This window comes from Cibotium barometz, chromosome 31 (genome assembly GCF_041138505.1).
Source record: "Cibotium barometz isolate CiBa-2024 chromosome 31, ASM4113850v1, whole genome shotgun sequence".
In the NCBI taxonomy this organism is placed as follows: domain Eukaryota; kingdom Viridiplantae; phylum Streptophyta; class Polypodiopsida; order Cyatheales; family Cibotiaceae; genus Cibotium; species Cibotium barometz.
Window position 1 is genome coordinate 20,895,163 of NC_141076.1, and position 72,089 is coordinate 20,967,251.

The window sequence follows — 72,089 nt, forward strand, 5'->3', positions numbered from 1 at the left end:
CATTAATTGATTAGCATAGTTGATATAAGTGCAGATCCTTAGGTTGGATAATGGAGGCGAGCTGGTGGTAAGGAAGATTTTAAGACACTCGACTTTGGGTGTAGATAGATTATTATTTGATTTTGTGCAACGCACGCTATTTAGTCTATTTTGGGTGCATCCATATTTATTGTAAGTGGATATATTTATTATTAATGAATAAATTTATTGGGACATGTGAAAGCTCCCTTATGCATATCTGTAAACACTTATATGGTTTGAGTTTTACACCTATTTTGAGTAGTTTGGCTTACACGTTCAATAAAGCAAGCTATTTTTGTTGAAGTCGACATCTTTGTGAAAGTGAACTATTTTGAGCCCCAAAAGTTATTTCAAGCAATATGATTAAAAATACACCTCACTCTTGTATAGGGACAAATTATACCTAATTTTGTGTTATGGGTAAAATTTACACTGTCATGTTAATTTTTATTTTGCAATTTATTTACAAGTCATTGTCCTCCAACACCTATGAACCCACTAACCTTGATTAAGATTTCAGAGGGGGATGAGTACGGAGGATGGTAGGAGACTATTTATCTTGAGCCCCTCGAAGCTTAGCCCATCACACTAGCTTAGATACTAAGCCATTATGTTACAAGTGATAATATGTACCTTGTCAAATGCAATAAAATGTACCTTATCTACCATACCACGATGCAAACCATAAGGGGCATGGATATCAATGCTCTAGAAGCAAGACAACCGTTCAATGCTATGCTACCATTACAAGGGACCTCATTGTGTAGCGGAGTGTCCCATCAAGAAGGCCATGGACCAATTTTGAATCATTAAGAGGAGCCACAAGACAAAACTATTTCTCAAAATTGAATCTCATGCAAGGAGACAGTGCAGTTTTACTTACTTTCACTTTGCTTGATCTAATTTAAATAGTTTTTATTTGGTCATCGTGCTTTTTTAAAGCCCGTTAAATGTATATTTTAGTCTTCAACCCCATGGTAAAGTAAAACAATAGTTATTTATTTATGTTAAGTAAAGAACGACAATCCCCATTTTTCAAGGCTATTTTGTGATAGATTACTACCCCACACAAAAATGGTCATAACTTTTGACTTGCTCACCCATTTTTAAAACTTTTTATTTGTGCAAGAATCTCTCTTTGAGATCCATGCACATATGTAATTCATTTGTTATGTAGCCATTCCGATAGATAGTATTCCTCTATTTATCTCTGTTTTATAAGATAACAATCCAACACTTCATTTAAAAATGATTAATTTCTAACATAGTAGTCATTCGCTTCACTTTTTATATGGGCAAGAAGCTCTCGTTCATATATCATTCATTTGTTATATGTAGACATTCCAATAAAAGTCCTATGTTTATCTTCGTTTTTTAACATAACAGTCCATCGCTTCACTTATAAATGATTGATTTCTTTTATTTTCTTTGCCTAATTATAAGTCCTATGCATCTCCTTTATTCTTGAATCTCTTCTGGACATAAAATATTTTAAATATTTTCTCCCAAATTTCCCAATATGTTCAAATAAACCCTATCAACACTCCCCTTATGTCTCTCTTCACATAGTCTTGCGTTGGAAGATTTTATTCCAATAAAGAATTACCCTCTTGCTTGGAATAGAGAGATTAGCCAAAATCCTTGCTTTTCCGGATCCTTTTACCTTCCCCTGAATTACAATCTCACATTTGATGTCTATATCTTGATCCTTACTTAAGTAGAGAGAGAGAGAGAGAGAGAGAGAGAGAGAGAGAGAGGGTGTGAAAATGCAGTGTAGTTTCATGAGGGTGTGCTTGTAAATCAAAGAAGTGAGCATATATCTTGATCCTTACTTAAGTAGAGAGAGAGAGAGAGAGAGAGAGAGAGAGAGAGAGAGAGGGTGTGAAAATGCGGTGTAGTTTCATGAGGGTGTGCTTGTAAATCAAAGAAGTGAGCAAAGTGAAACCCCCAACTTTGGATCACACCGCTGAGCCCTTCTTTGTCTTGTCCATTAACCTTGTGCTACAGGAAGGATCACCTGTTAGCTTTTGTTCTTACTAAAGTGTGCAAAAAGGCTCACAGCTCATGGATCCCTAATGGAGAACCTCTAATTGAAGTAGAGTGCAATATAGATGATGATCTATACAAGACGCTTCATTATTCGAAATTTGTGTTGTTCCTGATGAATGGGCATAGAAAATGGGTCATTATCTAGCCAGTGGATTACCCTAGGAAGGACCCTTGAATGGAAATCATGCTTGTTAGTTTCCTTATTAAGACGATAATCCCCTACCAACAAAACTGATAAGCCACCCGTAATTGTATAAGCTAGGCAAATATGGGATAATGAGACGATGCTTGCAGGAGTTTGAGTATGTTGAGATTCTTAAATAAGCTCACTTCGATGTGCTCACTCCACTATGGCTAGAGGAAATTTCGCCTTAGACTCCACTGCAAAGAAAGTCCTAATAGTAGGCTCGTGGTGGCCTACACTATTTGGTGATGTACCCAAGTTTGTAAAAGGTTGTGACATAAATGTCGCCCATCACACATAATAGGATACCTCTTTATCCCATTGTTTCTCTTTAACCTTTTGAGAATCAGGCTATTGATTTTGTTGGACGTATTAGTCGAATGCAATGAAAGTACGCAAGCTTGACCATGGACTAATATACCAAATGGGTAGGCACGCAGGTAGGCACATGTGACTAAAAACGTTGATGCAAGATCCACAGCTAAAATTTATATATGAAGTGTAATCGCACTAGATTTATGTGTCCACGTGAGTAAGCAATAGGGGACACACTTCATAATGAAGTAAAATGAATTTACGGTTATGCCATCCCAAGTCTTCACCACATTATCCACAAGCGAATGGCCAAGCCAAGAGAAATAACAAGATCATTTGTGCTATCCTAACTAAGACCGTAGAGGCACCAAAAAACTGTTGTGCGAACACAAGTTGCAAGTACATAACTCCCTATAAAGTAGCAATCAATGCCACACCTTTCAACCTAACCTATGAAACCATAGCACAACATGACTCTTGGTACCAAGCCTAAGGATTGCTATAAAAGAAAGTTTGACATTCTCATTAATCATGTTGCGTAGCCCATAGTAATGGTGGGGAGCTCGACTGGACTCCGAGACTACCCACCGAAGCGTGGGTAGCGAGAGCGAGTGAGCTGGGGCTCCAAGGAGAGGGCGCCCGGGCATAGTTCTGCGGGCGGTCGAGTATGTGTGGGCAAATAGGCCACCATACATGCCCTGGAGTGGGGAACCTTATCCTCGTTCCCTCTACGGCTAGGTGGTGATCCAGAGCTCTCTCCTCCGTCGGTGACACATTCCTAGTAACGTAACATTAGTATCAGGGGGCCTTGGTTCTCATCTTCGACACGTGAACAGGGACTGGGCCCGAAAAGGTTAATCAACCTTATCAAGATTTTATTTTATTTTTGTGGTGGAAGAGGAGCATCTTATTGATTCTACGGAGTAGCCGGTGTGTGGAGGACTCGAGTTGTGCCATAGCTCTATGTGTGGAGGAGCTTGAACCTTGGGGGTTGGAGCCACAAAGGGCATCGTGTCAAAGCAGCAAGAGCAGCATATCTTCTTGGGTTGCTTGCGCAACAGTCGACCAAGGAGTTGGAGGCAAATTGGCAGTCACATCGTCAAGCTCTCCTTCTCTCTCTTGTCTTGCATGCCCAGCAATTGAAGCCTCCAAGGGAAACAATGTCGCCACTCTCCTGTGTTAGCTTTAAGGCACCTCCCCTAGCCAACAAAGCCATGGGTTACTCTATTACTTTGTCTTGCTCACAGCACCGCTGACCAAGCCAACAAAGGTTAGCCTACAACCTGCTGGCCAAGAGGGAGTGAACACGAAGAGCGTAGCATCACTGCGCTGGTAGAGCATAGCATCAATACTATACTGGTATAAGCATATCATCACTGCGCTGGTAGTATTACACTGGCAGCGTAGCATCACTGCGCTGGTAGTATTACACTGGCAGCGTAGCATCACATGAGGACAATGCCAGCAATCGATGCGTCACAACAAGCACCATAATGGCAGCAGCACTGGGCGACAACCAACAGGCAGCATGAAGGGGAGCTCACGTGAGTTGCTATCGGGGATGCCTTTGTGTACGTAGGTAGCACAGGCCTCTCTCTCTCTCTCTCTCTCTCTCTCTCTCTCTCTCTCTCTCTCTGTGCGTGCACAGTCAGCAAGAAGTGAAATATTTATTTGTTGTGATTGCGTGGGCAACAGCCACCAAGGGGAGAGGCTATATTTCTCTCTCGTTAGTGCAACGAGTAGCAGCTCTTTGTGTACACACACAAAGGTGAGGGCTCTCTGGTTTAGTCATCGAATCGTTGGAGGGTCATCGTCGAGCCATCACTCGCCCAAAGCGCTACTTCGACTGGGTTGGCACACTGGAACTTGTGTAGCTAGTTCCAATTTCTCCCATGTTATTTGTTTATTTATCGTATTTTTAATTTTATCTACAAAATAAAAATAAGAAGAACAAAACTTAGAAATATGTTTCCAACATGTCTAGCGGGGGTATTCTGACACCAATCCAAATGAATTGTTGCCATATATATATAGGCAGTGATGTGTGTGAACACACTTAGGACCGCCGGGGCACTTTTTCCCTCTTTAGGAGGTTTTTTCCCCCGGCTTGTATATACGCCCATCCTTCTAGGGCTAACTTATCTTTGTACATTGACACAATCTAATACACTTTGTGTTGTGTGCATTCTTGCTTCTTCTTCTCCAAGCTTTGTGTACTTTCCTGCAACCCTAATTCCAACAATTGGTATCAGAGCAGGCATCGGCTCCCAGGGCTACACCGTCAGCACCCTCCGACTCATGTTCTCCGATTGAGGTGAGTTTTCACGAGCGCTTGCAAGTCTCTATACTCTGCAAGTAAGCCCATAGGGCTTAGCGTTCTCAGAATTTGCATCTGAGGTCGTTTCGGGCTCCGTTTTTGCATTTCAAGTTCTGCACAGGTGTTTTCGTCATTTTCTGCAGAAATTTCGACAGTGCAGTTTTCTGCAAAACAGGCATACGTACTCCATTGTGGACCGTGCTACATAGCACGAGTTGTTTTCTGTTCAGTCTTTGCTTCATTACAGGTAGCTTTTGCATCAGTTTCAGTCAGTGGCCATGGCTGATAACAGCAATGATGTATTTCGCATGTTGTCTGCTGAAGACAAACTGGATGGAGACAGCAACTACCCACTTTGGGCATACATGATGCAGCATGTTTTGGTTGCAAAAGGAGTGTGGAACATTGTGCAGGGTATGGATGTACGTCCAGGTTCTGTGGATGTAGGATCTGTTGAGGATGTTGCAGGTTCTAGCAGCTCTACTGTTGCTGCTGTTTTACCCACTGCTGAACAAGCTCGTTGGGATGGTAAAGATGCGCAGGCTCATGCCTTAATTGCACTTTCTGTCAAACGGAACATCACCCCACATATTCGTTCAGCTAAAACAGCAAAACAGGCTTGGGATATTCTAGCTGGTTTGTATGCAGGTCGTAACGAGGCAAAAATCGCTTACCTACGTAAAAAGCTAGAATTGAAGATTATGCAAGAAGATGATGACATGAATGTTTTTCTTGCTGAGATTAAAGATCTCAAAGAACAGTTGATTTCTGCAGGTGAGATTATTCCTGATCATTCTCTTGTGCAGACTGTTCTTGATGCTTTACCTGAGACATATCAGACTTTTGCTTCCACGTGGAGACTTCTTAATGAGGACAGACCTGATGCTGTCAAGTATGATACTTTAGTCAACAAGCTCTTGCAAGAAGCGCAGTCCAGGCAAAACAGGGCCAGGCAACGTGCAGTTGATCAAGCATTTATTGCTGCCCAACAGCAGAGAAGAAGTGGTAAGGCAGCCCCTTCCGCTGTTTCTTCTCCTATTAGTAGGTCTGCAACTTCTTCTCCTTCCACAGGTAGCAACAATAAGTCTGAGAAGGCTCTTGATAAAGGCAAGAAAAAGACCAGGTGCAACTATTGTAAGGCAAATGATCATGTCATTAAGAATTGCCCTAAGCTAAAGGCTAAAGAGGCAAAGAAGAAAGAGTCAAATGCAGCCACAATAGCGGATGCTTCTACAAATGCAGATTCTGCAAATGTTGTGCAGGATACAGAATGGGCGTTTAGCGTGTATTGCCAGTATGACCCATCTGTACATGATGCATGTTTGGCAGTTTCTGTTGACTCTCATGTATGGTATTTTGACAGTGGTGCTACAAAGCACATTACCTCGCATCGTGATATGTTCACTTCTCTTGAGGCTGTCCCTAATGGGAATACTGTCACATGTGCCAATAATGCTTCTTACCCAGTGAAGGGTGTTGGTAAAATTATGCTTACTGCTGCAAATGGCAGCGCTTTCACACTTTCAGATGCTTTGTATGTGCCAGGGATAAAGAAGAATCTATTGTCTGTCTCTGCGCTTGCTACACTTGGATTTGTAATCAAATTTGTGGATGACAGATGTACTGTTCATGATTTGACTTCTGGTGATACGATTATTGCATCTGGCACCTTGTTTCGTGGGCTGTATAGGCTCAATTCTTATGACAAGTGTGTGGAAGATTCAGCAAATGCAGTTTTTGATGAAAAGGCAGTTTCAGATGCAAAACTATGGCATGCTCGTTTTGGTCATCTGAACTTTGCTAGTTTGCTGCGTTTGCAGAAATTTGATATGGTTGCTTCATTGCCCCCTCTTGAGGCACCATTGAAACATGTTTGTGAAGGCTGTATTTTGGGCAAAATGCAGCGTTCTGCGTTTCCAAAGGATGGTTCTATGCGGGCCACTCGCAAATTGCAGCTTGTACATAGTGATGTATGTGGGCCTATGCAAACTCCGTCATTTGGTAAACACTTGTACTTCGTGACTTTCATTAATGATTACTCAAGGCATGCATGGGTATATCCACTGAAGGCAAAGTCCGAAGTGTTATTGTGCTTCAAACAGTTTTTTCTTATGGTTGAAAATGTATCCAATTGTACTGTGGGCACCCTCCGTACTGATCGAGGGGGGGAGTACATGTCTAAAGAGTTTGATGCATTTCTGGCTAGCCGTGGGATAAAACACCAATGTATAGTGCCGTATACCCCTCAGCAAAATGGTGTTGCTAAGAGGAAAAACAGGTCACTTATGGAGATGGCACGATGTATGGTCAAGAGCCAAGCTTTGCCACATGCGTTTTGGCTTGAGGCTGTCATGTGTGCTGCATATGTACTCAACAGGTGTCCCACTAAGGCCTTGCAGTCTATTACTCCATACGAAGCTTGGCATGGCAGGAAGCCTTCTATTGGTCACTTGCGTGTCTTTGGTTGCTTGGCCTATGCTTTAGTGCCTGTGCAACAACGCAGAAAATTGGATGATAAGGCTGTCAAATGCATTTTTGTTGGTTACAGTGCTGAGAGCAAGGGTTACAGATTGTATCATCCGCAGTCAAAGCGTATCTTGATTAGTCGAGATGTTGTTTTTGTGGAAGATGCTGTGCAGCCTTTGTTATCATGTACCAAAGAGACAGGTGTGAGCTCACGGGATGTATTTGATACGTTGTTGCCTCTCTTTACAGGTGGGAATTCAAATGTAAGTCCTAATGAGGCAAATATTCAACCTGCGCAGATTTCAAACGACATCATAGATCAGCCTATTTCTGATGCAGATTTACAGGATGTTATTCATGAGGATAGGGCTGAAAATGAGCAGGCTAGAGGTATGCCTAAATGGCTGGTGCAAACCTTGCGTGATAGTAAGATTGATGCACCTATGACTAGTCGTACTCGTTCAGGTTTTCAGCATGCCTCTTATGCATCAGATTGTTATGCTTTGGCTGTGTCTAGTATGTGTGAAGAGGAAGAACCTCTTTCATTTGATGAGGCACAAAATTCAGAAAATTGGTTGGTTGCAATGCAAAGTGAATATGATGCTATAATGAAGAATGGTACATGGTCTTTGTGTGATTTGCCTATTGGTAAAAAGGCCATTGGATGTAAGTGGGTTTTTAAGTTGAAACGAAAGCCAGATGGTAGTGTTGATCGCTATAAGGCTAGACTTGTTGCAAAGGGTTATGCTCAAGAAAAGGGCATTGATTTTGATGAGACCTTTGCTCCCACTTGTCGTATGACTACCATTCGTAGCATTTGTGCATTGGCAGCTCATAATGGTTGGAATGTACATCAGTTGGACATAAAGACTGCGTTCTTGAATGGAGATTTGCATGAGGAAGTGTATGTATCGCAGCCTCGTGGTTTTGTTCAAAGAGGGCAGGAAAACAAAGTGTGCAGGTTGAAAAAGGCTTTATATGGTTTAAAGCAAGCTCCACGAGCTTGGTATGAAAAGATACATGCATATTTGACTGCACATGGGTTTCAGAATAGTCCAACAGAAAGCACTTTGTATGTTAAACATGTGGATGGTGTACATCTAATCATTGCTCTCTATGTCGATGACATGCTGCTCACAGGACCAAATGAGAGTCATATTGCTGATTTTAAGGCTGATTTGAATGCCTCTTTTGAGATGTCAGATTTGGGGCATTTGCATCATTATTTGGGGATACAATTTAAGCAGTGTGATGGAGGTATTGCTTTGTGTCAGACAAAGTATATTGAGACATTGTTGCGGAGATTTGGCCTTGAAGACTGCAAGCCTATTGCTACTCCAATGGAGACAGGTTTGAAGTTGAGTCTTCATGATGCTGGAGATCACTTTGATGTCACACTCTATCAGACAGCTGTTGGTTGCCTCATTTATGTATGCATTACGAGGCCGGACATTCAGTTTGCAGTCTCACAGGTGAGCAGGTTTATGCATAGCCCAGGGTCTCAGCATTGGAAGGCAGTTAAACGCATCTTTCGCTACTTGAGTGGCACTATACATCTTGGGTTGTTTTATCCCAAGGGGGGATCGTTGCCCCCGCCAGATTTACATGCTTTTTCAGACTCAGATTGGGCTGGTTGCTATGACACAAGAGTGTCCACAAGTGGTTTTTGTTTCATGCTCGGTAGCTCATGCATATCTTGGTTGAGCAAGAAGCAACCTACTGTGGCCACTTCTAGTTGTGAAGCTGAGTACAGGGCAGCTTTCACAGCTACGGTTGAGTGTGTGTGGCTCAGACGGCTTATGGTTGGCTGACTTGGGTGTTGGACAGGAGTCTGCCACCTCTATCTTCACTGACAGTCAGAGTGCATTGGCAGTTGCGAGAAACCCAGTTTTTCATGCTCGCACAAAGCACATTGAGGTGCATTATCACTATGTCAGGGAGAGACTCTCAGCAGGAGAGATCAGCTTGGCCTATGTGCCAACACAGGACAACCTCGCCGATCTTTTCACAAAGGCGCTTCCTCGTGAAAAGTTCGAAGCTTTCCGCAAAGCTTTGGGCTTGCTTCCCTTTGTGGACTGATCTACTTCGGGCATGGCACTCCCCTATACATGAGTGCCAGCTCTCGTTCACACCATCACTCCCAGGGGGGATTTGTTGCCATATATATATAGGCAGTGATGTGTGTGAACACACTTAGGACCGCCGGGGCACTTTTTCCCTCTTTAGGAGGTTTTTTCCCCCGGCTTGTATATACGCCCATCCTTCTAGGGCTAACTTATCTTTGTACATTGACACAATCTAATACACTTTGTGTTGTGTGCATTCTTGCTTCTTCTTCTCCAAGCTTTGTGTACTTTCCTGCAACCCTAATTCCAACATGAATTTGCCAGGTATGATTTTACTAAATAGTAATGACAATGTAATGTATATGTGTAGTGCATGCACTTACAAAATGTATGCTTTGTAGAAGTGTCTTGTCATACACCCTCTTCGGTGTTCCGAGCTTGTTGCAACATTAAAGTGCTAGTTCCTCTACTATTTATAGAAGCCTCGGCGTTGACAGGTGTACTAATCAATTGTGAACACATGTGTAAGGACAATAAATGTGTGTGTTTGTTGAGAGAGAGAGAGAGAGAGAGAGAGAGAGAGAGAGAGAGAGAGAGAGAGAGAGAGAGAGAGAGAGAAGCAACAAAGAGATGCGAGATGGTTGGAGAGAGAGAGAGAGAGAGGAAGAGAAGAGAGTGATTTGAGACAGTTGGGGAGAGAGAGAGAGAGAGGAAGAGAAGAGAGTGATTTGAGACAGTTGGAGAGAGAGAGAGAGAGGAGAGGGAGGAGAGAAGAGTCTGCTGGAGGAGAGGGAAGAGAGAAGAGTGTGCTAGAGGAGAGAGAGGGAAGAGATGTGAGACGGTTGGAGAGAGAGAACACAAAGAGAGAGAGAGAGAGAGAGAGAGAGAGAGAGAGAGAGAGAGAGAGAGAGAGAGAGAGAGAGAGAGGATAGTGTCCTAGAAGAGAGAGAGGGAAGAAAGATGGAAAGATGTGGTAGGAGAGAGAAATAGAGATAGAAAGAGAAAGAGATGGTAATCGATAGACAGAGAAAGGGAGGAGCAAGGTTAGTGGTGGAGGGAGTTGGGCTGGGCTGTGAGGTGGTGGGAAGAGTTAGGGAGAGAGTATTCAAAGTAGAGAGAGAAGGTAGCCAAGAAAAGCTCCCTCCACTGAGCTCCTTCAGTGACCATCCCCCCTTGAGCTCAACTCCATACCATGTACTTTAAGTAAGCTCTTGAATCTACGGAGCTTCTATGTACCCAATGCCTTTGTGAAGATGTGAGCTACTTGATCCTTTGTGCTAATATACACTAGATCCACATCACATGATGCACCTCTATGTGTTTCTACTAGAACAATGTCCTATATCTGTCTTTTTCACATAAAGTGAAAAATTTATTGTGGATATATGAAATTTGATAGTGATAAGATACTCTTATATCTTGCCTGACATGCGCTAGGTTCATGTTTCAAGCCATACAAGGCTTTACACAACCTATAAATAAAATTTAGATGTGTATGGTCCTTGGCTACTTTACATCCATCTAATGTAAAGACCATTTCTTAGTTGCAGCCATAGCAATGATTGCTCTTACTGTTGCTATCCCCTGCTTCTGCAAGCTGGACTGAAAGTCTGGTTGCTAGGATAGCAGTCATTTCTTAGCTGCAGAGCCGTAGTAATGATTGCTTTTGCTATTGCTATCCTAGCAACCAGACTGAAAGTCTCCTCGTAAATTAATGCCATAGGTCTGTGCATATCCCTTGGCTACTAATCTTGCCTTATATCTGCTCACATACCCATTTGAATTATGGACCCACTTGCAATTGCCTTCTTCTCCTTAGGCAAAGGCACTAACTCCCACGTCTCATTTGCATTCAATGCAGCCATCTCTTTATCCATTTTACATCCATGGTATCTTCCTAATATTTATGTCTAAGTGCCTCCTCAAAACATGTGGGCTCTATTTCTTATATTGCTTTGACCATATAAGCATAACGATGGGCTATATACCCATCATATCTCAACCTATCCTCGATATCTGACCCTCATAGACGTGCAGACACTTAGATCACTACCAGGTGTTCTCAACATTGCTTTGGCTCTATGTACACCTAGTATAACAATAGTTGGGATTCCAAACTCAAGGCTCTGTTTTGAGGCACTATCCTCATCAACAAACATCAGGCATCGTGAAAGATTGATCCACGTTCTATTTTCCTTTACTACGTAATATGTGAAAGATTGATCCACATTCTCTTTTTCTTTACGTAATATGTGAATTTGCTGAATTCTCAGCACTTGTAGTACCACCCAAAGGATGTTTCAGAATTTCTAGCATCTTGCCTCAGCCTTCTTGACCAAGGTCTAGCAATAGACCCATTATTAGAGGACTCCCCTGGTCCACTAAGCTCATGTGATTGTTGCTCTCCATTTGCCATAACCACATTGTTTACATCAGCCTTTATGGAATCCTTCATTGGTGTATACCAACTACTCATCTCATTAAAAACATCATCCTTGCTCATGAGTACTGGAGTTATAATATCTATAACCTTTATGCTCAAGGGAGTATCCAGTAAAGATATACTTTTCTACATTGGGATCCATTTTGATTCTCACTTCATCTGGCACATGTATATAGGTAATGTAACCAAACACTTTTAAGTGTGCCAAATTTGGTTTTCTACTGTGTCATGCCATGAACTATTATGCAGTGGGGGTTTTGTTCATAATGTAGACTGCAGAGCCAGTACTTCTTCAGCCCAAAAGTAATGAGGCATTCCTTTCTCATTCATCAACATGCATGGGCAACTTCTACAATATGCATGTTTTCCCTTTATGTAAACCCGTTTTGCAGGGTGTACTTTACATGTGAACCGTGTCTTTATCCCGTGCTCACTTAGATAATCGCTTAATTCATTATAGAAATATTATCCGCCACCATCCAATCTTAGGTATTTTATGTGAACTGCCTCTTTATCCCATGCTTTCTTAGATAATCATTGATTTCATCGGAGGAATATTCTCCCCCACCATCTGATCTTAGGCATTTTATGAACATGCCTCCTTGAACCACAGAAAGTGAATAAACACTTCACTTTTCTCTTTCATGAAGAATACCCACACTTTCCTAGTGCAGACATCAATGAACGATACATAATAGTAGCATCCTTGGATTGATGCCAGTTTTGTTGGTTCCCAAACATGAGAATGCACCACATTGAATGGTCTTTAACTCACATTCCTATTATATGGAAATGTATGCTTAGGGTGTTTTCCCAATTGGCGTGCTTCACGTACTTTTTGCATTTCATCTACTTTGAACTTTGGCAAAATTGTAACAATAATTTGGGCCTACATATTTTTCATCCATTTAATATTGATATGACAAATACATTTATGCCAAATGTCAATGAGGTGTCTAGACGGTCATTATTTGAGAGAGAGAGAGAGAGAGAGAGAGAGAGAGAGAGAGAGATCAACATCTACAAATGACCAAAGGGTCTATGATACTTAAGGTGTTACAATAAATCCACGAAGTATTGGTATCATGACAAACTAGCTACCTAGGTACAATCATCATGTGAAAAGCCATGCAACAAAGTTATAAGGTAGCCCTACAATGGTTGAGACATGTGGTGTGTTAGGAAAATATCTATAAGAAACACGTCCTTTGTCAAATAAGGGAAGGAGTAGTTATCTAAGGACCATGTGAGAAGGTTATAAGATATTCCTACAATGGTTGAGACATGTGGTATGCTAGGAAAATATCATGTCCTTTGTCAACAAGGGAGGAGCACTCATCTAAGACCTTATATAGGCTCTCCATATCCACCATTGTTTGAAGTGGAGTGTCCTAGAAGGTGAGTTGCTGAGAGAGAGAGAGAGAGAGAGAGAGAGAGAGAGAGAGAGAGAGGTGTAGAAACTCACAACATGAGGAGGAGGAGAAGATTCCATGGACATTTGACTAGTGAGAGAGCTTAGATCTTCACCCATGTAAGCAACAGCCCAACCTCTCCTCTTTCATGATAATATTTGCAGCATGTGAAAAATGCTTGAATTAAATCTCAGCTTGTGTAATATTTTGCTTAATTCTCAATATTTGGGCTTTAATTCCCTGAAATTGGTGGAAGGCCAAAGATTGAGTAGAGGTGGGTGAGAAGATCTAGATATTTTATTTGCTTATGCAATGAACAAACAACTCTTTGGATGGGATTAATTAAATGTTATTTAGAGATTTTATATGCTTGATCTATGAGTAAATAGGGGCCTACAACGAGTGAAAAAAGGAAATGTATTAATTAGCAAAGGAGATGCTTTTGTGAATAGATTGTCTTTTGAAAACCTACAAACTAAGATTACCATGTTGTTTTAATTGGGAATGATAAACCCAAAAGTAGGGTACCTCGTGCAAGCAACTATTTGCTCTCCAATTACATCATTGGATATTCTCAAAATTTCTCAAGGCCCATACATTGACTATAGATGGAGGTTTACTAATCACTAATCACTCTAGGATCTTTGAAAAATCCTATCTCCCAAAGCTAGAGCTATGAGAAATCTGCACCCATAGATATTTTCAAAAAACCGTGTGAAGAAAATTTTGATGGATTCAAAATTGTTGTGTTATATTTCCTTGGCTCCATTGTGAGCATATGCTCACTCCAGCATATTCTATAGACGCAAAAGGATCGTTCTCATTGTCTGCAATGTTGCATGAGTAAACGACAAGTTGCACTACCCCTGATTCTCAATCTCTCCATGTACCAATGTTCTCTTTGTTGTCCAAACTCTCTCTCTCTCTCTCTCCCCTCTGCTTCGCACTACATGTAGCTTTTTTTTGCAAGTTCTCCTCTAACTACAGTTTTTTATTGTGGGTTCTCTTCTAATTGTAGTTTTGCTTTGTGGGTTCTCTTGTAACAGTGTAGGGTTCTCTCCCCAACGCCCATTGTGGGTCTTCGCCCTTTCTTCATTAAACCCCCTTACAACCTCTCCACTCTCTGATTAACCTCTGCGTGTTTACAGATTGCTCTTGCATCATGCACGTCTTTTCGTGAAGGCTCATACGCCTCCCCCCTCAAGCCCAGATTGTCATAACTATCAAAGTAATTTGTCGAAATCACACGCAACATTTGATGAAACCTTAGAAACACCTTCGAAAAAAAGAGCATCTTATTTGCTAATTAATCAATTTTCATTTTTTTACAAACTTTGGCCCCCTATTTGCTTGCATGCATAAACATGCCCAGAATGAGGTACTTATTTATGCAAACAAATGTGAGCGAGTAAATAGATAGTTGGATGATGCACAGACATACCTAAAATGAGGTACTCTTCATGTGCAGCGAATCTGTGCGAGCATGATTTGTGGTAAAAATGGCCAATATTTTAAACCATGGCTCGGATTGATGAGTCATAAGAGCAAAAAATGCTCAATTTTTTGGTGCTATATATATTCAACCAGGTTATCACTTCATGATTTTGAAGAATATTCATTTTTAGTTTATTCTTTTCAAAACCACCCACTAAGATTACGTGAGCTAAGCCCTAACCACGGTCAAGTGTCTTTTTTTTTCGTTTTGTATGTGGACAGAAAGGCACCGGAGACAGACATTTTCGCCGTAGCCAGACCTACTTTTGCAGGTAAATTTTCAGAGCACCGTTTCTTTGAGATCGGTTCCTCATTTGTCTTTGTTGGGCATGTCTTAATCGAACGTCTTTGTGGTATGGTTTATGATGTTTATGTGTAGTTTAATCGCTTAAAGCGGTTAACCATCCTTCATTTTGTGTTTACTTTGGCAAACATTATCTTTTCTTCTATTCTGTCGTCATTGCTGCTGCGTGGTCGCAGATGGGTTTTTTGAGTGAAACCCGAAAGTGGATTAGTCATGCTTTTCTTTGAGGTGGGAGGGAGTAGAAACTCTAATGTGGCTTTTCAGCTGTTTATTCATGGGTTCCCTCTTTTAGAAGGGCCAAAAGCCCTGAATTGATTGCCCCCCCCCCTCGTCTCTCTGCCACTCCCCACCCACCCACTCACCCACACATGGTGCCGTACACCTACCCACACAACCATCCATCCATCAGTCAAATTAGGAATGGCCCATCTTCAGAAAGCCTAGAAACCATAAAATGAGCATTTGAAGCAGGTAACACACAGTAAAATTGTAGTTTCCCTACATCTATGGTCACCCAAAAAACTGGAGAAACCTCAGCCGTAGTTATTGCTTGGACAGGCAATTGAGCACAATCATTGCCTGCCCATCCGGTAAATTTGTATAGATGTGTAAATAGCCTGAGCATCACTTTTCGTCTATGGAAGACCAAAACAGCTGTTGATCTGCCCTTTTCTTTTTGCATATCTCAATGTCCCGGTGACAAGTATTAGTTTTTTTTTGAATCGCAGCCTTCATTGCATTAGTTTTCCTTGAACTGCAGGCTTCATTAGATCATTTCTTTGTTTGAAACTGTCATACTGCTTCTGCAGATGCCCTTCATCTTTTTTTTTTTGGGGTGCAGCCAAGCAAGGCTTTCTGTTGTTCACTGGCAAGGATTGAAGAGAATGTCAGACTCGGTGACATCACCTGACGTCTCACAGGAGTTCGAAGAGGTTGAGGAGGTGGAGGAAGTTGAGGATGAGTATCAGGTCGACAATGAAGACCAGGTAGAGCAAGAGCAATTTGATGTAGGAGACGAGGAACACGAAGACATTATTGATGAAGAAGTAGAAGGAGAAGGGGACGTCGAAGAGGACGAGAAGCAAGAAGGGCAAGAAGGTCTTGATCTAGACATGGCTGAGGAGGATGGTATTGGATACCAAGATGAACCTGATGGTATTGGTTACCAAGATGAACCTGATGGTCAAGATGAACTCAATGGTGAAACAGAAATAAAGATATCTGAGAGGGTAGAAGCAGAGGTTTGTGATGGAGATGAAGGTGATATGAAAGTGGAGGCCGATGATAAAGAAGCTATTGTTGCACATAAAGAAGAGGCAGCGATACTTGTGGAAGAGAAGCCTCAAGGGAATTTCGAAGAAAGCAAGGACGATCCCCTCTCTCGCCCTGAACATGGCTCGGAGGTGTTTGTGGGAAATATTAGCAAGGACACAGTGGAAGACGATTTGAGAGAGTTATGTGCACCTTGTGGGGATATTTTTGAGGTAGAATTCATTCAGTTTTTTAAATCTTAAAGCTTAATTACATCACACTAGTCATTGCTTCAAAGCCTAAAGGCAGACAGTTTGAAGGTGGACTGAATTTAGAGTCTCAACATCCAACCAGGTGCGTGTGATGAGGGACAAAGAGAAGGGGGACAACAGCAACAAAGGATTTGCCTTTGTGACTTTCACAAACAAGGAAACTGCACAGAAGGCAATTGAAATGCTAAATGATTGTGAGTTGAAGGTAAACCATATCTCTAATTCTTCTCTCTGTTAGTCTAGCAAATGTCACTGCCTTGTGCAGAAAAAAGAGATTGATTTTTGGCTTATCACCATGCCTCCATAAATGCAGGGTAGAAAGCTGCGGTTATCTTCCTCACAACTGAAAAACAAAATATTTATTGGAAATATCCCCAAAGTTTGGGATAGAGAAGATCTAGAGAAAATCTTAGCTGAAAAAGGTCCAGGGATGCAAAGTGTGGAGCTACTCAAGGTGCGTTTTTGCAGCACTTGAACCACGTGTGAAGGTTGACAGCTCTTGTTGTCTCTTTTGTAACTAATTTGCAGTGTTGGTTCATCTATTTAGTCCCAATTGGCATGTAGGTGGGCTGTTCCTTTTTTTTAAGGCCATGCATGGTGCATTATCAATTCTGGGCACTGGAAACTTTTTATCATGCTGCCGTATATATTCTCTCCTCAAACAGATTCCAGGGCGCTCATTCTTCCCTTTGTCTGTTTCTCTTTTTCCCGAGGCTTGAGTATGTGTGGTGGAGAAGCTTTGTGGGTAAATGCATATGAAATGAAGATTGCATTTTTGTGGGAAGTACTGCTGCAGTACACAGGATTATTGCACAAGCTCTGCAACCATCCGGTTTATCAGAGGAGAAATAGGACTCTTGGAGTTGAGCGTACAAAAGGAGTAGAGAGAAGTGACATAGGAATGTTTTTGGCATTTTTCTCTCGAAGATTACCCAGGAATCTACCTCAGAAAAAAAATAATTTAGCCACGAATCTCTTGTTGACATTGTCATGGAAGGTAAGATGCAATATGTAAGTGCCCAATCCAAGTCAAGCAGAGAGCTTTTAACGTGTGTTACTCCTATGTCATGCCTATCCAATATGGTCTGGACTCCGGAGCTTAGTAGATCTTGCTCCCATGTGATGCTGATGTGTTGGTCCAGCTTGAACTTGGTAAATCCTGCTCATATGTGACATCCATGTGTTGTCTGCATGGAACTTAGTAGATGTTGCTCCTATATATTGCTTGCTGGAGCTTAGTAGATCTTGCTCCTATGTATTGCTTGCTAGACACTTAGTAGATCTTGCTCCTTTGTATTTCCAGCTGGAACTTTGTAGATCTTGCTCCTATGTGATCCCCGTTGTTTGCATTAATTCGGGCCTTTTTGATTATACTTACTGAAACAGTTTTCCTGTCTTTGACCCAGTTTTGGTATCAGTAGAGGGGTGGAAACTACTGTTTTCAACAATCTGTAATTTGATTGTAGTAATTGCTCCAAGACGGAGATGGTGGGCAGCATGTGCATGTGATATTCAGTATGAAAACTGTGCTCAAGCATGTTTGTGCATGCATGGCAACTGAAAGTTGTTTTTTGTATGGAAAAATTTGCCATGTTTGTTCTTGTGGTATGTTTTGATTTTTTGATTGCTTGGAAAGCAGTGAGAGTTGTAATAGTTATAATCCAAGGTAAATGCCATACTGCATTTTGCGTTGGTTCCAATCATTAACATTGATGTCCCTTGATCTTTTCTCACAGCAACTTCCAGGGCACATATACAGGAGAATGCTGCTCCAAATTTTCTGCACGAGGCTGTTTATTACCCTGAAATTTATGCTGTTTCGCTGAAAGTAATGAGTTGAACCTTGTCATTGTCTTTGCAAGCCTTAGAACCACAGTGCAGCCTACTGTATTTCAACCCAGCTATTCTTATCAATCTCTGTTAATTAGCTACTTTTTCTTACGTTCCTTCACATTGCATTGGCTTTGCCTTATTTGAGAAGCTTTCCGTGATTGCACTCTCTCTTGTTATTTAAACTTGTCAACCTCATGTATCGGTTTGATGAAAACTGAGAGCAGCCTGTCTTCTTCTGTTACCTTCAGTCTTCTGCACCTTCTATATAAGCACAATTCTTCATAAACACCCACCCAATACTTAGGCCTTAAAAACTAGAGGCCATTTGATAGCCATGCTCGTGAAAACAGCTGAGAGCTCCTGCAGGGATGCCATCGTTTTGCCCAAAGGTTGAATGTGAAAGAAATTCGGAGATTGATAACAGCTAAAAGATTTGGTCCTTCGACAATCTCTCTGCAAGGTTCAGATCTTGTTACTCAGACCTTTGCTGCTAAAAGTTTTGACTCGATTAAGTGGTTTGTCATTTGCCCTTATTTAAGTGTCTATTGAATCCTATATCTCAGAGTTTGAGCGTTGTAGATTTCAGAAGTATGATCATTTAGTTGCTGCAGCGATGCTGGCAGGTTTTTCCACTTTGCTGTGTCAAATATTCCTTGTAGAACCTGGCAGATACATGCAGTGCATTCTGTGTTGCTCATGTCCGTCCCTAGGCAACAATATATGGGTTCTAGGTGTGGTGCATGCCATCTTTTGGTGCCACTATGTTTCATTTTCTCAAGTATCCGAGGGATCCCCTTTCAACAAGGTGCCTTTTCTCTTCTTCTGGAAGTGTTACAAGGATGCTAGATCTCGCCAAACTACACTCTGGTGGTTTAAGTTTGAGCGCCCATCCCTCTCTTATTAGCCTTGTTTACTTTGCTCCACAGTGCCTTCTGAATCTCCTTGTTGTCTGCCTTGTCTAAAGATCTGATCAATTTTTTAAACCTTGTTTCTTGTCCCATATTGGCCTGAAGTCTTGATTGTGACACAAAGGCATTGTCAGTCCATCTGATAGGTGCCTGAAAAATGTCATTCATGGCTGCCGCCCAAGTACTCCTCTCAGAGGGTACAATGAATATGGTCTTGCTCATGTTCTGTCTGTTGGCAAAAGCAGTGCTGCAGTGCTAGCTTAGTCTCCAAACTTCGGTAAATGCCCCTTCAAAATGATCCATTGAGCTCCTGATGCACATCCCACATAAAAGCTCGAAGCTGAGAATCTCCCAAATAAACAGCCTTCACACCTCCCTGGGATTTGTGTCTGCCTTGCATTGGTGACCACCTTACACGTACATTTGCCAGGCTTACTGTTTATATTTTGTACACAGCTTTTAGGACGATGCATTCTAGTTATCTAAGGTGTGTGCATTATCTCAGCAGATTTTTTGTGGCACTACTAAAGAGGTTTGAATTGAAACTTTGTGTATTTATTACTACAAAATGTTTGTTGTCGGTTGCAGGATCCTCAAAATCCCGACAGAAATCGTGGATTTGCCTTTGTTGAGTACTACAATCATGCTTGTGCAGAGCATGCAAGGCGGATCTTGTCCTTGCCAGGTTTCAAGTTGGGAACAAATACACCAACTATCAACTGGGCGGACTCTCCTAGTGGTGTAGATAACCCAGCATCTTCTCAGGTGTGCATGATTCCAGTTTTAGTGGGATGGCGGATGTCTTATCTGTGCTTGTGGTTTTCTAAATTTTGTATGGAAATGAGATCATGATGTTTTGGCTTACGTAATGACTTTTTGGCATTCATGACTTTCAAAAGGTGGCTGTCTAAGCAGCTTGGAGTGTCGTTTGAGCCAACTTTGTGTAGCAAAGGCAACAAACAGATCATCTAACTAGTAGATGTTGCAGTAATTTGTGACCAAGCAACATGCATTGCCTTAAAGAAAGCAAATCCCAAGATATGCAAAGATGTGAAAAAATGAGCTCACTAGCAAGCATACTGATACATTATAGTAACGATCTTAATGCCCGTTTTTTCGGCCTATCTAAAACTTTTTTTTGAGATGTTCCCAGTGAATAGCCGGCTTCTGCATGTTGAAACCCTATGACTGGCGTTGAAGCAATCTCAACGGCCTGCAAAAGGTCGTAATAAACCCTAAATGGTCCTGAATACCATAGGGCAAGTCAACCAGATCCCATGTGCCATTCTTATGTATGGCATCCATCTCATCACGCATGGCTCTCATCCAATGTTCATTTTCTTGGGCTTCCTCATAGGAGTCAGGCTCATCTGCATCACAAAGACTACTCATCCAAGTGGCATAGCATGATGTGGTTCTCCTGAGCTTCTAGAGCCAGCCCGTGTCTTGCAAGAGAGTTTGTTCTCTTGCAAAGTATGGACCAGCCACTTGGCAACTGAGCTAGCCTCGTGTAAGGCTGTCCTCTCTTCCCTCACGATGTCATCCACATCATCATGTGCAATGGGCTAATCATTGGGCTGATTTTGAGCATCCACATGCTGTCCATTTGGCTGCAAATCATGCTCTACTGCTGGCTGATTTGTTCTATTGTCAAGAGTCAGTGGAAGCAGTCCATCAAACATGTCATGTGAGCCTACATGCAGTTGTCTTCTGAATTCAGCCATGCGCTGAACTGCATTTTCAGCAAATACAACATCTCTACTAAAAAAAATTCTTTGATGGAGAGGATTGTAGAGACGGTACTCTTTGCTCTCACTGCTGCAACCCACAAATATGCACTTTGTGGCCTTATCATCAAGCATGCCTCTCATTTGCCGAGGCACGTGTGCGTATATAAGATAATCAAACACCCAAAGTACCCTGGGTTTTTTGTCATACCAAGCCTCATAAGGGGTAGTAGTCTTCAATGCTTTGGCAGGGATCTTGTTCAACACATGAGTAGCACGCATACTTGCCTCCATCCAAAACTTGTGGGGCAATCCTTTGCCCTTCACCATATGCCGTGCCATCTCCATGAGGGATCTATTCTTCCTCTCTGTGACACCATTTTGCTGCGGTGTATATTGCACCGTACATTGATGCTTTATGCTCATATATCCCTTCTCACGGTGTATTTGTAATCCTCAAAACTGATAGCAAGTCCTCTTCTAGCAAAAGAGGAAAAAGATAAGAGATTCTTCTTTATCCCTAGAACATACAACACATCAGGAAGACATAGATCCCACCCATTTGCCACTGTGAGCATAATCTCACCAACTCCCTTCGAAGAGTTATTAAGCACATGAGACTCTTTTTCCTTACTTGCATTAAAAGCCGAGGAGTCCGTAACATACATACTGATAAAGTTGCACAATGCGGAAGCAAAACATAGGAGAGAGGGAGAGGCAGAGAGAGAGAGACACATCAGACAATGAACATCTTATTATATCAAGAGGCTTTACAATGGCAATACCAGCCAACAGATGGTGTAGAATAATGTGCTTGTGGATGAATGAATGAATTGGATGGATAACAAGTGAGGAGGGAAGACCTTTATATAGGGAGGTCATGAACTGGCCGATTGCCCTTGAACCTGGCCAATTAGCAGCCCACGACTAGCATCAATTAGAAAATACAAGTGTGTCCAATAAAAGGTCATGTCCCACATTGTAAGCCCAGTGGGGCGTGCAGTGACAGACTCAACCATGTGTCCAAGAGATAAAGATATAGAGAGAGAGAGGGGAGAGATAGAAGTGAATAGGGATCTTGCATAGTACACCACATTGAGTGGGAACAGGTCTCGTCCCCCTTCCGGAATTTATTTAGGAACAATCCACAAGCACGTTGGCCAGGATCAATACAATCAATGAATACAAAACAAACAGATATGCCGATGTAGGATATTCAAGTCGATATCGATGTCGAGGCACGAGATCTTTGATGCCGAGCACACCACGGGGATGACCCACAAGTATCTCTCACCGGTCAAGTACCAAACCTAATATCCAAATCCAAATCCAATGAATCCAAGTCCAAGTCCAAGTCCCATGTGTAAGTTCCATGTTTCATATCCAAACTTCATACCCAAGCTATATATCCAACTTCCATGTGTAAGTTCCATCCTTCATGCCCAAGCTATATACCCAAGTTTCATGTTCATGTCCAAGCTTCATGCCCAAGTTCAAGCTTCCAAAGCTGGGCGGTAGCTAGACGGCGGTCGGCTGGAGCTGAGCGGCGGCCAGGCTGGGTGACGGCTGGGTTGAGTTGGGCGGTGGCGGCTGCGGCTGCGGGGTGGCAGCTCTAGGCCAGCTAAGCTGGACGGCAGCGGGCTGAGCTGAGCGGGTGGATAAAGACGAGGGTCTCCTTGCTCTCCACAAGCTTGATGCCCAAAACAAGAGGGCTCTAGCTTCTTTTATACTTGGGGAGGGCCTTCCTTATTGCCAAAAAGCCATCATGCTTTTGCTTTGCCTTTTTGTGCTTTGCTTTTCCCTTTTTGCCTTTATTTTTACTCTTTTTACTTTTATTAATAAAACATTACTCAAAGGTTTCCTATCATACTAGGCCTCATAAGGAGTGATGGTCTTCAAAGCCTTCGTAGGGTACCTGTTCAAAACATGTGTAGCATACATAATTGCCTCCATCCAGAATTTGTGAGGTAGATTCATACATCTTGCCATCTCCATCAATGACCTGTTCTTCCTTTTTGCTACACCATTTTGCTGTGGTGTGTAAGGCAAAGTACATTGATGCTTTATGCCTCTTTCTTCCAAATATGTCTAAATGCATTTGACATGTATTCCCCCCTCAATCTGAGTGGAGGGTTTGTACTTTGTAACCTATCTCATTTTCAGCTTTAACAACAAAATGCTGAGAACACATGAAGACTTCAGACTTTGCCCTCAAAGGGTAAACCCAAGTAAATCTCAAATAGTCATCAATGAATGTCACAAAGTATAGATGCTTCCCAAATGATGGTGTCCCCATGGGACCATACACATCATTATGTATGAGCTGTAATGTCTGGACAGCCCTTACAGATCCATCCTTGGGGACGGCATTTCTGTGCATCTTGCCCAAAATGCACTCTTTACATACATGTTTAGGTGGTCGCTTAACATGTGGCATACTTTGCACCATTTTATGCCTTTGGAGCAACATCAAACTCCCAAAATTTACATGCCCAAACCTGGCATGCCATAACTCTCTCTTGCATGGAAGAAGTATAAGTGGTGGCCAAGCATGCATTCTGTCCATTCTTCTCATACGTGTCCAAATGATACAAGCCTTGGTACAATCTGCCATAAGTGATTATAGCAGTCTTCCTCTCTATTTCTCACTGTGCATCTGTCATCCTCAACACATCTGAAATGCATAGGTCTGAACCATCCGCAAGTGTGAGCATAATCTCACCAATGCCTTGTACTGGATATGAAGAATTGTTTGCACATGTGACCTTCTTCCCTTTCGAGGCAGCTCTTAATGACATGAACAAATCCTTCTTTGATGTAATGTGTCTAGAAGCCCCACTGTCAAAGTACCAAATGACTTGTTTCTCCTTCACATTGAGAGACAAGTGCTCTTGTGATGCATCATAACTACACACCTGTTAGAAGTCATCTCCTGTCTGTATTTATACACCAGGGCCTCTGTTGTGGGTGTGCCCGCCCTGTATAAGGTGTTTTATCATTTTTCCACACTCCCCGTATTTTTTCCCATTTTTTCTAGTGGTGGGGAGGGTTGCCAGAGGGTGGCAGGAGCACTCCAGTGCTGGCCGACTGCATACAGATGAGTCGTGGGCTACTGGACTGTTGGCTGACTGCATTTTCTCAGTCGTGGGCACTTCTCTGCTGGCCTACTGCATTTATGCAGTCGTGGGCACCTTTTCAGCAGTCGTGGGCATTTTTTATGCTCGCCGACTGCTCTCCCAGGAGCATATAAATAGGCCCCTTGCCCCCACCACTCATTCATTCAGTTTTCTCGGGATCTTGTGTATAGAGAAGAGTTTGCACACCTATCTCTCTGTGTTTCTTGTGTTGTTTATTTTTTGCAGTCTACTTGCTCTTGTCTACCCAAGTTTGGTTATCATTTCCGCTGCATATTCTGACATGGTATCAGAGCCCTAGGCTCGAGATAGATCTTGGGAGTTTTTCTGAGCAAGAGGGGGAGCGTTAGGCTGCTGATTGGTGGACTGTTTTGGGCTGTACGGGAAGAGAAGGTGCAAGAGGAAGGCGGGCTAAGGGGCTGGACAGCCACTTGCAGGTTTACAGATTTTTTTTTCCCACCCACCCACCCTTTCAGGTTACTCTCCGCGATGGCAGATTTACTAGAGATGGCTGAGAAGCATGTGAAGATTCCGACTCTCCCCACGTTCCCAGTGGATCGGCAGCTGGACGGGTCCAATTACGGCATCTGGAAGGTCATGATGGAGTTGGTGCTGGAGTCATATGACCTTGCTGATTTTATCATCATCGGGGTTCCACGACCGGAAGCTGAGGAAGGGGAGTTATTATCGACGAGGAAGGACCGAGAGGCACAGGCTCACATGTGGGATTGTGTCAACGCCAGGGTCCGGTTGTTTATTTTCCTCAATTGCACACCACAAGTGATCAATCATGTGAAGCACATGATGCTGGTGAGAGGCATATGGGAGCACTTGGCTTCTTTGTATAACAGGGTATCACCCATGAAACGGAACTCCTTGGAAGTGCACATGCGGGTTATGAACCCTGCAAAGTCCTTGACGATGCGGGAACACATTAACAAGCTGCAGGCCCTTCAGTAGGAAGTCCTACAGCCTGGGAAAGAGATATCATCTGAAGACATGGCCATCACCTTGTTGTCCCACTTGCCTGGTCAGTATTTTGCTTTCTATTCCTCGTTGATTACGAGTGGCAGGCTCAGCACCATTACTTGGGAGGAGCTTGTGCCAATGGTCTTGGACCAGGAGGAACGTTTTACGAACCCTCCTCACAGCGGAGGTTCGGAGGCCTTAACTGGCCAACGGTCGAAAGGCCGGAATAACAACAAGGGCAAAGGGAAGGCTTCGCCGGAGAAGTCTTTTGAGAAGAAGCCCGATTCAGAACGAGAGAAGCTGAAGGCCGAAAGATCTTGTAATGATTGTGGCGAGAAATGCCACTACTGGAGGAAGTGTCCTAAGCGGACAGGGAAGAGTGCTGATTCTTTAGCCTCAGCTGCAAAGACTCTGGCATTTGTGCACTTAAAGATGGTGGACTTCGATGCTTCATTATCTTCGAGCGAGGAGGCAGTTGGCTTCACCGCGAAGGATACCCGGGAATGGATTCTCGACAGTGGTGCTTCCAGGCACATGACTCCATCCCGTGACTTCTTTTTGGATCTGAAACGGCAGTCAGGTCGCATCTTTATTGGCGATAACTCCACTATTCCGATACATAGTGAGGGCCGGATGGAGATTATTCCTGACGGCAAGGGGGGCAAGCATGCTTCCCGTGTTCTTTATGTCCTTGCTTTGGGTTTTCATCTTCTGTCAGTGCATGAGGTATGCAAGACTGGCTTTCGGGTGAAATTCGAGGAGCATTCAGTTGCTCTAAGGGACCGTGTGACTGGCCAGGTTGTTTGGGAAGGCGGTGTGGAGAATGGTATCTACAAGCTCTCTGCACTCTCCACTTTGACAGGTTCTCTGGTCGGAGATTTGTGGCACTTTCGTTTTGGCCACTTAAATGTGGATGCTTTGAGGCGCGCCTTTCGGGACCAGATGGTGGTTGGCTTGCCAGATGTTGGTAGTAGGCAAGGACGTTGCAGCTCTTGCATACGTGGTAAGCAGTACAGGGAATCCTTTCCGAAGTAGGCTTCCAGGCGGGCTTCGAAACCATTGGAGTTGATTCACACTGACTTGTGTGGACCTCAGCAGATACCATCTTTGGGAGGATCTCTCTATTTTATGCTGCTTGTTGATGATTGTACCAGATTCACGTGGGTCTACTTTCTTTCCCAGAAGGACCAGGCTTTTGCTCGGTTCAAGGATTGGCACGTGATGGTGGAGAAAGAGTCTGGATATTAGGTTAGACTCTCAGGGCTGATAAAGGAGGTGAATTCTCCTCAACTGTATTTTTTAGATTTTGTGCAGATCATGGCATCAAAAGGGAACTGGCCAATACTGGATCGCCTTCGGAGAATGGAGTTGTTGAACGCAAGAACAGGACTGTGGTGGAGATGGCGAGGACCATGCTGGAGCATCGTGATCTTCCTCGTCCACTTTGGGGTGAGGCTGTGGCAACGACTGTCCATACCATCAACCGCTCTCCGACGACTTCAGTACCCCATATGACTCCATTTGAGGCATACTTTGGCAGGAAACCCGATGTCTCACACTTCCGTGTCTTTGGGAGTGATGCGTATGTACATATTCCGAAGAAGCAAAGGGGGAAGCTTGACTCCAAGTCCCGCAAGCTGGTATTTGTGGGGTATAACTCTCTTTCCAAGGGATACAGGTTGTATGATCCAGATAGGAATGAGATTGTTGTCAGCCGGGATGTGGTCTTTGACGAGCATGTTCCAGCATCCACTGTCGAGGAGCCGCCACTTCTTGGAGATCCAGAGGAGTCTGATGATGATTCCTAGTCTATTATTCCAGTTGATCCACCTCAATCATCACAGGAGGTTGAGCCCGCAGCTGGAGTAGAGCCCCCGCGACCACAGGAGGCTTCACGATCTGTTCGAGTACCTAGGTGGTTGTTAGACACCCTTCGGGAGTCAGGTGTCACGGAGCTACCCTCCGAGTGGACCACAGAGGACGGCCCTCGAAGATCACATCGAGTCCGAGATAAAAGCAACATGGCGGAGCTTCTTCAGGTGAACTATGCTTTGATGTCTCGTATCATGCGGGATAAAGAGCGCACTTCCGTAAAGGAAGCCCCTTCACAGGATACTTGGAGGAAAGCCATGCAGGTGGAACTTGATGCCATCGAGAAGAACAACACTTGGGAGTTGGTACCGAGGCCGTTGAAGCGGTCAGTCTCATTGGTGTCAAATGGGTCTTTAAGACCAAATACGCGTCTGATGGGTCGGTGGACAAACACAAAGCCAGACTTGTGGCTAAAGGTTATGCTCAGCGGCCAGGCATCGACTACGAGGATACCTTTGCACCGACAGCGCGGATGTCCACGATTCGGACCGTTCTTGCCCTTGCTTCTTCTCAGAGGTGGCCCGTGTATCAAATGGATGTAAAATCTGCGTTCCTTAATGGTGACCTGTAGGAGGAGGTGTACGTTGAGCAGCCTCCAGACTTTATTGTTCTAGGATCTGAAGGGATGGTTTACAGGTTACGTAAGGCCTTGTATGGTCTTAAGCAGGCTCCCAGGGCTTGGAATCAGAAGATTGATTCCTTCTTTATTCGGACTGGATTTCAGAGATCGGTTGTAGATCCGAACCTATATCTCTTTCGGGAACGCGGCATGGTCATGCTTATCATCCTTTATGTGGATGATCTCATTCTCACCGGCGGTCATGTGGAGCACATTAGAGTGACGAAGGCTGCCTTGTCAAAGGAGTTTGAGATGACCGACTTAGGCTAACTCCACTTCTTTTTGGGATTGGAGATCTGGCAGACCCCGAGGGGGTTTTTTGTCTCTTAGCAGCGGTCTGTTCATGAGTTGCTTGAGGCCTTTGGGATGGAGAACTACAAGCCTATTACTTCGCCGATGGACCCGAACACAAAGTTAACCGTTACAGATCCTTGTGAGCCAGTTGATGCCTCGGAGTACCAGAAGTTGGTTGGTTCATTGATCTGGTTGTTGAACACCAGATTGGACTTGAGCTTCTCCGTGGGACTGTTGAGCTCTTTTATGCAGACGCCATTGAAGTCTCATTAGGACGCAGGATTGCGGATCTTGCGGTATCTGCAGAGTACGAAGGATCTGGGACTCTTTTACACAGGAGGGAATGGAGTCAGGCTCCAAGGTTGGAGTGACTCAGATTGGGGAGGAGATCCAGACACGAGGAGATCTACTTCAGGATACAGTTTTACCCTCGGCTCAGGAGCAGTTTCTTGGAGCAACAAGAGGCAGCCAACTATTGCCCTTTCTTCGACAGAGGCAGAGTATCGGGCTGCTTGTGGTGCTGCTTGTGAGGTTGTATGGCTGCGGAGGCTGCTAGGCGAGATTGGGTTTCCACAGAGGGAGCCCACAGTCATCCAGTGTGATAACCAGAGTTGTATAGCTATCATCTTATGTGAGCATTTACTCATTTTTGGGTATTTTTCTTTTACAAATTGGATTTATCTCCTCCCCACACATGGATTGATCTTATTGGCCCATAGGAACCTTAATTTAAAATTTCAAAAAAATCTTGACCCTCAGGATTAAGGCCTCTTGAACAGATTATACTTGATTTCTAATGCACCTTTTGAAAATCTTTTTAATCTTCTGTTTCGAGGAAACTTATTTAAATAAGAAGAGATGGAACTCGGTTTTCCATGCCCGGACCAAGCATATAGAGATACAGTATCACTTTGTACGTGAGAAGATCTTGGCTGGTGACATCTTGCTACTTTATTGTTCGACGGAGGACAATGCGGCGGACCTCTTCACGAAGTCTCTACCTCAGGCTATGCTCAGGCGGCACTCCAACTCCCTTGGGTTGGTTTCACAGCCAGGAGCTGAGAGAGGTGTTAGAAGTCATCTCCTGTATTTATTTATACACCAGGGCCTCTGTTGTGGGTGTGCCCGCCCTGTATAAGGTGTTTTATCATTTTTCCACACTCCCCGTATTTTTCCCTATTTTTTCCCATTTTTTCTAGTGGTGGGGAGGGTTGCCAAAGGGTGGCAGGAGCACTCCAGTTCTGGCCAACTGCATACAAATGAGTCGTGGGCTACTGGACTGCTGCCCGACTGCATTTTCTCAGTCATGGGCACTTCTCTGCTGGTCGACTGCATTTATGCAGTCGTGGGCACCTTTTCAGCAGTCGTGGGCATTTTTTATGCTGGCCGACTGCTCTCCCAGGGGCATATAAATAGGCCCCTTGCCCCCACCACTCATTCATTCAGTTTTCTCGGGATCTTGTGTATAGAGAAGAGTTTACACACCTATCTCTCTGTGTTTCTTGTGCTGTTTATTTTCTGCAGTCTACTTGCTCTTGTCTAGCCAAGTTTGGTTATCATTTCCGCTGCATATTCTGACAAGAATGCCCAATCATCCTGCACAAAGTGAGCTGAATCCTTAGCCTTTGCTGAGGGCATACTGGAAGAGTCCATTGACAAACCTAATTCCTTTTTCTTCTCTTTAGCTTGTCTCTTCTTGCACTCACTAATTTAGTGCCCTGGTTTCTTGCACTAGTGACACTTGTTCTTCTTCTTGGGCTGATCTTCATCACTTTTGCCTTTGTTTGATGGCTGTCCAAAATCGGTCTTAGGCTGATAGCCACTCTTTACTGTTCCCTTGCCCTTATCATGGGCAACTAAAGCTTGATCATTGCCATGTGCCATGGAAGACTTATTCTTCCGCGTTTGTTCCTCCTGTATTAGCAAACCAACCAACTCCTCAAACGATAGGGGTTGAGGGTTGCTCCTCATTGACAAGGTCAGAGAAGTGTGGAAGTTGAGGTTTGACTCTAGTAATGAATTTAATGTCTTGGATACAAGTTCTTTTTCCGGTATGACTTCATCTATATTGAGCGATTTCTCTCTAAGATTGTGGATCTTAGTTAGATGATCAGCCATACTGTGATGTTCTTTCATGTCCAAGTTCTCAAGCATTTTCTTCAAAAAGGCAACTCTGGCCTCATTCTTGACCTGATACATGGTCTCCAAGACTTCCCATGCATGTTGTGACGTTTTACATGACCAAATGTGTGGGATAATTGATCTCTTCACTGATAAAGAGATTACTGCCATGGCCTGGGCATCACGTGCATCCCACCTTTTCTGCCTCGGCGTGGCAACTCCAGGCTGTATAGCTTGATGAGCACCTTGCCTTATAGTGGCAGGTGTAATGTCTGCAGGACGAGGTTCATCCCCGCTCACATAACCCCACAAGCTTTTAGCCACAAGTAGATTTTTGACCATAAAGCTCCAAAGTGAATAGTTGGTGACATCCAACTTATCCTCTTGAGTGAGTACACCAAATACATCAGTTGCATTTTGTGCCATAATCATTAATGACCACTGACAACCTGCAAAATACTTCTGTTGAAAGAGCAAACACTTTTTGTAGGCAAATCTTGAAAGCACCAATGTGCTGTGCGAGGCAACTCAGATGATCCTGTGCAAATGACTACCCATAAAATGCTTGCAAATTGATTGTATACAACAAATCTGTGCCAAAAACTAGTAAAGGGGTAGCAATGGTGCTCCTAAACAGAAAAGCCCCAAATTTCTGTATATGCAATTGGGCTGTAATGTGCGCTAATTGCACAAAAATCCAAAAACCCCAAGTTTTTGTGTATCGTGTAGCTTCAATTTTGCAATTAAGCAGAAATTGTCAAAAAGCCCCAAATTTTACAAATTACCTATGCATAGCAGGTACAAATGATGTATATTCAGGTACAGCAAGCACAACAGGTGCAGTAGTAGGTACATTAGGTGCAGCAAGATGTACAACAAGTACTATACAAATTGGTCGAAATTAGTTCAGAGTTGTACGGATAGATGAGGCAGAACACATTTGAAGTTGGATTTGGTCGAAATTAGTTCAGAGTTGTATGGATAGATGAGGCAGAACACATTTGAAGTTGTACGGATAGATGAGGCAGAACACATTTGAAGTTGGATTTGGTCGAAATTAGTTCAGAGTTGTATGGATAGATGCCGCATAACACATTTGAAGCCGGATTTGATTTTAGGGTTGGTCGTGCAATTGTACGGACTGGTCGTACAACTGAAAATTAGGGTAAATGCCTGCAAAATCAGATTCTGGATGGTCTAACGAGTCCCCTGTATGAAGGGGCTTAAAAACCCTAAATTGCTGAAACCCAAAAATGAGCAGATTTAGAAGCTCTGATACCAAATGTTGGCCCTCTTGGATGCTAGAGTTAGGGTATGGATAGCAATGAAGCACACACACACACTCACAGGAAGCAACACAACTGGGAGCAGAGTGGGAGAAGTACTTGCACATATATTAAGTGATAACCCAATGGGAAAAAGTGCCCGCGGTAAGCCCATGTTCACACATAGCACTACTAATTTGTAAGATCTGTAAGATGCCTTCAAGGGTAGGAGCACCAAAAGAGAAAACACTGATGAAGAAGGGACGTCACTGCAGAAAACGCTGATCCAGCAGTGAAGAAAATGCAGCCGCCTTCAAGCTTGAGAAATAAAGCGCCACGAGGTAGAAAAAACACACATATGGGCAGAGAGGTACCTAGGTGTCAGATACCACCACGAAGAGGAAAGCATTGGAAAAACGCTGAACTGAGGAGGCCCTAAACTCGTAAAAACGCTGCTGTAAACACAGCAACCAACCACCTCGCCAGCTCCAAATTCCACCAGAAAATGCAAATGCAAAAGAAAAAGCCGAGTGTTGGACCGCTACTGAGAGGCACTAGAGAAGGGCGATTTGCAGAAAACGCAAATGGAGAAGAGCACCAAGGCGTTAGAGAACTGTGAGAATTCTGGGCGATGATACCATGATAAAGTTGCACAATGTGGAAGCAAAACATAGGAGAGAGAGAGAGAGAGGTAGAGAGAGACATCAGATAATGAACATCATATTATAGCAAGAGGCTTTACAATGGCAATAACAGCTAGCAGATGGTGTAGAACAATGTGCGTGTGGATGAATGAATGAATTGGATGCATAACAAGTGAGGAGGGAAGACCTTTATATAGGAAGGTCATGAACTGGCTGATTGCCCATGAACTTGGCCGCCTAGTTGCTTTGAAAGATTTGGATCTTCATCAAATGATCCGACATAGAGCCCCCCTCATTTGTGTGTAACCCATCAAGTTCCCTTTTTAAGTATGCAATCTGGGCTTCATTTAGAGCTTGATACATGGTTGAAGCTCCATAGGGAGTAATTGCTCTTGTCAAGCTTGTCCTCCTGTGTCAAAACCCCAAATACATCTCCTGCATTTTGGGCCATTTGCAAATGCTCAAATGCAAAAATGCCCAATGTGTGTGCTCAGTGACAAATACTTGGTTCTTGTAGTGCACACTTTTGCCAAAATGCTTGTAACCCCCCTTGCAAATAACAAAACGGTGTAGGGTAATTAGGTATTTGTTACCAATTTGATGAGTTTGCTTTGATTTTGCAAAAACCCCCAAATGTTGAAATGGGCATCTACAATGGTGTAGTAGTTATGGGCGGGTAGAGGCGGTACAGAGGATAAAGTTGTAGATGCTAGTACATAATGAGGTACAATAGTGATGACATGGTAGTAGGGATCATCTATTTTGCACAAATTGTACGACGTTGATGATGTGGCAACGACAACCTATGCGAATGCAGCTATTGACGACGTGCGATTGTACGGTGGGAGTCTTATGGAATGATAATGTGCGACGATTGTACAGACATGGACGGGTCCATGAGGATGCACAAACAGGTACGGGATTGCAAGGATGTATGGAAAAAATTCAGGGCAAGCTGGACCTTACGTGTGATACCACTGTTGGGTTAGGCTTAACCCTAATGTGCAGGAAATGGAGAGAGAGAGAGAGAGAGAGAGAGAGAGAGAGAGAGAGATTAACGTCTACGAGAGGCCAAAGTCGGCCTATGAGACAAAAAATAATACAACTGTGTTCTTCCGGTCATCGGAAGAAAAGAAACAAAAGAAAAAGTGTGCATGTGTCTGGATACAATTGTGAATCATCATGAATCGGTGGAGCCCATATACAAACAATATAAGGGGGGTGGGGATGTGGATGGAGTGCTAAGGCAAGATGCATCTCTATATGCTGAAGGGGTAGTACAAGCATGCTATGCAGATCTATGTCTAACTCCATCCAGTGCCATAAGAGGGATATAAGATATCATACATCGCCGATGCTGAGGCTGTGAATGGCATGAACATGTACCCTGAGTCTGAATGAAAGCGAGCTAACCTCTCCTGTGTCTCCATCTGGTGTCTCATTCGGATAGCTACTATCTCTCGGTCACGGAGTCGGGGTGCTCTATGTCCAGTCTGTCTAGGTCTACTCCTGGCTCTCAATTCCTCTGCTCTCTGTGCGGTCACCCCACGTGGTACATCAGCTGGCACTGGCATAGCTCTCTGGAAGAAATCTGTGAGCTGGGACTGTCTCCCACCCCTAGTGGGAGCGGGTGTCTGGAGGAGTCTCTCTCGAGAACTATGAAGCTCTAGTAGTAGTCTGCCAAGCTGTCGCTGGTCCGAGGCCTCCATCAACTGATGTAGTGAAGAGTGCTCCTCAAACAATCTTGCATATCTATCTCTGACCCCCCGGTGGGCTCTACATCTACATACAAAATGATCCTCAGTCTCCACCTCCTCGCGGCACAATCTGCATATCCGCTCAACTCTGGGAACCCGTGCCACTCTCCCAGCCTCTATCTCTAGCTGATGTGATGAGACTTGTAGCTGTCCAATAGCAACGCGAGAGCTGTGTGGCATGTATACATCCATGTACCACGGTCGATGTATAAACCCATTCCCTGAGACGCTCATAAAGTGGTCTCTGTAATAGAGCATCTTCGGTGGTAGTGGGCTCTCTGGTGCTGTCCATGTCTCCTGTATGTAGTGTTGCCATATGTCCTGTCTCATCACTTTGTTCCTCTCATTGAGAGAAAGGTAACCCCGTGGAGCAGACTGATCATACTGAAAAGGTGGCAACCGCTCAATGTCTATCCCATGATGTGAGATCCACTGTAGCATCTGTGCATACCAAGATCCAGTGTGTCCAGCCTCGGCCAGCTGTCTGGATGCCTCAAAAGCTCGGTGGGATAATCTCTCCGTGGGCATCTCCCTCATCCTGTATATAAAGGAGATCGTCTGGAACAATGCCTCCACTACCATAGGTGGTGTAGCAAACTCAGCTCGAACAATGTCGTGCGGGACGGATGGTTTGCTGCGTATCATCCTCGAGAGCATCAAGATCTGTGGTCTCTCCAGCTGTACCCATGTGGAGGCTGCAAGCCCTGGTGCCCAAACCGCTGCTGCATACATCAAGGCTGGTGTCACTAATGTATCAAAGAGCCACCCCTTCGTGCGGGGTTCCTGAAAATGTGCCTGATGACACTGACGCTCAAGGCCAGCAAGAGCTGCATACCCCCGGGTCACTCTGTCTCGGACTGCCTGAGCCATGGAGAAGCGTCCAGCTGAGCTAGTAAATGTGATGCCAAGGTAAACATAAGAGCTCACCACCTCGACCCGCCCTCCTGCTAATGTGAGAGTAGTGTGGCTCCTGACTGCAGGTGAAGTGTGGAAGATCATAACCTTGGTTTTCCCAAGGTTCACTGTGAGCCCCTGTTGTGCGCAGAAGTCATCAAGAGCCACAAGGTGTCTTTGAAGCCCAGCCTGCGTGTCGGATACCAAGACGATGTCATCAGCATAAAGCATAACATGGACAGTAATACCTGATAGCTCAACCCAAGAGCCTCCTCCCTGTGTGATGTAATCGACCACCTCATCAATATAGAGCCCAAAGAGCATGGGGGAGAGCGGGCACCCCTGCTTCACACCAATGGTGCTAGCGACTGTGTCGGACAAGCCTCCTGGGCATCGGACTCTTCCAAAGACCTGCTCATATAGCCTGTATATGCCCCACATCATGTCTGAAGGTATGCCTAGTGTCTGTAGTCGCCGAAAGAGGCGCTCTCTGGGCACAGTATCAAAAGCCTTGCGGAAATCCACAAAGCAACAATAGAGCCTTTGCCTCCGTGCCTTGGCCTGATCAATTAGGCACCTCAATGTAAAAATGTGGTCCATGGTCGAGAAGGCTCGACGGAAGCCTGCCTGGCCTGCTGCTCTCAATCCCCCAACCTCTGCATGAGTGCTTAGCTCTACCTCCAAAACTGCCCCGTATAGTTTGGCCAATATATGGCCAATCATGATGGTCCTGTAGTTCCCGGGGTCTAGTACATCTCCCGCTTTATGGATCGGCACAATAGTGTGCATTGTCCACTCAGCCGGAAACCCCTCTGACAGAGCTCTGTTGAAGAGATGAGCAAGAAATGGTGCCAATGTATCAATAGCATAGATGAGATGCTCTCCCTGTAATCCTGTATGATCTGTCGCCCGTCCATGTTGGAGTCGGCATATGGCCCTCCTAACCATAGGTGGGGTGAAGAAGGTGGAGACTGTGGAGCATGGCTCTGTGGGCTGTGGTATAGGGGGCTGTGCAGGCACATCATAAAGTCTCTCTGCATATGTCTGCCAGGTCTGAGGATCGGCAATAGTTGTGGAAGGACGGGGCTCTCTGAGTCTCCTCCAAGCAGCAGCAGCATCTCTGCTCATGAGCATGTGATGTGTGTCCCAGTACTGAGCCTCCTCATAAGCTCGCCTTCAAATAGTTGTTTTTCTGATTTTTGGGCGACAGAACCCTCCAAAATGTATTTTGGGGTTTTGAGCATAGGACGTATAGCTAGCACGTACAGGCAAGGAGCTGTCCACACATATCCGTACAATAGGTATAGGAGGTGCGGGTACAAGTCGTACAAGTGTTGGGGACTAGAGAGTAGTTGGATGAGTAGGCGCCTCGAGGATCGGGAATGGAGAGGGTTGTAGGTGGGCTGGTGATCCTTGAAGGGCAAGTAAGCGAAGTGGCTAGCTAGCCCACCAAGAGAGTCCACACATACCTACTTAGGGCCTGGGCACCCCAAATTGGCTCAAATATGAGTGCTTGCAATAAATGGGTGTAGAGGGTGCCCAATCTTCATAAATGCATGGCGCCCACATTAAAGGTTTCAACTTAGAAGTGTCTGGTATCTGCCCCAACTTAGGGTAGAAAGTTGTCCAACTTAGGATCGGGTTCTTGCCTCAACGTAGAGACCATGAGCTTCCTAATTGAGGGTGTTCATGTTACGTCCAGGATAGGTGCACACGACCATGGGATCAGGTTGGAGGCCAGACATGGCCACCTTGTCACATGCAGAAGCTCAAGGAGTCTTCTTTTAGCCCTAAACACCATGTAGGAACATGTAGATGCAAAACACATATAGAAGATGGAGAGAGAGAGAGAGAGAGAGAGAGAGAGAGAGAGAGAGAGAGAGAGAGCAACATTTTCAATATAGTACAAAAAGGTACAAATTTGGCAAGCCATAGGTTGTCCCACAAAAGGTAGCAAGACCTAGTCTAACCCTAGTCTATGACCTAACACTGAGAGATGCCACAGAATGACCTATTCGACGCCTTTTATAGGCTGTTGTCGGGAAGGTCCCTGGAGACAAAATATTATCTTGTTGCGGACAACCCCTTGATAGGTCCTTCATCTGCTGGCCGACAGCCACCTACTCCATCCCAATGCCTTCCCTGCCAATAATAGCTGAAGAAGCTCGTGAATTTGGTTCTAAATTTGATCTTTATTTGTGGCCCTTTAGGGATTAGTTGTGGGATTAGCATGTACATGTCATGCACATGACATCCCCCTATGCTAAACTTGATGATTGGATTCCAACCTTTGACTCTTGAACACTTTCTTTGGTCTTCTTTTCCTGAGTATTGAGTCTGGCACTCTCACTCCACTCCTTGGAGGATCATTCTCCTTTGGAACCATTTTCTTGAAAACTCACAAGGCTGCAAGTCCCTTTGGGTCTTGTGGAACACCACCAACCAATTTCTTGGGAACTTCTTCCATGTCTTGTGTTAGTCCGGATGTAACAGTCCTTCGTAAGGGTTGTGGCACGGGTACATAGCTTATCTTCAAGAAAACAATAAATTCATGTGTAAAACCCCGAGAAAATCTGAAAATACACAAAAGAAAGGGAGTAGAGAGAAAAGACACCACACTATGGGTCAGAATAGCCTTGGGCCAATCCCCCCCTCCCCCCTCCGTGTTGCATAGAAACGCGTTTCGTACAGGTTTGAAACGTACGAAACGTTTCGTCCTGTATGAAACGCGTTTTTTATTCATCATGAATATTTTAATACCCTACAGTCCGACACATCGAATTGTTTCGTACCTTTTCTGTGCGCATTTCCCAGTGGCGGCCGCCTGTACTTTTTCGCCATTTTGTGTGCCAGCTTGCCATCGAATCAACGCTCGTGTCAGCCTGCCTACAGATGAGGATGAGCATGCAAATAGCAGCTAGCAGCTGCCAGCATCATTTTATTTGGACATATTATTTATTTTGATCTTGGATTTTGAGTCATGACTCATCACCCAGGTGGTGATCCTTTTGATTTCTGTTTAGTCATCACCCACGTGATTTGTGATATCATCATATCTTACATGTATTTTGTTTTTATTGAAATGAATTCAATGTAGTTATGTCAACAGTTTTTTCTTTTGTATATTTCAAGTTAAAAATATACATACTTTTTCTATTTTGTATGAAACCTTTTTCTACCCGTTTCTTACCTTTTATGAAACGTTTCAAAACGTATGAAACCCGTTTCATACCTGCCGTTTCAGAAACGCCTGGCAACACTGCCCCCCCCCCTTTCGATTTGTATTAGAATAGCTGGTTAATAGTTCTTGCCCAAAAGCACTTGAGAAAAGCGCTTTAAAACTCACTTATAGAGTATAAAGCATCTTTTTAATAATAAAAGCTCTTCTCTTTTTAGTATTTAAAAAGCTTTTAATCTTTTGCTTTCTAAAAGATAGTCTCACTCAATTGGCATATAATGATCAGATGGATTGTTGTGCAATATATGATTGTTGATGAGCTGAATGAATTTGCGAGTGTTTATGCCTCACAAACTTCGGCAACCAGCGTTGCAATGTGTCAATCTTTTCAAACATACCCATGGCTATCAAATGCTTTTATTATAGGAGATTTTAACAATTCACCTGCTTATGTTGACAATTCATCTCATCGTTCTCATATGATGCGCATTGAGAAACAAATGTCGGATGCATGCGATTTGTGGACACATCTCATGCCTTAGCAGTTGGGCTTTACTTTTCATCATAATAAATGCACTTACAGACTATTGGGCACGTTTGGATAGATGGTATCTTCTGCATGTTACCCAATATGATGCATATATGTGCAAAATATGGATCATTTGTACATTGAGGCTTTCGGATCATGTCCCTGTATGGCTTGGCTTATATTTTGGTTTGTGATTCATGACCATGCTCTGCATGATAGAAGATTATTGATGCCAAATAAGAGTTATCTATTACATGGTCACTTTATACAGATGGTACATGCTGCTGTCCATCCTCTTATACTTCACATGAGAGAGGATTTGGATGTTGCTTGGCATGGTTTTGTGATGGGCATGCAGGCTGTTATTCAGGACTATGGTAGATGGTATAAGGATGTGGGTGGCTCATGCAAAATCAGCTCAACAAGAATACATTGAAAATAGCCAATTGCGACCTTTGACAATTGATGAGCATCAGAATATGGCACAAGACAAACATTGTCTTGACCAAAATGACGCTCGCAAGTTGAACAAGTGGCAAACTGGAGCTCGAGAAAAGCCGCGTCTTGACAAAGGCTCCAAATCCTTTTTTAAAAATTTGCACAGTCAGACAAAAGCACTCTATTGCAAGAGTGAAACTATCTGATGGAACTTGGACATGTAACAAAGCTCAACTTGCTAATGTTTGTCATTACTACTTTGCAGACGTGTTTGCTGTCCCTTAGGCCCCTTTTGAGGAAGTATTTCATACACGCCATGAACTCTTGTAGTATGTGCAGCCTATAGTAACTCCACATGAGGCAGGTACTATGTATGCATCTTTTATTGAGGAAGAATTGGATTTTGGGTAAATGGAAGTCCCTAGGATGGGATGGGCTTACGGTGGAGTTTTTTCCATGCATTTTACGATGATGTTGGTCTATCGAACAACTGCCATATTCTTGGAAAGAAGGCGTACTTTAATTGTTGTCCAAAAAACAGCTTTGTGAAGGTTTAGCGGATTGGCGTCCCGTCTCTCTAATGCTTGTGGTGTACAAGCTTGTCACTAAGATGCTTGTGAATAGAATCAAAGGTATATTGCATACTGGCCTTCATCCAAATCGGTATGGTTTTGTCCCAAGAAGGCAAATTATGGACAATATAGCCAATGCTTATACAGGCATTGGCTATACAGACATTTGCCTGTATAGCCAATGCTTATACAGGCAAATTATGGACAATATAGCCAATGCTTATACAGGCATTGAATATTCCAAATACATGCACTAGGATGTTCTCATTATGCAGGTGGATATAGCTAAAGTCTTTGATACTGTTCAGTGGGATTTCATAGCTTAGGTAATGGATAGAATGAGATTTGGGTGCAAAATGAAAAATGTTGTTTTCTGGTTGTATCAAGAATGTGCAGCAAAATGCATTTTGGGAGGTGAACTTTCAGCCCCTTGGAAGTTAGGGAAATTTGTTAGACAGGGATGTCCGCTCAGTGCTCTGCTATATGCTATTGCTACACATCCGATGCTTCTGTATATGGATAAGCTGTCTTCACAGGATGTCCTGCTACATGGAATTTCCATGGGGAATGGAAACAATTTGGTGGCTCAAGCGTATGCGGATGATTCTTTCTTTTTTCCTTGGAACACAGAGCCTGTTGCAGAAGTTGTTCGAGATTGCACCTCTCTTTTACGATGGTGCATGTGTTGCCATGGGTGCCTATTGTTGACTATCAAGGGTTGCTAAAAGAACAATGCCCGGTATGGGTTGAGATGGTGGATTTCCCCACTGAGCTACAAGATGCATTGCCGTAGATAGGTGAAACTTTGGAAAAAGTAGTGTGTGCACCTAGAATCATGGGCAATAGAAATAAATTATCTATGCTGTGGAATACATATATCATAGTTACCAATAAACGAGAAGTGGGGAATGTTTTCACCCCTGGGAACTGGAACGTTTTGAACCCCAAAATGGGAATGGGAACGGGGGAATGCCACGCCAACAAACAAAACTAATGGAATTTTGAAAAATGTCATTTTAAATCATGAATTTTAAGTATGATAGGCTAAAACTTTAAAAATTTATGTTATGTATGCATAGTTGAGTGGAAAAAGTAGAGGAAAAATGCTTTTTCAAAAGCATTTTGCTCTTTTTTAAAGTCATTCCTCTTGGTTTTTGGACATGTTACCAAGAGGAATGACTTGGAACATGGGGGAACGTCTCGGAACGTGGGGGAACATCTCCCCGTGCCCGTTCCTTGTAGGGGGACATTGCGGGACGTTCCTCCATGTTTTGGAACTTCCAGAAGTGGGGAACGACGTTCCCCAGTAACTATGACAGATATGCCAACACCTGAAAGCATTGAAATTGAGATTGCCATGGGGGAAAAGCCATATGAATTAAATTGGTCTCCTTTTGCTAGGTCGTGTTTTAAATGTCACAAGTTTGGGCATTTTGCATCGGAATGCCTAACATTGAAATTGCAACCCCTCAGAACTCAATCCCTCCTCCATTGGTGCAGGAGCAACCAAAACTGCCAAAACAAACACCAATAGTAAATGCGGTGAATGCAAATGCGAAACAAAGTATGGCACAAAATAAAAGGAAAGTAGTGCAACAAGCACGAAATAAAAGCAATGTTGAAAACAAACAAATCAACCAAACAAAAGATGCTAATGGTTGGATAACACCAAATGCTCGAAAAATAGTGGCCTTAAAAAATAAGCCATTGATTCAAGGCATTGGGATAAAACATCTATGGCCTCCACGTTGGGTGAATCAAACACATGTACATCCTTGAATTGGTCGAATGCAGTGAAGGGAGGGATGGAATACTTGCAAAAAAAGAGCTACAGAGAGATCTGGTATTAGCAAATGATATGCAAGTTGCATGATGGACAGACACCATGTAAATATGTAACATATAATGTACATGGTTTGTTTGATTCTAATAAATGGAGGTTGCTTTGGGATTATGTTGCTTTGGCAAATCCATACGTAGTTTGCTTGCAGGAATATAATCTACATGCTTTTGCTAGAAAAGTAGATTTTTAAAGAGGTTTTACTATATTTTATGCGGGAACTGCTGATTACTCAGGCACATGCATAATGAGACGGACAACTTTGAGGCCAACGATTGCATATAATGATCCTCTTGGTAGATACAATGTGCTACAATGTGTGCTAAATGAGCAAATGCATAAATTTGTGTGTATATGCACTGACAATCTGAGCTAGAAGGGCAAAACTGTGGAGAAGGCTGGCTGTCTATCCATGGTTGACAAATACACTTGTGTTAGGGGACTTAAATAACTCTCCATCAGTGCAAGATAAACATTTGGAAATTCACACATGATTGCAGCAGAAAAAGTGGGCTGGCAAACATTTATTAGAGACACTGTTGCAATGGATACGTGGAATGTGAATTGTCCTGACACGAGGATTCACATTTCAGCATAATGCTAGATCAGAGTATCAAGCAAGGCTTGACAGATGCTATATGTTAAATGTATACAATGGGGATCCGAGCCCTGCAAAGGTATGGGTGGATTATACATCACAATTATTAGATCAGTATCCATTATGGATGGGGATGCATTTTGAAATTGCTATGGACAATGCAAGACAGCCATGTAAACGACTGTGTTTAGTCAATAGCTCCTACCTATCACATGATGCTTGTCAAGAAAAGGTGGACAAACTCATTACATTACTTACAGAAGATGCCTGCTATGATCTAGACTCAGCATGGAGAAACTTTACAAGAAGGATTCAATCTATCATTCTAGAATATGGCAGATGGTATATGGGGCAGCAAAGAAAGGAAATAAACTGCTGCAAAGTAGATGTGCAGGCATTGCATGCGGTTGCACAAACAAGGCAATTGAATCAAGAGGAAGAAGAAAAGCTTTTAAATGCATGATTTATGATAGATTGCAAAAATAAGAGGAAATGGGAAATACAAGCGAGGCAAAAGCCTTTACTAGATAAAGGCTGCTCGTCAAAACATTTTTCAAAAGCTTGCATGCTAAGAGACAAAAGCAAAGCATGCGTCATGTGCAAAAGCTTGATGGTCAGTGGACCAATGATGTAAATGATCTTGAAAGGGAATGTGTGACACATCTCCAATCAGTCTTTGCTACACTAGGGCACTTCTCGTGAGAAGAGTTGAAAGTGAAAGCCAGGATGCTTATAAATGTGAAACCAATTCTTAATCACCGCTAGACTGGGGAAGTGAAGTCACCAGGATGGGATGAAATATATGTATTTGTGTATATATATGTATATGTGTGTGTGTGTGTGTGTCATAGTCACAGGAAATGGGAGAAACGGCGCCCCGAAATGGGGAAACGTTGTTTCCCCACGTCGAACTCACCGAAACGGCAAGAAACGGGGCGGGTGGTCGACGTTGCCTACGTGGCATATTTTTAATTAAAAAAAACGATGGCAAAACGTAGATCTCCGCCTTTGATACGCGTTGCCTTGCTGAAAGAATGTGCACAAGCGGAAGCAATGAACATGAGAGAGAAAGATTGCAAGCAAGAACAGAGCTTTATTAGCTTGAGGTTACAGAGTACAAGAAGCCAGCAAATAGGGCAAGGAATGATATGTTGAATGAATAAAGGGAGCACCTCTTACATACTTGTACATGAAGCAGTCGGCTGTAGGAAAATAGGCCGACAGCATAAATAGAAGGATGCAACATTTTAACACCCCCTCTGCATCTTGAAGTGTGCAAAAAAGTCAGAAGAAAACTGATGATGAAGGTGCGACCATGGACACCTCAGCATGGCCAGTACTGAGTACACCTCGGAAAATGCACATGTCAGCTTGTTGTCTTCAGAGAACATAATGCCACTATAAAGAGCAAAATAAAATCTGCTTGGCTCCAAACTCAAAGTAGAATTGTGAACACATCACATCCAATAACCTCGAACAAATGAACATGGAACACATCCTGTCCATAGTCTCTGCTAACCAATAGTTCTGGAACTCATCCGAACCATGAAGGAAACTTGGTTGATCCTGGAACACATCCGGACCATCAAGTGAACTTGCCTGTCTTTATACTTGGAACTTCGACACACAGGTCCCATGCTCCAGATTTAATATAAGAGAGCTTTTGAAAGCTCCCTCACCCGTCCACAAGCCGTTTCTGGAAGACAGAACGCGGGGGATGCCCTTAGGATCAGAGCAGGACACCAGTCATGTTCTCTCCAGACTGTAAGGCCTTGGGAGAGCTGGGGTTGTCACTAGACGAGTCAGTGTCAGTGTCATGTGACTTGTCTTTGCCCTTCTTGGAAGACTTGCCCTTGTCCTTGGCTTTGCCTTTGTCCTTTGACTGACAATCCTTTTACAGGTGGCCTATCTTCCCACACTTGTAACACCGACTCCGAACTTTCTTCTGCACTGTCGAGAGTGCCTGATCAGGTCCAATAGACGATGAAACTTTCAATTTTCCCTGAGAAACTAGGATGGATTCCTCTTCCAAGAGGAGAGTACACAGATCATCAAACTTGAGGGAACGTGTTGTGATTTGAACCTGCAAAGCTCGGGAAACCATGTCATAATCTGCAGGAAGCCTGATAAGGAGGAGAGGAGCGAAAGGAGAAGAGGTCAGGGCAGTACCCATTGCCACTAATTGGTCATGAATGACTGCATGGAAGTCCCTGCTATAAACTCCAGAGAAAAGAGCTGACCCAATAGGTTGAGAGACGGCATTGTAGAGTCCTGTGCATATAGGTCTGTCAGCTTTCTCCAAACAGAAGCAGCACAATCCAATGTTTGCATGGCGGGTGATGGCTCGTACAAGTGCAGAGTAGTCTTGATTCTCCCATTCTGAAAGTTCGGTGAGAAAGGCATCCTCCTGGTCCTGAGTCCACTTCCTAGAGCTGGTAGGGCGTTCGGGCTTTCGTTCGTGGCCCTGAACAATCTCCCAGAGATCCTTGTGTGTGAACCAGACCTTCATCTGTAGCTTCCAATGATCATAGTTTGTACCACTGAGCTTGTCCTCCTTGTTCGTGCAGGGGGGACCCATGTCTGCCTCAAAGAAGCTATGTCTCAAACAACCTCTGTAGCTAAGCAATCCACGTGCTCTATCAAGCACCTTTCCACAGGATCCAACTAGGGACTAATATCCCCCTTTGAAGATGCAGGCTGGACAGTAGCAAAAGAAACCCAAAAAACACACAACCGGGGCAAGGAATGATATGTTGAATGAATAAAGGGAGCACCTCTTATATACTTGTACATGAAGCAGTCGGCTGTAGGAAAACAGGCCGACAGCTCCACGACAGCATAAATAGAAGGATGCAACATTTTAACACTGCCCACGTGGCATAAAATAATAATAAAAAAACGTTGGCCGGCCGTCCCAGCATGCGATGCCATTGAGAAACGATGGCTGGCCCAAAATAAAACGTAAGGCTCCCTCTTTGATATTCGCAGCCCGCGTGGCAAAAAAAAACGTTGGCTGGTCCGCCCAGCATGCGATGCCCGTTGAGAAAAAACGATCGTCGTCGCCTCCTGCCCGTTGCTTCCTTCTCGTTGCTCTCCTTGCAACTTGTCTCAACACCACACCATATAATCTATAGTATGAAGCTTGTTTTGTACAGTGTACTTGTCTTGTACATAAGACTTGTTTCCTGTGACTGTGACAAGTCCCTAGAGTTGAGATTCAAATCCCAAAGCTCCAGCACAGTCCTCTCTCCCCCCCTTTCTCTCTTTCCCTCCCTTTCTCCCCTTTTGGAGCAAGGCTAAAGTCGGAGCAATGCACTTCTCAACTTGGTCCTCCACGATCAATAACGTTTAATTAGTAAGTGTTTTTTAAATTTTTTTTTGTAAATGAACCTAGTTTTTTTAATGATCATTGACTATTTAAAAAATAGATGGGAAGCTTCTTAATTAAATTGCACCTTTTTTATTAATATAACAAGTCCTTTTTCAATTAATCCCTCTCTTCTTCTTATTGTGCTGCATTCAATAGTTTGCACTAATGGCATTCTATGAGCGGCGGCGTGGTTGTCGTTCATGCGTGGCTGAGCGACAATACATCGAGACAGCTCATTGTTGATGCCCTTTGCTTCTTCGAGAGAGCCTGACATTGGAAGAGGCAATCTCTAAGAGGGCTTGATGATGTCATTGCCCTCCCATGTGGTTTTGGGATGGTGAAGATTGCTTGCTATTGCAAATGGTTCCAAGACACACTCGAAGACGAGTCGCCATATGACGAAACCTACAGCTTGTTGAAGAAAATTCTGTGGTAGTTGATGCTGAGGCACCTACCAGCCATGAGGATTAAGACAATAAAGCCCATGTAGAAAGTCACGTGTTGTAACAATTGCTAATGTTGAATGAATAAAGAATTTTATTTTTCTCCGAACTTTGTCTGCTCTATTGTGTACTTTTTTTAGAATCTCCTGCGCACCTTGTTCTTATTGTCCATTGCAATGATCCTTGTTCCTCGGTTCTTCTTTGTAGTCTTTGCATCTATGGCCTCCATGGATCATTCCACCTCTCAAAGAAGTCTAAATCTACGGAGTGGTCTTGGTGGGATGAGGTCTTGGCGGAGGGTGCCTACAAAATAGGAGGCGCGAAAAAGTGGACATGCAAATATTGTCTCCTTACGAAGTCAGGATGTGCAACTCGTATTCGAGCACACCTGCTTCATCAACATGGACAAGACGTTGCATTCTGCACCAACATCACTAGTGAAGCATGAGAGGAGCTTCGTCAGAAAGACGAAGCAACGCGGGCATCTTCATCGGCTCGGAGAGCAGGGGTGGGAGTAGATCCTTCCACATATGTGGGCACTTCAGGACAAACCTCTGGAACCACTAGGTCTTCATATGGTGGAATGCCTTCATTTTTTGGACCCACTGCAAGTCCATTGGGTGCACCACCACCAGTAGTGGGCGCAAGGGGTACTGGTCGATCCAGGCAGAGTATACTTCAGAGTAGATGGGACCCAAAGAAGGAGGAGGTGGATGGTAGTGTTGCGCGCTTCTTCTACCATGATGCCATTGCCTTTCAGGCTGCTCGTAGCTTCTACTTCAAGGACATGGTGCGCAAGATTGGAGGGTATGGATCCATCACACTCCTCCATCATCAGAGGCATTGAGAACCACCTTACTAGCGAAGGAGAAGGGCACAGTTGTTGCAGCAACAGAGATTGTTAGGTCCTCTTGGGACTGGAATGGCATCACACTTATTGTAGATGGCTGGAGCGACACTCGGTCCAGATCCATTCATGGTGTCATTGCCTATTCCAGAGGGCAATCTTACTTTATCTCACTACATGATGCTTCCGAGACAGGGAAAAGTGCAGAAGCACTCTTCCTAGAGTGGTCAGCAGCCGTACAAGCGGTGGGTGAAGAGAAAGTGATCCACTTTGTAGTTGATGGAGAGAATGCGAACAAGGCAGTCGGCAGATTGTTGTGTGACAGGTTTCCTCATATCACATTTTCTATATGCATGGTGCACTGCCTCTATAATCTTCTTGAGGACATCGGGAAGTTGGATTGGGTTGCTCCCATCATAGAGCAAGCCACCCAGATTGTATCCTTCATTTACAGGCACTTTTTCTTGCTGGCTGAGTTCAGGAAGAAGTCATCTAGAGATTTGCGCAAGTATTCAGACACTCACTTCGGATACAACTTCCTCATGTTGGGGTCCCTTAACAAGTGTTCTAGTGTCCTAAAGCAGTTGATGTGATTCACTTCAGCCATGCATTGGAAAGATTTACGAGGGGATGGACAAGATGGTGGAAAAGTTGGAGCACATTGAGCAAGATGAACAGAAATACCAGGTTTTAAGGAAGCTATGCCAAGATAGATGGGATATGTACCATTCACCTATGCATGCAGCATGTTTCATAGTTGATCCCCAGTTACAAGTAGGCAATCAATACACAGATTCAGAGGTGGCAGATGGATGGGACATGATTTTGGAGAGACTTGAGCCTGACATTGCAAAGCAGAGAACTATCAAGGATCAGCTGGCAGATTACAGGGCTTGCAAGAGGAGGTTTGAAAGAGCCAATGCTTTGGTAGATCGCTTCACCACTGATCCATGTGTTTGGTGGGAGGACTATGGGGTAGACACTCCAGAGTTGCAACAATTGGCCATCAAGATTCTTTTTCAGGTGGTCAGTTCGTCTTGTTTGGAGCAACTATGGAGCTCATTTAGCCATATCGCTTCAAAGAAGTGAAACCGGCTTGGCAAAAACTAGTAATTACAAACTCAACAACGCGGCTTTCTCAAATTTGCATAAAGGACACCTCAAGATGAAGTCAATTTCTTGTTGAATTAAGAAAAGAAAGTACAATGCAAATAATCAGCCAAGTTTGGAACTCATGAGTAGACTCAAACTTGCAAGAGATGCACATCGTCTGAGCCCAAATCATCATAATCTAGAAAGTCGTTGGAGCTGTTATCCCCTGCTTCGCCCAAAGTAGCTATCGGCATAGGCAGTAAACTGGCATGCTCCTTTGCCTCTGAACCCTTCTCATCCTCCTCTGACCAATGCTTCCAAGATTGGGGGTTCTCATTTCGCTCAAGAAGACGCAAATTGGCACATCAAGTTGCCGTTTTCTTTTTCGAGGGGGGTGCCGTTTTTGTTTCCGTTTCCCGTTTCTGGTGACTATGGTGTGTGTATCTATATATTTATATATGCATATACTTAGATAAATATATACACACACACACACACACACACACACACAATCGCAAACTCGTTGTTGGCACGTGGTTCAGATACCTGTGGTATTCTTCAGCAACAGGAAGATTCTTAGGCGCTTTTAATATCCGAACTTCAATGTAACTATTATCATCTCCCCGTAAGGCTACTACTAATTTATATCATGTGCATCAGTTAATAGAATGCCGTGTTAGTAGCCTTATGGGCGGCAGGATTGTATCTGATTAGGCTCCCAAGAAACTGCCCAGAAGAGCCAAGAGTAGGTGCCCAAGTGCAGAGCCAGTTGGACAGTTGGCCACTTGGGAGTGCCGACTGCGAGGATGTGTCCCGCCCACCAACCCTAGACCGTCCAATCAGCAGATGTGCACCGGTTTAAGGATCAGGTAAGTTTAGTATCAACCATTGAGAGCCAGTTCTGCTGTGCCAGGTCAATCTTTTTGTTGATGCATTACTAGCATTCACACAAGGATTTAGGAGTCCATATCTGAATTTAAATATTTGGTTTCAGCATTGTAATCATTGTTTATATTCATTAGCGATATACATGTTAGATTAGATTGAAAAGCGAGTCTCTCCTCTCTTTCTATGCGTTTTCAGATTGTGCTTGTAATTTCCACATTTAATCAGGGCCTATTAAAGCACGCTTCTACTTGCATGTAACACACAGCTCATAGAGTAACGTCAGGATCAGGCATCGAGAGCCAGTTCTGCAGTGCCAGGTCCTAGAGCAACAGAGGAAAGTGTTGGATCAGCAGTAGCGCAGCTCCGGTGTGCAGTTATTTGGACAGCAAGACAATCTTTTTGTTCATGCATTATTAGCATTCACGCTAGGATATAGGAGTCCATATCTCAGTTTAAATATGAGGTTTCAGCATTGTAATTATTTTATATATTCATTGGCAATATACGTGGTAGATTAGATCGAAACACAAGTCTCTTCCCTTCTTCTGTGCGTTTTTAGATTGTGCTTGTAATTAGCATAGCGTTTAATCAGGGTATAATAAAGCACACTTCGGTGTGCATGTAACACACAACTCATAGAGTAATAACCTTTTCCCATAGCCAAGACACGCCAAGGATGTAACAGTAAAGAGTTTATTAAGGAGTACTTTCACCTTGCCTCGCCCTACACTGAATGTTTTCAGTTGAGGGCAAGTAGCATTAATTTATTTCTAGTTTTTGTCTGACTCAGGTGAAAGTTGTCTATGTTCGTAATTTACCTGAGAATGCAACCCAAGAAGAAGTGTGGAAGCTCTTTGAGCATCACGGAGAGATCACCAAAGTTATGCTCCCACCATCAAAACCAGGACAACTCAAGCGTGATTTTGGCTTCGTACATTTTGCTGACAGGAGCAGTGCGCTAAAAGCTATTGAAAAAACAGAAAAATATGTGCTTGAAGGTATTATCTGTTTGTGGAGCAAAGTATCTGATCTTCCTATTGTCTTGAAGGTATTAATAATTGTGTTTTTTCTAAGCAAAGCCTATGGATCATAATTCTGGTTATCTTGTCAGGTCGGGAGCTGGAAACAAGTCTAGCCAAACCACCTTCTGATAAGAGACCTGGTGCTATGCCAATGCATGCTCCTTTTGGTGCAGGCCTTTTGCCTCAGCACTATCAGTCTAGGGCTGGTTTCGGATTCTCTGGTCCTGATATGTATGGTGCTATGGCCTCGGGGTTTGGCTCAAGCAGAGGATATGGGCAGGTACTTCTTTTGGAGCAGGGTATATACATTGTAGAAATCACACAAGAAAGTGGAAAAGCATAGTAATTTTTTTGCAAAGTTTACCCACCCACGAAGGCATGCATGCATACCACATGTGCATGCTGGCAAGCCTCCGTGCACACAAAATATATAAAACAGTATAATAACTGCAATGATTGAATTTTTCGAATGTTCAGGTGCAGCCTGTCATCTATGGTCGAGGGCCTGCGCCTGCTGGAATGGCCATGGTGCCAATGATGCTTCCAGATGGACGAATTGGCTATGTCTTGTAAGATCTTAGTGAGAGTAATTATTATTGTTGTACTATACTAATGCCGTGGCTCGAACCCGAGACCTGTATGTCCACAGGCCGATGTCATTTCCACTCGGGCTAGAGCCACCACCCGATCTATGCTCTCTCTATAAGAGCAGGTCTTTTTAGTACATTAGAGTACTTTTTAATCATGGATGCATGATCAATCTGCAACTAAGTGGTATATATTAATGTGAAAGAGTCCAACGCTTCTGTTGGTATTGGTAGGTTTTATGGGGTTGTTCATAGTGTTGATCTTGTAAGCCTTTTTGATGTGACATGCAGGCAACAACCAGGTGGAGATGGAGTGCCAGCTCCTTATAGAGATGGTAGAGGTGGTGGTCGTGGGCAACAATCCCAACGGCAGAGTGGTGGAAGTGGTGGTGGCAGCTCTCGCCGTTATCACCCTTACTAGGAATCAAGCTATTGGTGTTTTAGGTGTGAAATACTTTGACTTGGCATTGAAGTAGCGCCTGTGGGAAAGCTTTCTAGAAGCAAGAGGCAGTTACCTTGAAATTTTGGTTTGTTTTATAATGGCTGAAAAAGCAGTTGGTAAAGGAAGGGCCATTGATTTGATACAATGCTTCTGTAGACACGCACATGGTACTGTGTATCCTAAAATATCTTGAATGTTGGTAATGTAAATCTGGAGTGCTTGCAATGGGAAAAGGGAAAATCATGGTATCTAGGTCTGGTGCTCACTTTAAAAGTTGGATGTCGTACGGCTGATGTCATGAGAAAGATATGTATCTTTTGGGCTGTGTTGCAAACATGACAAGAGACAGGTTCTTTTTTTGGCCTTGCCTTTGGAGGAAACAACATGGTTGATTATAAATGAGATGTGTTAGGGGTTTTATTGTGTGTGTGTGTGTGTGAGAGAGAGAGACAAAGAAGAAAGAAAGAAAGCTGTATTAACGTCTACTAGAGGCCGAACTTGACCTATGAGACAAATCAATGTACAACTGTCAATGTCTTCTGGATGTCCAGAAAAAGAGAGAGGATAAAATGAACATGAAATAAACTATTAAAGTATTGAGCTAGTGGGGGGGGGGGGTGTGTTGGATGGAGCATTCCCGCTAGAGGCTCAGTATGCAACCTATATGCGTAGGGTTTACAAGAATGCAATGCAGATCTGTCTAGCGCCAACCAGTACCATAATGGGGATGTAATATGTGATACATAGGTGATGGCGAGGCAAAAATACTTCGGAGCATGATCTTCGGGTGAGTGTAAGTGAGCTAGCCGCTCATGGATGTGGTGTTGATGTCGAGCCTGTATCTCTGTGATCTCCCTCTGATGTAGCCTGGTAGCCTGGTAGCCTGGTGCTCTCTGTCTCCGTCTGGCTCAGAGGTCAGCAGTGCGCAGAAGTTTAACCCCCTCGTGTGTCAGGGGGTAGGTGAGCTGGAGCTGTCGCCCACCTCTCCTTGTGGTATGAGTCCATAGCAATGTCTCTCTGTGGCGTTGTGTCTCTAGCAAGAACTGGCCAAATCTGCGTTGGTTTGTGGACTCCATGATCTGGCGGAGAGAGAGAGAGAGAGAGAGAGAGAGAGAGAGAGAGAGAGAGAGAGATCATAGCCAAACCAACAGACCATAGTTGATCAATATGATGCCATTGAAGTGCAGGGAAGGGAGACCTCTTGAATCTTGATATTAGGAGCTGGTTTGTAACTGCTACAAAACAGGTGGAGAGAGAGAGAGAGAGAGAGAGAGAGAGAGAGAGCTTTGTAAAGCCAATAAATAGATGGTTGCCAGAAAGTCCAGATTGGCTGCATCCAGGTTATTTCTTTTTCTCTTGTAAGTATTAGGCCATTAAACACAGGATTGGCTGGATTGTCTCGGACTGTCCAATCTCTGGGACCTTACAATAATGCACTTGTGCTTTACTTAAATCAAGGTGTTCCAGAAGCTGCAAGACTTTCGGAATTCGAGAAGTAGTGTTGCCAGCAGGTTGGAAGACAAGAAGTGAAAAATTTGGTGGCAACAACCGGTCCAGCTAAGTGGCATGCATAGTTTGGCCACCCAGCCCTTGTACGGGCACATGAAAATTTTATTAATTTGCTGGCTAGTTCATATTGGGATATAGTAGTTTCCTTACTTCTCTCTTTTAGGTTCACCTTGGGAAAATTCATGAATTTGATTCAAAAAATTCAACTCTTGAAGGAGAGCGGCTGTTTTCCATACTTCACAGGGCTTGCTACCATAGTTATGTTCTACTCTCTTTAGGTGCATGGTATACATAGGTGTGTATGTGTGCGTGCATGTGTATATTATATTTATATACATGTATGGGTGTGTGCGTGAGAGAGAGAGAGAGAGAGAGAGAGAGAGAATACATTACATGATTTGCTTATTTGAATCACCTCTAAATTATAGGTATGTCTATAAAATAAATAAATTCAGGCCTCCCATGTGCAAAGCCAAGAGAACATTTAGTAAATGCGTCTTTTGTTTTTTTCAAAATCAAGCAACTTTAGTCGCTTGATTTCTCCAAACTGTACAGCATTCTTTCCCATCATACGTATGTTTCGTTGTCTTTAAGTTCATGGCATACATACATGCGTATATAGGTATGCATGCACGCATATATTCACTATTATGTACATGTATACATGTAAGTATGTGTGTATGAGAGAGAGAGAGAGAGAGAGAGAGAGAGAGAGAGAGAGAGAGCGAGTCTCCTAAAGATTGAACGGGCCTCTATGAGACCAAAGTGATTCAATAACGACCTGGTATATCTCATCATGGAACAGAAAATAAAATAGAACAAATCAATAATCTCATGGAGTGCTGTAAAATTGTCCATGGCAATCTCATCATGGAGGTATACCAGGAACATGAAGGAGCATCAGCCCCCAATTGATGGTATAACACTCTCCAAAATATCAAGCATGGGCTAAAGATTATGGCCAAGAGGTCTCCTTTGGCTATGTCATGGGGAAAGGTAGCTCAATGGCGATGGAGCATGTCTTGGATTTGGAGTTGATGAGGGGATTGTGGTTGATGTTTGGGAGGCGAGGGTGTTGGGCATGTTGGAATGCAGAGGCTTGGTCCAAGGAAACTCCTCTTGAGCGGTCCCTTCCATGTGCAAAGGCAAGATGACATTTTGTCAATGTATCTAATTTCCTTTTTTGGAAATCAAGTATATATACAAATTCTAGGACATTGGTGGCTTGATTTTTTCCTACTATAAAGCATTCTTCTCTTTGAAATAAAAAATGTGTAGATTATATAGTGTTAGATTTGTATCACTATATAGTGATAAGATTGTATCACTATATCATGATTCTTTTCTTCCCTTCATTGTGTTTGTACTTTGCCCTTGGTGAGTGAAAAACATAGTATTTTGGGTTGGGGGGTTATAGTAAAGTTGATGTTAAAATAAGATGAAATCAAAATAACATTCTAAATCCTATTGCATATAAAAAAAGAGTAATGTCCTTATAGGAATCTGGTTATCTTCTCTCACACGCTAAGGCCCTTTATTGACATGCTTGCTAGGCGGGTAGACCAATCTCAACTATGGGTTGAATGGGGTTTTGTAGTTTAATCACCTTTGAATGTATTGTTCTTCAAGGAAGAAGCAAAGATTATCTAGTTCGAGGTTTCTAATATTGTTGCCTAGGATCTCACGATCAAGGATCAAGGATCAAGGCTAGAGGTAAGTGCTTAGATAAGGTTGATGATTAAGTGGACCAAGGACTTGTCCAACACAGTAAGCATGCCATCACGTGCAAAATTCTACAATGAGTTTGATTTAAGTTGTCAAATAACTTTGAGATTTATTACAACAGAGGCAAGTAGATAGGGGACAAATGGCACGTGCATAGGAGACCCAAAGGGAAAGAGCTCAAGGATCTCTGAAGTGAAGTGCAAAATGGATTCATGGTTATGACCACTACTTTTAGCATGAGTGGAATTTGAGAATGTGGTGGACAAGGGAATCTAGCTTTGGAGGATATGAAGCTCTCTTAGTGGTTGATGTACGATACATTTCAAGGAACTGTTTTAGGGAGGATGCCTTAATGTGATGATTATGTATATACATGTACATAAACATCTATACATATGTATATGTATATATATATGTGTGTGTACACACACACACACACACAAAACACATACATACATATGTATGTATGTATATGTATAGGTTTATGTATGTGTGTGTATGTATGTATTAATACATCCATACATATAGATATATACATACATATTTTCTTACATATACATATACACATACGATGTATATGTATATGTAACAATATATATATACAAATATATATATATATATATATATATATATATATATATATATATATTGTATGTATGTATGTTTATATGTGCACACACACACACACACACACACACACACACACACACACACACAATACATATATACATACATACATACATATACATACATATACATATGTATGTATGTTTATATGTGCACACACACACACACACACACACACACACACACACACACACACACACACAAAATACATATATACATACATACATACATATGTATGTATGTATATGTATACGTGTATACATACATATACATACATATGTATGTATGTATATGTATAGGTGTATGTATATGTATAGGTGTATGTATGTGTGTTGTATGTATGTATATATGTATGTCTGTATAAATACATCCATACAATAGATATATACATACATATTTTCTTACATATACACATACACATACACATACACATACACATACACATACACATACACATACGCTGTATCTGTATATGTATATGTATATGTATATGTAACAGTGTGTGTGTGTGTGTGTGTGTGTGTATATATATATATATATTTGTATGTATGTATGTGTATATGTGTGTGTGTGTAAAATAAACAACTATATATATATATATATATATATATATATATATATATATATATATATATATATATACATGTATATATAGTTATACGTATACATATAATATATAGAGGTATATGTATATGTAGATACACACTTATATACACATACACATATACATATACATATACATATATACATACACGTGCACACACACACATACACACATTTTATTTTCTCAAAATAATAGAGATTTTTTCTTAATTTACTACCTCTCCTGATGGCTTATGACTAAAAACAACAATTTTTAATGCTTTCATATTGGGGCTTTGGTCTATTGAGTGAAAATACTTTATGGTGTAAACTGGTCTTTTTTTAAAGTTATCTTTCTGCTCCTCTCTTTGTGGCGTGACACGATACTTGCCTTTGTTTTCTCTGAACAACCATATAACTGTGGGGATTGGGTCTGGCTCATAGCTAATCAATGATGGTCATGAAGCTCAGTGGTTTAGATCTGGGTTGATTTTCGACGGTGGCGGTGGAAATGAATGACACACACACACACACACACACATACACACACACATATCTCTTATATCATATCTTGATTGACTCAATCTTCCCATATAAAAGATTTTTTTCAATTAGATGAACTCTCCTATTTGTTTTTTTAAAAAGGGGAGTGTTAAATCTTGAACTGCCTTGTTGGAAGGGTCAAGTTTGGCTTTGGACTCTTTTGGCAATGTGAAACCTATTTTGGGTTTTTCAACTGCTTAATGCTAGTGGTTCTGTTTCTTTCTTGTTTGAAGTCGAGGTTATGTACCCGTGATTTTAGCGAAGGCCCTGTCCATTGTGGGGTCTTGCTTGGTGTCTAGCACTTCATTGATATGGGGTTGAGGCTCTGTATTAGGTGATCTGGCTCTATGGAGGAGATCTTGGTGGTTGTGGACCGGCGCATTCAATCGGTGCAACATGTATTTCAAGAGCTCTTCTTCCTATTTAAGTAGAGGTGAGTGACCTGATTCAGCTTGGTATATGGCATTGTAGGGGGAAGGTACCCCATAGAGGTTTTTGCTAGGTATACGAGTACTCTTCTGCCTGAGACCTATGACATGTGTAATTATCAGTGACATCGATGAAAAGTAGCTGAGTCCCCTGACACCTGCAAGACACATCCAGACTAACACATTTGTTTGTCTGTTTTGTATGGATGCAGGTAACAGGACTCACCTTCTCCGGATTGCATATGTGAAAAAGGGTTTCTCTGCGAGGATCTGCCTCGGCTTGTTGTGTTTTTTTTCTCTCACTAGATCTAAATTTCATCTTGAAGTTTTACTTGAGACTCAGTGCTCAAAAAAGATGATGTATTACATAGATGATGAACTATATCATGTTTCCATTCATGTCTTGAGTATAGAGTGTCTTTTGAATTTGGTATTTAGATGTAGGGTATTGTATTATGTTTAAAATGAAAACACACACTCTAGTTACAGGGGCTACTCTCTTCGGAGATAGTCCAATTACTAATACTCAAACTCTTTATACCTGAGCCGTATACAATTGTCGCTATTATTGTGCTTTTAGTTGATAGTTTTAAAGATTGAATTGTATGCTGATTGAGGTTGGAGTTTGGCTCACAGCCGTGGTGCCATCAGGTTGGCTGGTTTTACGAAGTCTAGCTTCAATAGCACCTTTCCTTTGACTAATACTCTGATTTATGTCTCATAGATTTTACCTGTTTTCTGAGGGGTAGAGATTCCTTCTGACCATTCACCGTCAAAGGCCTGCCAGCATGTTTTGGCATGCATCAAGACTGAAGAAGCACAGGATATTATCATGTCCTCGGTTCGACAAGAGCCGTGCCAACATGGCTCTCTTCTCTACAACTCTTGTCCTTTAATGATTGGGTTAAGGTTTTGGCTGATAGATAAGGATAAGGAAAGTGGGATTTTGGCTCTTTCTGAGTATATTGGCGAAATCCATACTTTTACAAAAAGCCTTCACGGATCTTACTGCCTTTGCTGCATCTGGGGGGGTCAGAATTGTCTAATTTCCTCAGAAGGCAATGTGGTTTGGAACACGCTTTTGTTTTTGCTCCAACTGTTTCTTTTTGGCTTTTCATCTTCTGAAAAACCTTTGGCTTTCCGTTTTCTCGAAACCTTTTGGCTTTCCGAATTTCGAAAAAACTTTTGACCTTCCTTATTCCCGAAACTTTTGACCTTTCACATTTCGATATTTTTTTGTCTTTTTATTTTCCCGAAACTTTTGGCTTTCCGTATTCCGAAAAAACCGTTGGAATTCTGAAATTTTTTGACCGTTCGTTAATTTATTTTGCACTTGTTTAAAGTGTGGTCTGTGCTTAATTTCTTAAGCCTAAGACAAATTCTATCATGGGTCAGTTGATCTGTTTGTTTTGGTGGATTTTATTGGATGTTTTTCAAGTTTTATATGGACTCATCAGGTTCTACCTAGATCACTTGTATTTAGGGGTTTTTTAATGAGTGCTACACACGTGTTTCAATTGCTTACTTTGGAGTTTTGCTTGAACGACACCATGTTCATATACTCCGGATTGATGAGTTGGCCACCAATTTTATTGCTTCTTTTGGCATGATTATGTCCATTAGATGATATGCATTGATTTTTATGATCAACTATGGTTTTTATGGATTTGAGGTGCTTCTATGCTTTTATCCATGGTTTTTTAAGGATCTTTTAATATTTTGATCTTTTGGATAATTTCATATGCTTTGAAGGTAGCATTTACCTTCGTTTTTTGCACTTAATTTTTGAGTATATTGCTTGTACTCTTGTACATATTCCAACTCGGGTACCTAGTTGCTTATGTATCTGGGTGAGTTATTTTTCTACCCTAACTTTATTGTTTATTGGGTAGTTATCATTAGAAAGGCACCAATAATTCAATTTCTTTTCTAATGATGTACTCGGAAAGAGTTATTCCTTGATGTAGTCTCAGGTATATAGAGACAGGTTTTAGTATGTGAAAGTCTGGATAAGGCTATCTTATTCCTTTTATACAGGATTTTATTCATATTTTCCTAGACGGCATACTAGGGAGTTTCAAATTGTTAAGGTATGTATGGGTGGTATCATGGTGGTATGGGACGCTAGTGATCCCTCACATATATTATCTTATGGGATAATTTGGGCTCAAGATTGTTGCTTTGCTTACATCACTTAGCATGTTGACCTCAACATTCAAAGACAATCTCATTTTCTAAATTCACTAGAAGTTATAGTGTGGGCATTCTCTAGATAAACTTCTTTTATCTATAGCCTGCATGTTTTGATGAGGGTAATCTCGTCGGAATTTTCACTTGTTGAAATCTCTTTCTTTAGAGTGTAAACAAGTTTATCTTGTTGTGTTCGGATTAAGGAAATTTGGATTTTTCCTTTGTTGGCATTTCTTTCTCTAGTTCCGTACTTTAGGTGATTTATACAATCAACCTGATAGGTTTACGGATGAACATATGTGACTCATCGAGACGTCGATGACTCTCTATGTTGATATGGATAACTCGAGACGTCGATTATTTCATGTGCAGATGTGGGTATGTCGGGGCACCGATGAATCCCTGGTTTTTGCTGTTATAATGCCATGTTTTCCTACTTTATTCCGAATGGTTTACAACAACGAGGAAGTTACTTTGAATGTGAATTGCTCTGATCATCCCCCGCAGTCTGATGGGCAAACAGAGTGTATGAATCAGATTGTAGAGTATATGCTTCGTGCATATGTCTCTGAAAAATCATCATATTGGAAAAAATATCTTCCAATGATGGAATTTGCCTACAACAGTTTTAAATATATGGATATTGGTTTTAGTCCGTTCATGCTTATGTATGGGTATCAACCCAGGGCACCTATTGATGTCGGTCTTAAGGACATCGAGCTTGATGCATCGAGGGATTTCTTGCGTGATATGCAGGAAATGCTAACCGAAGCTCGGGATTCTATCAGGAGTGCTCAAGATAGGGTACGGTTTTATGTTGATAGGGGACGCTCATCTCGGTCTTTTGAACCAGGAGGGTTGGTTTATTTAAAAGTTCCTAAAGATTTTCAGACTTTGTCAAAAGGAAAATTCTCGAATTTATCTCCTAGATATTATGGTCAATTTCGAGTTATACATCGGATTGGCACGGTTGCGTATGAACTATAAAGTACCTCCACATGTTAGAGTTCATCCAGTCTTTTATATCAATAGATTAAAAGGGAAACTGGGAGGTGAGGATTACACAGTTTACTCCTCAAGAACTCGTTGAAGTCGAAGATTTATCCTATGTTCCCCATGAACCTAATAAGGTACTTGAATTCAGGGAAAGAAAACTTTCTAGTTGACGCTCCACCCCATCCCTCGACTTCATCTCACCAAACCAATGGGCAGTGCTACAAATGGCTAAGCTTATCCAACCACTTAAAGATAAACTCAAAGGTAAGCTCACAAATCTCGCTAAATGGGATACTGAGTACAAAATGTTGTTAGTCATGTGCCAAATGATTATACATATTATTTATGTGTGCTTGTGCGTGGTGTTGCTATTTTATTAAACACGTGTGTTAGAGGAATTTTGGTTATTTTACACTTAGTGTGCGAACAATCTTTAGTGCTTGAGTTTTTTTGTAAAAGTGGAAAAGCAAAGCCCTATTTTGTACATACAGCTATTATATAATAGCTCCTTTTGGGCTATATTTTGAATACAATTATAAAAATACTCATGTCGTGGAAGTGGGAGTTGCACGCATGAGGGGAGAAGATTGCACCCCATAGTATGTCGATGGTGATGTTTCCTCTATCTCATGTTTTATGCTATGCCATGATTTAATCGTATCAATTTGATTCAAGTTTATTCTTTGTTCCTTGATGTGTAAGTGAGCTTGATTAATTCTTCAAGAAGTACATGAGGCCCCGTGAGACAACATATGTACAGCATATATGAGGTAGCTAAGGTGGCTATGATACCATGTTAGAATTCATGGTGCCATGTGTAAAGAGAGGGGATGAAGGATCAAGCCATGCCTATGGTGGATGGAGGATAGCCACAATGAGTGTTTATGTAGAGAGAGAGAGAGAGAGAGAGAGAGAGAGAGAGAGAGAGAGAGAGAGAGAGAGAGAGAGAGAGAGAGAGAGAGAGAGAGAGAGAGCAAACACAAGAGAAATATATTGCACAAGTTAAATGACCCTCGTGTGATTAGAGAACCTCCCAAGTACATGCTTGTGATTAAAGAACCTCAAATGATACTCTTGTGATTGATTAGAGATCCTCCCAAGTGCATGCTTATAATTAAAGAGCCTCAAATGATACTCTTGTGATTAGAGAACCTCCTAAGTACATGCTTGTGATTAAAGAACCTCAAAAGTACATGCTTGTGATTAAAGAACCTCAAATGATACTCTTGTGATTAGAGAACCTCCCAAGTACATGCTTGTGAATTATAGAACCTCAAATGATACTCTTGTGATTAGAGAACCTCCCAAGTACATGCTTTTATATTAATCATGCCTTATCTTTTGACCTATACTTTAATAAGGGCTGCTCACAAATCATACAGGGTGTTCACACCAACTAACTCCAAAATACCCAAGCTTGGACATGCTTTTATATGAATCAAGCCTTGTGATTAGAGAACTTCCCAAGTACATTCGTTTATACGAATCAAGCCTCCCAAGTACATGCTTTTATACAAATCAAGCCTTGTGATTAGAGAACCTCCCAAGTGCATGCTTTTATAGGAATTAAGCCTTATCTTATGACCTAGACTTTTTAATAAGGGCTATTCACACCCATAGAGGGTTTTCACACCAATTAACTCCAAGATATCCAAGCCTGAACATGATTTAAGCAAGGCTTACACATGCAAAAGAAGAGGCAGTGGATGTGTATAAGATAAGATTTCCAAAAATGGAAACACAAGAAGACAACCTCCAACAATAGCGAAGTAATCTCTTAAAAAAAAAGAATTGTTTAACAAATGCCATGCTCAAGCTATCAAAACTCTGCATGGAAATCTCGCACAGACTCAAGAAGAAAAAGAATAAATACTTAAGAGCTATCAAGATGTGGTAATCCATATGCAAGAACAAATGTAAGAAGCACATGCTGATATAGTTAAAGCTCAAGGTGAACTAGCCCAAGCAAGAAGCGAGATGAAGACATCCACAAAAAAAGCCAAAGAAATCATGGAGAAAATGTGTAAAATTACAAGAAGCAAGGGCCAATAGAGGCTAAATGGTTTGAATCTAAGGAAGAATCAATTATATATCTTCAACAATAGTTAGCTCAGCAAACTAAGCCACCACAAGCAGTGAAAGACTATAGCCATAGCTGGACAAGCTAATTGAGAAGGAATCCATGCTTGCTACCCTATTGGTAACTCCTAGGGCCCCTCCACAAACCTTCTCTCTATACTTTGCTTCACTAAAACTCTCAATTATTCAGTTTAACATTAACATTGCTGAGGATCTAACCCTCAGGGATATAGCCTTACCTTAATAAGGTAAAATCTTGATAAGTATGTTGATCCCACAATAGTGATGTCTATAATCCATGCTAACCTATTCCTTTCAAACCCTACTATAGTGATGTCTATACTCCATTCTAACTTATTCCTTTCAGACCCTACTATTGTTTATTCGTTCACTCTTTAACTAATAGTGCTTAATTTCTTATCTTGGTATAGAGTACTTCAAAACTCCACCATATTGGATGAAAGAGAAGATTTCTTATAACTATGTATCCTAGATAACCTTCTAACTATGCCTGCAACATTTTAAATTATCGAGGCTAATCTAGAATGGTTCAAAACATAGGGGTGGCCATGCGACACTCACTTATATTTTAAGCTTCATGAAAGTACTCTATATTAAATATACCAATTAATTTACAAACATCTAATACACCCATGCATACTTCATTAGTAAATAATTTTGCCTTAGACCAATTAATTTACAAACATCTAATAGCCACCCATGCGACACTCGCTTATATTTTAAGCTTCATGAAAGTACTCTATACCCCGGGGCCACATGACATTATTAAATATACCAATTAATTTACAAACATCTAATAGCCATGCATACCTCATTAGTAAATGATTTTACTTTGGAACAAACATCTAATAGCCATGCATACTTCATTAGTAAATGATTTTACTTTGGAACAACATATAGAATATCCCGAGTTTGTAAATCAGAATAAGTGGGCACAATTAGAAAGCTTTTTTGACTCCATAAAGCCACCACCATCAAGTCCACCATCAAGCGATCCAAGGGTGTAGATTTATCCTTGAAATTTTTTTCTTTTATTTTTGGATTTGGTGTACACTATAGATATATTTTGATTAGCATTTGTTACTTATGTAAATGTAGTACAAAATCACTACATAGTGGTCTAGTCAAAAGACACCTAAAATTCTTTTTTGGAATAAAGAGTATGTCCCTTTGAAAATAGGGTATTTTCAACTTGCTTTTGTTTTTTAAAATTTTAGATTTGGTGTAGATATCTCTTGATTAAGATTTTGATATTTATGTAATAAGTTTATAATAAAAACACTAGCAAGTGTGAGTTTTTTGGAGCATCAAAAATTCAAATTAACATACAAGTTGTATGGGTACATGACATGTCATATGCATTTTAAAGGGGTGCAACTTTAACTTACAAACTTTAGCTCTCAACCTATCAACATATAATTCCTTGAGTTCAAACCCGAATACTATTAAGTATTGCTATAATAATTAACTCTCAAAATAAAGAGACAACAACTAACGATCAATTAATAATTCATTAATAATCAACAAATAATTAATATTTTGTAGTTAAAAAGAGTGTGCAAGGTTCACTGATTGTATAATCCACCAATATTCTTAATTTATTATGTACAATTCAACTTATAATTGCATACTTTGATAATATCTGCATATAGTAGTTATAGTTTAGTTGATCTCTTCAATGCCAAAGGTAGCATTATCCTCTGCTCCAACTATGCCTTGTGTCGATCTGTTTTATACTGTCTTATGTCAAATGCTTCCCTTCATTTTTGTCTTATGTCAAATATACTATATCTTATATCGATAGGTTTGTTATTGTCTTATGCCGAATATACTAACGCTTTCCTTTTCAAAGAAAACATATATATTTAATCACATATCAAAATATTGATATGTAATTAAACATTATCCTATGTAGTAAAATCTTGTCTAAAGATTTATTTGTTCATTTATTCGTTGTATCCCAATTCATAAAGATCAATAATCTTCTGTTATGGTATGTTTCTAGCTCTTTCTAGAACTCCCTCATTCACAAGCAAAAAGCACAAAAGAAGAAACAACCATCGTGGGGGTACTTACCTTGCTTCCAAGCTTAGGTCTCTTAAAGCCACCCAACTCCTCTCTCCTTCAAGCTCGCTTTTCCTTACTATCACCAAGAAAGCTACTTCACCTCTTGCGAGGACTAACTGTCTTCTCACCATCTACTCTCTCTCACATAGAGAGTAGATAGGAACATCATGTACTAAAAGCAAACTAATCTTTGCTCTTAACTCTCTCTCACTCACACACAGATAAGAGAAAAGAGCAAGTAGGAATCTAAGAGAACTCATTTAGAACAAAGGGGGATTGTGTCCATTCATATGAGATAATGCATTAACTAGCCCTTATTCACACTTAGGATCCCAAAACTCCTAAGTTAACTATTTGAGCTTGGGTGTGGCCAACTTTATCCTAAAGCCTACAACTTTTACAGTGTCTTTTCATGACATTTCACTCGCAGATGTATGGTGTGTCCATCCTCCCTCCTATTTGATACAGATTCCACCCTCAAAATCTTCTTATGGTGTGTAAAAGCTTAATCATCAAGTTTGAAGTGGTAGTGATTGCGAGGTATGAGTGTTTGCCTTAACTATGAATATATGGCATCCAGAAGCGAGTGTCAACCATGTCTTCAAAAGCTTGATCATTAAGTTTGAAATGGTAAGCGATTGCGGGGTCCTGAGTGTTCGTCTTAAGTATGGATATATAGCATCCAAAAGCTAGTGTCAACCATGTCTTCAAAAGTTTAGTGTATATATGATGGCAAGCATCGAAGATATCAGTACATTGTGACTTCTTCTCTTAGGCCTTGGTTCATGTCAAAGCAGAGAATCTTTGGGTCTTCACACCTTTCCTTTCGTGGTCGATAAGAACCACGATCAACTTCATAAACCAATATGTTGTGACCACTAATATGTCGGGTACCCTTCACCAAGCCTTGATTTGTAGTAGCTTGTGATGCCTTTGATTGAGTATTGTGTTAAACACTACGAGCTAGAAAAATGGACAATTATAGAATAGATGGGAATCCCTTTCTTTCTCACCTTGAAGCTTCAGTTGTGTATCTTCTCTTCATGGACATATATGTAGGATTAACCCTCTATACTATAATTTCATGCATGTAGATCTAACCATTTTCTTCTATGCAAAGGAATTATGTTTGCCATGCTGGCTGTATTCCAAAATCCTCAATAGGTGGGTGGCACCATTGTATTCAATACTTGCATAGCACCCTCACATATGTATTGGATGCATGCGCTTCTAGTGTTTGTGCACTATCATGTCTGTGTGTGCAACCGGAATCTTATTCTAGGATAGATTGTGGAAGAGTAGAGAATTCACAAGAATTGATTCAACCATAAAAACCATTGCTTTGCAAGCTTCAACTAAATCAAATCAATTGAAATTTAAACACTTAACAAAATTAAAATACTTAGCTCAATAGACCATATTGGATGTAATCTTCCCCCCTCTTGTGCATGGCCTCTCCCCACACAAGAGTATTTCTTTATTAGCTTTCTTTTCACCAAAATTAGGCCATAGCCCCCAAAATATACAAGATGTGCTTTTTAGAGAGCACGATACTCTTCTTTTACAAAAATAGAGTGTCAAATATTGGGACTAGGGTAAAGCCATAGGCTTTAATAAATTCCACATAAATAAATGTATCTTTCCGAAAGTTCAAAATGGAAAAATCATTTGCTAAGGTTGCAAGCTATTATGCTTGCCAAAAATGAAATGTGATGAACCAAGACATTTCTTCCAAAGTAAACTCTTCAATTTCCATAGTCTTCATCACCTGAAAATATAAGCTCAATTAATTATTAAATTAATCCCACAAATATTAAACAGGCACAAATCATAACCAACTCATGACTACCAGGCGTAAGTACTTCCAGGGATCACCCTGCCAATACAAACCTAACTGAAATAATCATAGACGGCCTCAAACATACGTCATATACCGCACGTATTAATATTTATAGTGGTGTCACCCATGATATTAACCTAGCCGGCATGACGCAAGAGTAACCTAGGCATCCCCAAATTACTCAAGAGGGAAAAAAGAAATAATATTCTTCTAGAGAGGACTTAAAATATATTCTCATCACATCCCTCTTGCTTGAGTTTGCAATTGTCCTCAATTGCGGATTTGCTAGGTTTGAAAAGAATGAAGAATTTTAGGGTAAACTCGGAAAAATTTCTCAGGCATCTATTTAGCATCTTCTTGAGGATGATTCTTGAAAGTCAAAAGATACTTAAAGTATTGATTACCTGTTCTTGTTGTTATTATCTCTTGATCAATGATAGCATTAGGAACTAGTACTTCTTCCTCTCCTTCAATAAGAGGTGGTTCCTCATATGTTGGGTGAGTAGGAAGTGTTCCTCGAAAAGGTTTCAAGAGATGGATATGAAAAGAATTGTGGATATTCCAATTAGATGGAAGCTCTAGTCTATAGGCCACATCATTAATCTTTTGAAGGATTTTAAATGGCCCATAATATCTAGGCGCTAGCTTAACTGCAGGGAATTTTTCCACACTCTTTAATCGACGTTTTTCAATTCTCAAAAGTACATAATCACCCTCTTGAAATGAAAAATCTTTACGCTTCCTATTTGCTTGAGATGTATACTTCTCTTGAGCTCTTGCAATACAATCACGCACTTTAGATAAAATGCGATCAAAGTCTCTAACATATTGGTCAGCAGCTTCAATCTTATGGGAGAGTCTAGTAGCCGGAATAGGCAAAGCTCTACCATAGATAATCTCAAATGGTGCTCGACCAATAGCAGTATGAGGAGTATTATTATAAGCAAATTGGAGTAGGTGTATGTACTTATCCCATGCACTAGGTTGCTGGGAAACATAGGCTTTAAGCATATCTAAGATAGTGCTATTTGTGACTTCGGTCTGTCCATTCGATTCTGGATGGAAAGCCGTGGAAAAATCTAACTTAGTGCCTAAGTTTGAGAAAAGGGCAACCCAAAAGTGACTACAAAATTTAGAATCTCTATCAGAAACTATCACTTTGGGTAGTCCATGATGAACAAAAATTTGCTTAACAAATACGTTCGCGGCTTGCTGAGAAGTTAGTGTCTTTTTACATGGAATGAAATAGGCTTGCTTACTAAACCTGTCCACTATTGTCCAAATCATGTCATGATGATTGGAAGTAGTAGGGAAGCCAGTAATGAAGTTCATAGACACTTGTTCCCATGGTCTATCTGGAATGGGTAGAGGCATAAGCAATCCCAAAGCTTTGCCTTTGTAGCTTTTAATTGTTTGGCAAATGTTACATTCAGCTACAAATTTAGCTACATCATTCTTCAAATGAGGCCAAAAGAATTCTCGAGAAACTACTTGAAGTGTTGCGGAAACTTCTCTATGTCCCACAAATGGTGGTTGGTGCATCTCTTCCAAGACAAGGCGGTTTGTCTCACAGTGGTTTCTCCATGCTACTTTGGCTGTTTCTACAATCTTCAGCTTGGCAAGAGCACTTTACTTTTTTCATTGTAAACCAATGACATCGAAGTATTCTTCCATTGCATCGATCCACTTTTCTACAGCCTCACCTAAGTGTTCCCCTTCGCCCTTGAAGGGACCTAGCTGAGCCGTGTGTAGAGCTTTGCAAACGTCAGGGTCAAGCTCATCCTCATCCGTTTGAGGATTTGGTTGTCTACTACCATGATTCGCACGTCTCATGATTGTACCAAAACGATACATCGTTAAATTTTCTATTCGACTTTGTTTCGTGACTCTAAGACTTAACAAGTGTTCCCCTGCATTAGGGAAAATTTGGACTCACTTTTGGGCCTTTTAAGCTCTTTGAGATTCTAGGGAATATTCCATAAGGACCAATGAGGGTGAGGCTTCCGTTATTACGGAACTTTTGAGGTTACTTTTTGGTGGGGAGGCCATAGCTTAAGCATAAAAACTCCAAATTTGTCAGAGGTTGGTGCGTTAGAATCCTCTCATCAAGATCTTTCCAATGATATGTTACATGATATAGTTTTGAGGTACTATGGATAGAGTTATACATGATCCCCCTTTTCGTAATAGAATGATGACTTGGCATTTCTTAGAGGGCCCAAAAATGAGTCCACATTTTCCCTAATATCCCCTCTGCGCACCGAACTCTCGAGTGCTAGTAGCAGAGTGGAAGTAGCACCCTCTGGCAGAGGGCAAAGCTTCCCACTCGGGGCCTTGCCCACGGATGTCCGGGCAAGGGACTAGTCCGGCGGTTCTTCTGAAACCAAGACCAAAAATACTTCCCTCACCCAGAAGGCACGGGCGATTCCTCGAGGAAAATCTTCTAACAGGAATTTATCTAACGAGGTCAAAAGCCTTAACTATCCTATCTATTCGACCGAACCCATAGGTCACATGGTCGAATCAAGGAAGGGACTTGCACTTGGTTCATAGAGATCATCGCTTTTTCCCCCCCACAAGCAAGGCACAACCGTTGATTCTTTCCCATAGAGCAAGAATCTCCTTGTGACTTACTTAACTATTGTGACTTAAATCTAACTGAATTTTGTTATAGGAATCCACCGATCCAGCCCAACCGGCTTAGCCAACCACCCAACCACTGTATTGGTGGGATCCCTCTTTATAAAAATTAGGTTGTGTTTGTCCCACGTACCAGGGAAAAGAGCTCCCAGGCCCCCTAGTCAGCACTCATGCAATTATTATTAAACACACACACCACTTATACACACCCAATATAAAATTGACTTTTTCTCAGATTCAACTATCTTCAAGACAGAATTAGAATAAAATCATAGTGTTTCCATCATAATGATCAATGTTCCAGTCCCATTGTTTTTACAAATAGTTGTCATCCTCCAGACTCTTCGTTGAAGAGACCAGCTAGTCAACTAATGAGATCCAATTTCATAGTTTTCCAGTTCACTTAAATAATTCCTCGCCAATCCATGCATATCTTCCTCGACATATGCATGGGTGTCCTAGCAGCCTCGCAAGCCCGTGCATCACGCCTGGTCAGAACCCTTTAGGAACCTCCTTAGGTTTCCTAGCACTTCACTTAGGGATCGCTTCATCGGCCCTCGCCCATCGTACCAGAAGCGCACCATTTTCAAACGTACCGAGGCTGGTCAAGACCTTGGCAAGCTTTGCCCCGCAAGAGATGTCCTTCGATGACTCCCGCCAGCTATTGCAACGTAACTCTCCTTAGATTAAACAATGAAGGATTAATCCATAAAGATGAGTATTCTTACATATAAAGAGAGATTTACAAATCAAAAACATTACTTTTAAGCATAAGAGATTAGCATTAATCCATTTAAATAATATAAATCAATAAAAGCATGGTTTTAAGAAGAAATCATGGATTGAAATGCTTCCCAAAGCATTAGAGAGGTTGGGAAGAATGTCACTATTCAAAAAAGAGAGAAAAACACAATTCTTTTAGGCTTACCCTTGGTTTTTGGCTTGATTCTTTAGAGAGAAGTGAAGCCCACAAGAGGAAGCTTGGCCACCAAGAAGTAGAGGGTAATCTCGAAGAGAAGATGAGGATTAGTGAAGCTCTAAAGCTTCACAAAGGAGAGGCAAGGTAGAGAGATAATGGAAATATACTTAAACTAAAAATTACACTAGCATAGAGGTACTCCAATATGAAAATACAAGGAAATAATGCTCTATTTATAGGAGAGGGCCACTAACCAAGTCCAACTGGGATCTAGAGGCTTCCAGCTTCAATTTGATCCATTTTGGACCAGTTTGGCTGACTTTTCTGATCTAGTTTGAAAGAGGAGAGAGGAGAGATGAAATATCTCATTTTTTTGAATTAAAAATTGGAAGCAATGATGAGATTCTAGGCACCTCCTTCATGAGCTCCTAAGGTGTCAAATTTCCAAATTTTTTTACTAATAAATCCTTATTTTTTACTATTAAGTGCCGTACTAGTCAACTCTTCATCTTATGTGAGAATTTACTCCTTTTGGGGGATTTTATTTTATTCTTGTATTTTTCTCATTCCAACACTTGGATTAACCCTATTGGCCCTTTAGAACAATCTTTGGACCTTAATCCATAATTTTCTGAAAATGTGGACCCGTAGGCTAAGGTGTTTAATGCACATATTCATTTAATTTCTAATGCATATTAGAAAACTCTTTTTAAATTTTTTTTTCAAGGGAATTCATCTTAAATAAAAGGGATAACCTTATATCCAAAAATATCTCAAAATTGTATTATCTCTCTCTAGACCAAAAACAAAGGAAAACAGTGTTTTCTTGCATTCTGAATTAGGGGATAATTACAAGGGACTGAGAGGAGAACTTATACATCTTTTAGGGGCTGAGGAGGAACCTTACATTGTGGATGTACAACCTATAAATTGAGGCATTGGCCTAATGAGAAAATGCCTACATTATCGCATTAGATTAATTGTTCATTAATCTCTCATCTTAATCTCATCTTAATCACATGCTAATTATGTTGATTCTTGCATTTGATCCACCATAGCTCATCACATTACTGCTGCAAATTTAATAGTCTATCGAAATTGGTCAGAGTCCACCAGGGAATGCCCGTCAATTGGGCAGAATATTTGCATAAGGAGTTGCATGCAATTTGTTTGAACCCCCAAGGCAAGCACGTGACCCTCCTCATCACAAAAGTCATCTACCACACCACTCGATCGGAGGAGCTTCCTAGGGTAGTGCAGCTTAGCAATCCCCATATCTCTGTCCCCCCCAATCCTCTTCACATTCACCATTGCCAAAGTGCCATCACTCGAACCCCAAAGGCAAAGAGCCATCACTCGAACCCCAAAGGCAAAGAGCCCATCCCCCCACCCCTGAAGAGTAAGAAGCTGAAGAAGCCAAGGGTGGTGATGAGGAGGAGGCACAACGCTAGGCCTTTTTGGAACAGAACCTTTTTGAAACCCCACACCCCGCAGGATCTTCTCCTTACACCCCTCATCACTCATCAGAAGCAGGCCCCTCCTCTTCTCAATCATGTCACTTCAATACCATGGAAACCCTCCACTAGGCACGCATTGGAAGCTTCAAATCTAGCAAAGCTTATGCAAAGAGTGTCTGTGCATCACATGGGGAAGTACCAAACTTTGCCCAGGGCTTCTCACACATGGCTCACGAGCTCATCATGAAGATGACAGACTATATTTATCGCCAGTACGAGATTGCTTCATTGGCGTAGCAACAAATGTTACTTGCGAGGCTCAGGAGCAACAAAATGTAGAGGCCTTGTACACATCTACCCTCCATAACATCCATCTACACAACAGGTCATCAATGAAAAGGAGAAACGTTTCATCAACGTCGTCTCCTCCATTTTAGAACTCTAGCACCAGCTCCAAGTAGCATAGGATGCAACGTAGAGGCCTAACCATGACCTATCTCTCACCCAAGACGCAACCAAGGACTTCTTGCAAAGAGACAACCACGGAAGAGGCACTCAACAAAAAAATCTTGACTTCCAGCACTACCGCGAGATTATCGAGGAGACGCTCCAACTAAAAGAGACTGTAAGATTCCTCCCCAACCCCTCAAGATGTCCAGTATCTTCCCCTATAATCAATCCCCTCTTTAGAATAATAAAAGATCTTGTTTCTACATATTTTGACTTAGAGAGAGAAAATGTTCAAGAGAGAGGTTATTCAGTTTTTAGATATTTTTGGATGGAAAAATATCTCTTCTTATTAAAATAAATTCCCCCGAAACTGAAGTTCAAAAAGATTTTTAGAAGGTGCATTAGAAATAAATTATAATCTGTTCAAAAGGCCTTATCCTAAGGATCCAGATTTTCTGAAAATTTTAGATTAAGGTTCTGAGGGGCCAATCATATTAATCCAAATGTAGGGAGGAGATAAATTGAAGAAATAAAGAAAATCCCCCCAAAAATGAGTAAATACTCACATAAGATGAACAGTGGACTAAGGACCAAAGGAAATACTAAAAAAATGAATTTTTGACACCTCGGAGTGGGGATTTCCCCTCATGAAGTAGGCACCTTTTTCCCATACTCATTCACATCCATTCTTCATATACACATTCACATACATCCATTCACATCCCATATCATTCATTTACATCGTGATTCACATGACATCACATCTCATCCATTCATTCACATCTATCTGATTCACATTACATCTATTCACCTCACATCTCATCACCTCTATTCACATCACATCCATCCATCCATTCATTCACATCTATCTGATTCACATCACATCTCATCACATCTATTCTCCTCACATCTTATCATCTCTATTCACATCACATCCATCCATCCATTCACATCTATCGGTATCACATCACATCTCATCACCTCTATTCACCTCACATCTCATCACCTCTATTCACCTCACATCTCATCACCTCTATTCACATCACATCCATCCATCCATTCATTCACATCTATCTGATTCACATCACATCTCAGCACCTCTACTCACCTCACATCTCATCACCTCTATTCAAATCACATCCATCCATCCATTCAATCACATCTATCTGATTCACATCACATCTCATCACCTCTACTCACCTCACATCTCATCACCTCTATTCAAATCACATCCATCCATCCATTCAATCACATCTATCTGATTTACATCACATCTCATCACCTCTATTCACATCACATCTATCCATCCATTCATTCACATCTATCTGATTCACATCACATCTCATCACATGTATTCCCATCACATCCATCCATCCATCCATTCACACCTATCTGATTCACATCACATCTCATTACATCTATTCACATCACATCTCATCACATCTATTCATAGAATTTATACATAGAATTTAAGAGAATTCTAATTTTGATATAAAGATTCTTTACGCATCTATTTATGCATAAAAATTGACTTTAATG

The 72,089-nt window shown here is 41.9% G+C and overlaps 1 protein-coding gene across 4 annotated transcripts; it reads left to right on the forward strand.

Annotated features, from left to right (window-relative positions):
• The first annotated feature begins 14,904 nt into the window (after positions 1–14,904).
• LOC147620605 (heterogeneous nuclear ribonucleoprotein Q-like) lies at positions 14,905–50,710 on the forward strand. 4 transcript variants are annotated; one of them, XM_086824847.1, is made up of 9 exons: positions 14,905–15,039; positions 15,913–16,555; positions 16,677–16,799; positions 16,908–17,048; positions 19,924–20,100; positions 49,217–49,424; positions 49,538–49,728; positions 49,926–50,017; positions 50,327–50,710. In XM_086824847.1, the coding sequence occupies exons 2-9, from the start codon at positions 15,956–15,958 to the stop codon at positions 50,454–50,456; spliced, it is 1,662 nt and encodes a 553-aa protein (XP_086680973.1). In that variant the 5' UTR covers positions 14,905–15,039; positions 15,913–15,955; the 3' UTR covers positions 50,457–50,710. The 4 variants fall into 4 exon arrangements, with proteins under 4 accessions (XP_086680973.1, XP_086680976.1, XP_086680974.1 ...); XM_086824850.1 differs by lacking the exon at positions 14,905–15,039 and adding an exon at positions 15,097–15,120; XM_086824848.1 differs by lacking the exon at positions 14,905–15,039 and adding an exon at positions 15,169–15,299.
• The last annotated feature ends 21,379 nt before the right edge of the window (positions 50,711–72,089 follow it).

Excerpts from the sequence above, each read along its gene's own strand:
- LOC147620605 (XM_086824847.1), top strand. The coding sequence starts at position 15,956 with ATGTCAGACTCGGTGACATCACCTGACGTCTCACAGGAGTTCGAAGAG. Across the intron at positions 16,556-16,676 it reads CTTGTGGGGATATTTTTGAG|GTGCGTGTGATGAGGGACAA; the intron begins GTAGAATTCATT and ends ACATCCAACCAG. Across the intron at positions 50,018-50,326 it reads GGACGAATTGGCTATGTCTT|GCAACAACCAGGTGGAGATG; the intron begins GTAAGATCTTAG and ends TGTGACATGCAG.